The sequence below is a fragment of the Numida meleagris genome, chromosome 12, assembly GCF_002078875.1.
Source record: "Numida meleagris isolate 19003 breed g44 Domestic line chromosome 12, NumMel1.0, whole genome shotgun sequence".
In the NCBI taxonomy this organism is placed as follows: domain Eukaryota; kingdom Metazoa; phylum Chordata; class Aves; order Galliformes; family Numididae; genus Numida; species Numida meleagris.
This window is the reverse complement of record NC_034420.1, coordinates 9928978-9999142: the sequence shown is the minus strand read 5'-3', so window position 1 is coordinate 9999142 and position 70165 is coordinate 9928978. Positions and strand designations below refer to the sequence as shown.

The 70165-nt window shown below is 47.8% G+C and overlaps 3 protein-coding genes and 1 long non-coding RNA gene across 6 annotated transcripts in view; 1 reads left to right on the top strand and 3 right to left on the bottom strand.

Moving 5' to 3' along the window:
- The window catches only part of LOC110405396 (ovoinhibitor), a 9947-nt gene extending 2904 nt beyond the window's left edge, over positions 1-7043 (bottom strand). Inside the window, exons 1-12 of the mRNA XM_021410654.1 lie at positions 6903-7043; positions 6121-6140; positions 5181-5317; positions 4938-4998; positions 4545-4678; positions 4055-4115; positions 3039-3175; positions 2525-2585; positions 1759-1895; positions 1373-1433; positions 150-283; positions 9-69 (exon numbers count right to left, since the gene is read on the bottom strand). Of these exons, the coding sequence (XP_021266329.1) occupies positions 9-69; positions 150-283; positions 1373-1433; positions 1759-1895; positions 2525-2585; positions 3039-3175; positions 4055-4115; positions 4545-4678; positions 4938-4998; positions 5181-5317; positions 6121-6140; positions 6903-6957 (1059 nt within the window). The 5' untranslated portion in view covers positions 6958-7043. The remainder of the gene's footprint in view (positions 1-8; positions 70-149; positions 284-1372; positions 1434-1758; positions 1896-2524; positions 2586-3038; positions 3176-4054; positions 4116-4544; positions 4679-4937; positions 4999-5180; positions 5318-6120; positions 6141-6902) is intronic.
- On the bottom strand, positions 11818-24114 carry LOC110405589 (serine protease inhibitor Kazal-type 5-like). Its single transcript, XM_021410994.1, has 12 exons — positions 23787-24114; positions 23384-23447; positions 21748-21875; positions 21570-21618; positions 19826-19956; positions 19218-19299; positions 18813-18880; positions 18002-18083; positions 15614-15741; positions 15188-15251; positions 12507-12559; positions 11818-12049 (listed from the first exon to the last, which is right to left on the bottom strand). Exons 1-11 carry the CDS (start codon positions 24104-24106, stop codon positions 12554-12556), a joined length of 1122 nt encoding a protein of 373 aa, XP_021266669.1. The 5' UTR covers positions 24107-24114; the 3' UTR covers positions 11818-12049; positions 12507-12553.
- Positions 24901-52468, bottom strand: LOC110405358. Of its 3 annotated transcripts, XR_002442831.1 has the most exons (4): positions 52282-52466; positions 28285-28537; positions 26081-26932; positions 24901-24927 (listed from the first exon to the last, which is right to left on the bottom strand). It is a non-coding gene; the product is annotated as an uncharacterized LOC110405358 (long non-coding RNA). The 3 variants fall into 3 exon arrangements; XR_002442830.1 differs by lacking the exon at positions 24901-24927 and having other exon boundaries at positions 25932-26932; positions 52282-52468; XR_002442832.1 differs by lacking the exons at positions 24901-24927; positions 52282-52466 and adding an exon at positions 47459-47559 and having other exon boundaries at positions 25932-26932.
- Positions 62035-66320, top strand: LOC110405435 (pancreatic secretory trypsin inhibitor-like). Its single transcript, XM_021410725.1, has 4 exons — positions 62035-62199; positions 63651-63691; positions 64298-64410; positions 66158-66320. Exons 1-4 carry the CDS (start codon positions 62145-62147, stop codon positions 66231-66233), a joined length of 285 nt encoding a protein of 94 aa, XP_021266400.1. The 5' UTR covers positions 62035-62144; the 3' UTR covers positions 66234-66320.

Below are 70165 nucleotides of genomic sequence, written 5' to 3'. Positions count from 1 at the left end.
TCACTTACCTCAGGAACTTCCTCTCTGCACCTCCCATCATGCTTTTTGGCAACGCTGGTTCCTAATTCACTGGAAGAGAGAGAAAACAGAGTTGACAAAGCTCGACAAGCAACCCCGGTGATCCGTGATGGGTGACTTGCAGGGCTTACATGTTGTGGGCACACAGCGCGCAGTCGTTGCTGTAGGTGACACCGTCGGTGCCGCAGATCTCCTGCAGGATGAAGGGGCAGGCGGTGATGGCTTCTCCGTTTTTGGTATTGCTCAGGTATTGGGTGCAGTCAAGCTGGGGAGAAAAAGTAACGACGCTGAGTCAGCTGCTGGGAGCTGGGAGACAGAATGCCTCTGGAGCCAGAGGAAAATCGGGAGCGGTTGCAGTTTAGTCTTCTGTTATAAATGAACTAATTGTAGTTGGGTTTGGTATTGCTTGCTAACAAAGGGAACGCAAAGGAACAGCAGACCAGAAAGATAATTTTCCTTATCTAGTGTATGTGCAAGTTTCAAAACAAGCATTTAAGCAAAGGAATTTGATATAAGGAGTTCGACGTTGCGTCCGGTTTGGCATTAGGTCATGCCTGACTTAACTAAGCCTTAGATTTTGTTTCAGCATTTTCAAAACAGCGACAAGAAAATGTTCCACCAGCTTCTGTTGCAAAAATCTTCACAATATTTAAAAACATCTAATATTTGAGGGTAAATAACCAAGTATCTACTGAGGGCACTGGAAGTCAGTCTGCACTAGCTAAGCTTCTGACACTTCACAATCGTTTGGCATACCTTCCCCGGTGTAGTATCTCTTATTACCCATATTTCCCACACAGTCCAAAAGCAAATTACAGCAAAGATAGCATTATAACAGTGTGTCTTTACTATAGAAAAGATATAGCATTCCCTTGGGATGCACAAAGTTATTTTCAGTCTTTGAGAGCTGCTCTGCATAAGCAGAATAAATATGCTGAGATGTTATCAGCACATACTGTTACCGTGCATGTTTATAAAGCTATTTCTGTGTGCATACCTGCCAGCAGCCTTTTCTTGGCTGACCACAGTACAAAGATATTTTAACCTGTCTGCTGCAATGGAAATCCTAGCACTGAGAGAGCACACAGGCATCTGACACAGCTTCTTGCCTTCCTCTCCTACTGTGCTAAAATGGGCTGCATTGTTTTGGGCTGCCTCTTGACGGTTTCCCTCCAGAGATCTGCAGTGTTGGAACACTTTGTTACCCGAGTCCTGGCCCATTCATTCCCCTCCTCTGCTGCCTGAGTGCATAGCCCCTGGATAGCAGCCACTGCCCCAAAGCACGTACACCCCTCCAGCTCCTCCAGGAGCCCGGGGACAGCAGGAGATAGCGCTCATCTGACATCACACTTACTGGTGTTCTCTGCTCCTTGCACCTTCCATTATGGCTTTTCTTAACCTCAGTCCCGTGTTGCCTGAAAGGGAGAGGCTGTCATTAGGGAGCATGATCTTAAGCAGTAACAGACATCTGAGGTCTACTTGTAGCAGCCCCCATCCGCTTTTTCCTCTGCACAAATGCCACAGCCCTCATAGGATGCTCAGCCGATAGCTGGCTCTCCCACAGCTCCCCAAGGAACACATCAGGAAAGGAAACCAAGGTGACAGAGCTTCAGGAGGTTGAAAGAAGACATACAGACATGCTACTATTTAAAAAAAAAAGGGGGGGTAGGGGGGAGGAAGCCATCTGAAGTACTAACATGTCTAGTCACTCCAAAAGTAAGTCCTAAATGCAGTACTTACACGTTATGGGCACAAATGCCACACTCATTGTCGTAAGTAAATCCGTCTGTGCCACAGACTGGGTGCAGGATCCTTGGGCAGCGCACCAGGGGCTTGCCACCATTGACTCTTCTTGTTGGGTATTGATCACAGTCAATCTGCAAAAAGCAGGAGCGTCAGCCCTGGAAAAGTCCTTGTTCTCAAAGACAAACCCCAGCACTGCCTGCTGCTTCTCTCTATGTTTTTATGCTGGGATGCTGGAACAACACTGGGGCCACACTTCAGTTCTCTCAAAGCCAGCCTGAGTCAGCTCTGCAGAAACTCTCATGCCCAGGAGCAGTTACATGGCACTGAATAATCTGTGAGATGCCAAATCACCAGGGCAAGCAGCTCAGTCAATCCCAAATGCCACTTGGCTTTACTTCTGACCCAAAGGAGTCGCAACCTACTGAAACTGTTTGCAAGATATTCCAGAAAAGCAAAAAAAAAAAAAAAGATACCATCTCCTTTTCATTCTGCACTATAGAATCAAACAAAAAAAGGCAAACAGAGTAGTAAAGGACTTTGCTGGCAATGCATTTGGAAATCATCCTTAAAGGAAGGCCTAAGCCCCCCCCTCGACCAACTTCCACATTGTTTGTGTGTTGGATACACACTGGCGCATCCTAAAGGACGTGGGGAGAGAGACAGGCTCCAAGCCAGCTCACTTTCAGAGTAGATGTGGCCTCAGAAAATAGTTCAGTGGCTAGAGGCTGGGGGAGAAATACACCTTATGTTGTACACTCACGTCAGCAGTCTCCTGTGTGCATTTTCCATTGTGCTTCTTGCTGACATGGGTCCTCTGCTCTCTGAAAGAGGGAGACAAAGTTGAGTAAGTAGAAGCTTAAACTCTTGGTTACACTTGATCCGGAATGAACCAGACATAGGCTAAAGCAGATATCTAACAAACTAGGGCTTCAGCCTCTCTGCATGATCGTATTGATACAGCTACATTACTCTGCTCGTTAACAAGCTCATCACGTCTTCTCATGTTATTTAAAGCAATATTCTGAACTATTCCTTTCTCTACTCAGTCACTGCCCAGCCCACGGACTAATCCAAAGAGCTATGCTCTGAGTCTTGCAGACTTCCCTCGTGATCACGAAGAAGGTATCAGAAGAAAACTCAGTATAAACCAAGAAAACATTCAGTTTTTAAGAGACTTGAAGAAATAGGCATTAGCAGCAATGCAGAAGGAAGGTTCCCAGCATGGCAAAGTGTTGCTGGCTACTTTGGAGGAGTGGGATATGCGTGGCACTTACGCATTATGGGCGCAGATCCCACATTCGTTGTCATAGGTGAAACCATCTGTGCCGCAAACCGGGCTCAGGATCCTCGGACAGGCCACCAATGTTCTGCCATCCTTAGAGACTGTGGATGGGTACTTACTGCAGTCAACCTGATAAAAGAAGGAGAATAAGCCCTCCTGGAGCCCTTGCTATGCGGGGAAAAAAACACAACATCTTTTTGTTCTATATTCCAGGCTTCATAGTTTTTGTGACAGGACAGAGCCCTGCTACACTTAAACTGTCTATCAGAAATAGGCTCTCAGAATACTGTGCTAATTCTCTAGGAGTCAAGAAAAAGGAGCTCTCTCAGAGAATGAAACCTTCAGACAGAGGAATACGTACAAAATTTTCAGTCCCTTTCTCATCAATAAAACAGTCTTGAATTAGGTGGGAGATATTTTTCAACAGCTGGAAATCTGATTAATATAATTTTGGTTTGTGTTGGTTTTCTCCTTACTTCTCCAGCGCTGTGATTATTTAATAATTCAGATTCCCTGCAGTTAAGCACGGGAGTTGAAGTGATAAAGGAGGAATAGTTATCTGTCTGCTGGAGAATGGACTTCCTACATCCCAGAATTTTTGTGCTGAAATATATGAATTCTTCTTCCGGAGGCACTGGACTCTTACCCCAGTATAAATATACAATAAGCTATATCCTATAAATATGTATGCTTGGTGCTCTTATGAATCTCACTATATCTAACAAAGCTACCAGCAGTGGAATCTTGAATGCTTGTTACAAAGGGTGGAAATGCTTGTCATCCCCAGAGAGAAACCTGCCAATCTGCACAGCACAATGCAAGGAAAATCTTGGGCCTCTTCCTTTGTCACTTTGTTTCTAAAACCACCCTCACCAGGCAGGAAGCAAGAGCGTGGACCAGGGCCCCTTGCCAGCCCTGCCACACTGTCATACATTTTCTTAGGGAAATCAGTGGGATTCTCTCTGTTAACAGCCCTAGGAGGTGGATTTTTATTTCTATTACACTTACTGAGCCAATCTCTATCTTGCACTCTCCATCATGCAGTTTGGAAATGTTGGTATGATGTTCTCTGAAAGAAAGAGGTGTTTTGGTTAGGAAGCCTTGAGAATAGCTCTAGGTACTGGAGAAATAAAGGAAGGTCCCACCCCATGAGTAAGGAACTGCTGAGGGGTCTGGATGCAGCACACAGATGGTAGCAACCACTTGTGAGCAGAAAATGCATGGTATTTCCATATCGCACAGCAGTGAGCAACATTTGGATCTATTCATGCCTCTGCTGTGGGTTGTCCTGTCTCTTTTTTGTGATTCCCTTCATGAGCACAGACTGAGAATGGGGGAGAAATCTGCAGCTGGCTGGAGAATGACAGGTAGCCAGCTTCAAAGAGTCCCACAGAAACATCTACCCTAAGAAAGACTTAGGAAGCGTTTTACAGAAGTGTTTCCAAGAGACTTAGCTATCTCTAATTACCCAGAAGGATGTCCTACAGAAAACACTTACGCATTATAGGCACAAATCCCACATTCGTTATCGTAAGTGAAGCTATCTGAGCCACAGACTGGTTTCAGAATCCTTGGGCAGGCTACCATGACATTACCATCTCTTTCAATTCGTCGGTACCGAGTGCAATCAATCTGTAAAAATAGCAGGAATGGGAAATAAGTAAGTAAATAAGTAACAGGCTGCCCAGAGAGCTGTGGGTTCCCAGGGCCGGTTTGACTGGGGCCCTGGGCAGCCTGATCTGGTGGGGGGCAGCCAGCCCACGGCAGGCGGGTTAGAGCCCAATGGTCTCTAAGGTCCCTTCCAACCTATGTTGGTCTTCGATTCTATGAACTAAAATTAAGTCTTTATGGACACCAATGGAGCAAGACTCTGTCTTACTGTTAGACTTACCGTAATGTGCTTTGGCCTGCACTCTCCATCATATTCCTTCTCCACATTTGCCGTGTGCTCCCTGGAGGAAAGCAGACCCGCATCAGAGATTGTGGAGAGCAGCCACCGCCCCCAGGCTGGAGATCAGCACCCTGGTGCTAACTCACGTGCTCCTCCACACAGCCCACATTTTGGGGACAGAACTGCCGCCCTCACCTCAAGTCTCCTGCCCTGCATCTCCCGCTGGGTTTCCACAAAGCTCACCTGTTGTAGAGGCAGATCCCGCACTCGTTGCTGTACGTGGAGCCATCTGTTCCACAGACGGGTTTCAAGTTCCTCGGGCAGGCTACCCAGACTGTTCCATCCTTGCCGATGCCGCTGGCATACTGGCTGCAATCAACCTGTGAAAGCAGCACGATGTCAGGGTCAGCTCCCACAATGGAGGACAGCCTGGAAACCTCCCGCCACCCACAGCTCCAGCCGGGACAAACATCTGAGGAACCATTTGGGATCTGCTCAGGCAGTCAGGAGGTGGGAATCTTCTGATCACGCTTTCCTGCGGGGGACTGGGGGAGGCATGACATGGAGGAAGGAGAGCTGTGGGTGAGACAGTGCCTAACGAAGGCAGCTGATAATTGGGAGCCTGGCCATACTCCACAGCCGCTCAGCTCAAAATCTGATAGTTTCCAATCACGCTGCAGTCTCTGGTGATTTGCAGGAATCTCATAACTGCGTGGGAAGAACCTGCAGACAAATGCACCGCACAGACCCTGCTGCTTTCCTCGCTTTGATATGGGTACAGGCAGGAACACGGCACTGTGGGTCTTACTGTATAGAAAAAAATACCAGAATCACTGTCTTTGATGCTTTCAAGCTTATCATCTTAAGACAGCTTTCCTCTCAAGGAGGTAACTACTGCCCTTTGACTTGGACTAACTCAATTATATCCAAAAGTTAATATAATTGGATTGTATAATTCTTTCTTTCTTCATTTTATTTCATGAACAGAAAACAGCATAAATGGGGTGTGTTTTACTGTTTCGTGACTTAGCTATATCATTCAATCATACACTGGCAAGTATTATTTGAACAGCCAAGCTTTCATTAGATTAATCCACTTGCTCATCAAGTAATTATATACTGTTTCTATTTTACTAGAAGCTTGGAATAGAAAAGAATAAATAGACAAAAATCTGTAACTCACCTCAATTCCGAAGGTAATATCTAAAAGAAAAGTAGAGACAAAAAAAAAAAAAAACATATTATTAATACGTAGAGATGACATATGCAAATCTTTTCATGACATAATTACATTTAGCAACTGTTGTTGATGGGCTTATTGAGTTTAGGAAAATACAGTTTTACATTATGCCAGTGATGTATGTTCACAAAATGAATTAGAAGTTATTAAATGAAGTTTCGTTGCACTTTTGATAGGAGGCCACGTGTGTTAGCCAGTTCCTAAGATGCTACAGGGAAGAAATGTTGGTATTTTCAAGCCTGCACCAAGTTTAAACTTTTCTACAAGACTTTACATTTGACCTGCAAGAGCTCAGACATGCATGTCTCAGGTGGTTGTGGACCACTAGCACTGTCCTTCCCAATACAAACTTCTCAGTTACAGGGAACAGCACAGAACATTTACAGAGCAACTCTAGTGTTTGTATTGCTTACATGGACACAGGTGCCATTGCACATAGTTTAGCTTTGTCCTTATACTTAGTGTTTCCATGTGCAAGTTCCTGCCCTGAACTAGCACTGCTCCCTCAGCAATTTGTTCCTGTAAACCACAATGGAAACAGTCGTCTGTATGAGATTTGCTGAAACCTGGATCTTGCAGTCTAATTTTTTGCTATGCTCTCAGAAAAAAACATTCCTTCATGGAACGGGGCTCTGTAACACATCGCAATACCCAAACACTCTTGCTGATATCCCAGTCTCTGGCCTAGCTAGAATCACCTCTGCAGTCTAGCAGGAAACACTCACCTGCGAAGCAGCAGAGGGCCAGAGCCACCTTCACAAACTGCCCGGCGGTCCTCATGGCAGAGCGCCTTGGTGCACACACAACCCGCTTGCTCTCAGAGTGGGAGAGGAAGGACGCAGGTAGGAGCAGGAATATATAGCGTGTTGTCATATCAAATGGTCCCACCTTGTGATGTAACACCCAATCTGTCATCAAGACGGGAAGCCAAAACGTATTTACCTAGCTCTGGGTTTCTAGCTAATGATTGACATGGGCACAATTGCCAGGAAGGGGCCTTTTGTGTGGCTCGAGGGGAGCCAGGGAGCAGGGAGAGTGCCACAGCCCCTGTGCTCCCGGATCTGCCCCAGCACGTCGTAGCTGTCATTTGTCCTGTGGCTGGCTCTATGCAATTTGGTCTTCCTCCTCCTCTGCAGTTTTAGCTGAGCTCCTAGCTGATAGCCAAACCCTCATCATTTAACCTCAGAGCGTGGTTTTGTGCTCCTCATCACTGCATCTCATCTCAGTTGGAACCCAGGCAATCACAGCCTAGAAGGTCACCCCATTCTCTGCGGGAGAAATCCTGCTCTTCTGCTGTTTAAAAAAAAAACACAGTCAGCTTTTCCTGTATTAATGCAAGGAACAAAAATATGAAGCTTGGTCCTCAAATCCACCTTTTTGTCGGCTCACTGATAACTCCTGTGGGTACCCCCCCTCCCCGTTCCTCTGTGGAACACTTCCACATCCCCTGTAACCTCATCCTGACCCACCTCACCAAGCCTAAGTGACACCACCCCCACAGGGCAGCAGGTCAAATGGTTTTGCTGCCTGGGTAGACTAGATCTACTGTACTTCCTTTATCTAGGAAGGGAGCCAACTTTGCAAAGATTGATATTAGCCCATGCGTGATTACCTTCCAGCAAGTTTACTGTGCACATTAATCATTCCTTTATACTTCATGACTTTAGTTTTCTTCAAACATCTCCTGAAGGTTTGCCCAGTACTGAAGACTTGATAGCTTGGATGGGTTCTGAATGTGTTTTTCTCCTTTATTTAAGAAGATTTTTGTAAGCTGTAAGGTTTGGCCACAAAAAAAGTCTTTTCAATCAGAAACCTAAATTTTCCAAGTTTTAATCTTTCATATTCTGTACTCAGTAATCAAAATCCCTATTTGCAGATCTATTTTTGATGTGATTTAAATAGAATGAGCTCAGGTTGAATCGTATCAGTTTTATTTTCTAAGGGAAGTACATATCCAACACCCTTCGCACTTGAAAAGCAAACTCACAATAACATGATTTTGGGGATTACTTAATGGAAAACTGTTTGCTCTCACATCTAGTAGCTCTGCTAATATTAGTACTTTGCAGTATGCATCCACAAAATTAAAATCTCCCCAGATACAAACATTTCCAGCTATGTTGGGAGGTCTCTATTCATATATCGTGTCTGATATTCAGCCCTGATATCTCCTGCCTTGTTCCTTATTTCAATATCACCAAGTGTCAAGGACTCCAAACCTTTAGACCAACGTAGCTCTCAACTACAAGGACCTCTATTCACCCTGATTACAATATCCATCTCTCTGTGCTTATTGCAGCCAAGACTATCATCAATTAATGCTTCCTGGCAGAGGAAAATGTGTCTTGACAGCTTAATTGCCAGACTCTGTAAAACCTGTCACGGTCAAGCAAATTCCTGCCAATGTCCACAAAGATGACACCTGAATCTTATCAGCAAGGAGACATTATTTGCAAACCAAATCTGCAGTTGAAATAGATTGACTCACCATGTTCCATCAAGATCACAGCAATTGTCTTCCAGCTAAGTTATTAAATTCAAGGAATGTTTGCTATAGGATACAGATTAAAGGGACAGAACAGCAAACACCTGTCAGTAATCTAGGGAAGGAACTGACATCTAGAAAATAGCACTGCAGCTGTAGCTATGTCTTTGCTAAGACAAACAGCACAGGTCTTTGGGTCTCTGCATTATGCACAAGAAGCCCCATGCTGCAGCCCTGCAGGCGAGCTGGCTGCTCTGTGGGGCAATTAGGAAGAGCTTTTTCCATCAGCTGTCCGTACATCTCATCCTTTTTGCTCATTTTCACTTTGTCAGCAGCACGTCTGTGCTAACACCACAGTGTTTCTTTTGGGCCCTTCTGCATCAAGGTGAACTGTGAATTTTCACCTGGCTTTGCATCTTGCAGTTGGCTGTATTGATATCTTACTACTTTCAGTGACCTACTCAAAAGGAGTGCTCATACTTTCATGTTGGGGAAGTTTCGTAGACCTCTTCCAGCTCTTTGTCGTATACTGCAGTCCTGGTTGGAGGGCTGGAGTAGGGCAGGTCCCAGGTCTTGGACAAGAGCTCTGCTTATCAGGGAGACTCTTATAGAGCAGGAGAAATGTACCAAAATGTGCTAAGTAGAAGCCCTAAGGGCCTGAGAGAGAAGCCTGTTCATCAGTCCCCAGTATAAATCAGATGGGCCATAGAGCTGAACCTGTGATAATCCAGGGAGATGAGGCTGAAACCCTCAGGGATCCATGTGCAGTGGTTGCTTGGAGGGGTTCAGCATCACAGAAATGTATGGACAGCCACGAGACAGCTCTGCAGCAGACACGTAGGGTCCTCCTACACAAGTAGTACGAGGCTCCTGTAGAGCAGTACCACAGCATCACACTTTCATACAATCATCCCTTTCCACATTGCCCTGCCACCACACACAGACTGCTGCTGTGCTGGCCATGGGAGTTGGTGGGCAGAGCTGCTGGGCTGCAGGGAATTGGGAAACAACAAGGGAGTACAAGGTCTGCAAAGGGTTCTGCCAGAATCAACAGTCCTCAGTATACAACCAGAGCAGCATTTGCATGCCCCTAAGGATTGCATAACTACCTGACACCTTTTATGCAAAAAAGCAGGAGACTCAAGGCCCATGCAGGGAGCAGCTGAGCTCAAAACCCAGCTGTGCTTGGGAGAACTTGAGGAAAAGCTGTGAGAAGCAAGAGATTCATGAGAGGCCTGGAGGCTGCCAATTCTTAACACCAGGCAGGCAAATCCTTAGAAAACACTGTGAGCCACATGGGGTCGGTGGGTCTTGGCAGAAGGAACACCTCTAATAAAGCACAATTTACAGCAAACTGAAGACTTCCCAGAGTGCTGGTACCTTTCCAGGTTCATAGAGGACTGCTGTGGTCTCTTTGCAGTGTTGAAGGGCACCACAAAGAGTAACCAAGAGCAAAACAGAGGACAGGATAATATATCTGCAACACCTCCTGAGTTTCCTGCCTCCTCCTTCTTAGGAACTCCATGGAAATAACACATTGCATCGCTCACACAGAGCCCTACCTGGAGGTCAGCTGCATAGAACACTGCTGGGGACAGACATCACCTGCAAGCCAATGGATCAAACTGCGAAAGAAGGCTGTAGAAAAGGAAGGAATGATAGAAGGAAGCAGCGAGTAAACTGCTAAAAGGAGGGAGTTAGCACTGCTACCTATGGCAGGCTCACTAACAGCAGCACAGGCAGCTTTAGCAAGTCACTGTCGTGCGCCTTCTTAGCAGTCCTGTAATCTGATTAATAAACCCTTAGCACCAGCTATGATTTCTGTGGATGATAATTTCTGCTGGTAGCGGGAGAAATTCAGAAGGTGCTCAAATCCAACAGAAGAGGCTATGAGGGCACCCTCCTCATCAGCTCATTGGCTTTGGAGCACAATTAATGCAGGTTTTATGGGCGATTATTTCAAAATCTAAATGCTTGCAATCACTACAGGTTATAATAGTGCTCTCAAGTGCGCTGATTTTCATTTGCAAGAACTTATTTTAAGCCTCAAACTGTGTACTGCTTTTATAAAATCATGTAGAGGTCCCTGCACACGATCTTAGCTGGAATCAGTGAGCAGACATCATTAGTGAACATTTTTACTGTCTGCTATTCATCCTTCTCAGAATGTATAAATAACATTCAAGGATTCACCCGCTCAAAGGCAGAGGAATCTTGCATCCCTAGAAACAGCTAAATTGGATCAAACTGGTGACTCCTGCCATGCATAACTGTGCGGTGGGATTTTCCATGTAGAAATAAGCAGCGATAGCATATTTCTAAAGCACAGTGTTTGCACACGTTAAAAAAAAATCAACACAAAATATTAACCTCGTGTCAAAGCCTGACGATAATCAAGTCATAGACAGATAAATGTGATACATGCAGAAGTACTTTATGAGAGTACAAATCGATTTTCATTAGCTGCATTAAGGAAAAAAAAGATCTCGATAACTTAATTGAAAAAAAAAATCAATATCTGTGAAGGGAGCCAAATTAATTGGGATTGAGTGAAATCCTGCCAAAATCCGAAAGTCACTCCAGCCTTATCTACAACAGAATGTATTTACAGATCAGGTCACAGCTAAAGTGGACTCAAACACTGTACGTTCACTCAAGGTCTTCTGGAAACGTCCTGCAATAAAGTTTATACAAATAAGAATGTATTTGCTTTAAGTAACAGCCATAAACGAAAGAACGGGAAATACCATCATACCATCAGGTGTTGGCTGGAAGAGGCCACGACTGCAGCAGTTAAACCACCTGCACACCAGGTTTGGTGCATAGGAACAGAGCTCTACCTGTGGGCTCTCTAATGCAAACGAATTAAAATCTCCAAACAACCCTCTGAGGTAGGTAAGCATCTTTTAATGTCCTTTTTTACAGGCAAGAGAAAAGGGCTGAAGGGAGACAAAGAGATATACCCAAGGCCCTACAGCGAGTCAGAGAACCCAACTGCTGGTCCCTGCTAACAGAACCCAGACCCCATTCTTCTTCTTTGTGTCTGACATCGTCGCTTGGGATTGCTGCTTAGTGCTCACGGGATGCGTGGTGAGCAGCCGGACCGGGGACTCGCACGTCCCTCCCGCGAGGCTCAGTGAAGAAAAGCGACAGGACGCCGTGGAGTTATCTTTATTGTAGAAACATGCTAAGACACAGCGAGGCAGCGACTACAACAACAAGTGTGGGGCCTACGTGGGAAGCCACCACTGGGTCCCCGCAGCCCTTCACCCTCCACCTGAGCGAGGACAGGCCCATGGGCTGCAGAAGGAGATGAAGGTGGATCCAACAGCACTGGGAACTCAGCAGCCCCCCTGATGCTTGACATCAGATCTTCCTTTAGTTGTCCTAGAGAAACAGGGGGCAGAAAGATTATTACTATAGTTCCAAAAGACAAGGGACATAGAACTACAAGGAAAGCTCAAAGCTAGGATGCTTCGGGCCACCTCCACCTCCTTGTGATAGGGCACTGCAGTACTCTGCTCTGCCAGCATCCTCTCCCCTCTGCAGGGATATCTGAGGGAAAAGGAATGAGCAGGGCCCCTCCCTGTAGAGATGAGGAAGTCCTCATGAAGTTGGCATTTCCCAATGGGCTCAGACCCCTTGGCGGGGGCTTCCCTCCACCCTGCTGCTTCTGCAAAAGACACACACCTCGTTCTTGTGCTGTGGCGATAGGGAAGGGTGTGTTGCAGAGCCCTTTGCCCCAGACATACCCTGCTGCCTGCCCAGGCAAGGTCTGACACCCAAACCCTTGTGAAATGCAGTCAAGTTGTCCAAGAGGGAGTAAATCACCGCACCACTATACCTTTGGTCACAGCTAATCCCTGGTATTTGCTGACAATCTGAACTCCATTATTTCTGGAAAGAAAGAGCAAAATATAAGTCCATCCACAAGCACAACCACTGCTGTTACGCTGGCAGAGCATTAGGACCTACATGACAGACCCTTTGGACAGCTCAGTGGCCACAGAAACCAGCTGGGACAGATTGTGGCACTGGAGCAGTGGATGGGTCACTGCCAGCCTCAGAAAATAGACAAATTTCAGCCTGGAGCTATGTGCTTTCCAAAACCAGTATCTAGCTGGGAAAGGTCCTGGTTTTTTTTCCCCCCTTCTTCTGCACTCTTAAAAAAGATATGACAAAAAGAGCACTGTAGATGTAATGGCCTTGCCCATTAGAAATTTGTGAATACTCTGTCCTTTAGAAAACAGATTAAAAAGGAAAAACTGGATATACCTTTTTTTTTGCCTGACCTGTTAACTAACACGGACAGACTGGTATCTATCACATGAGAGATCTGTGAAAAAGTATCTGAACAAAAAGAGAAACTGCAGAAAAAAATACAGCATTAAAAATGAAGCATTCTGGAAAGACCCGTCATTAATACAGCTGTATGTCACAGCATGAAGGACACAGTGGCCAGCTGCCTTGTTAAAAATAAAAATAAAAATCTAAACGCCGGACTCAACTACATTCATCCGCAGTAAAGCAGAACAGGATCAGAGGAGGCTGCTTATGGCACAGACCTCACAAGGGCGGCAGAGGCCCAGCTGCCAACCAGCCCCAGGGCTCTCTCTGCAGGAAGGTTCTCCACCCCATCAGTGCACGCTGTCCAGACGCGTTCTTTAATGTCAGATCTCTCTCCAACCACACTTCTCCTGTGCCTTCCTACAGCCATCCCTCCCTGATGGCAATCCAGCCACCGTCAGGGAGAGCTGCCGCAAACTCCTGGAGATCCGGGAGGAGCTTTGCTAGCAGGAACAGCTGCAGGCTCTGAGCTTGGACACGTTTTGTCAGGCAACACAGCGCTACCGTGGCTCATTTCAAAACATGACTCAAGAACAAACTACATTTTTGGGCAGCAATATCTCATCTTTTTCCAAGACTCCAGTCTTTGGACATTTTCATTCTGCATATTGCAACAGTCTAAGACCATTTCTGACACCAAAGACACGGTGATCTCCTCCAAATAGAGAGTGCCTGGGCCTTCAGAAGGATGCATTAAGCTGAACGTTAGCATGAATTTCAGTGGTGGAAAATAACACTGATCAGTACATTGTTCATAAGCTTCCAGCTGAGGAAAAAAGGGAAGTCTTTGATGGACACAAGAGGTTTGCTAAGGAAATGGGCTTCCATAAATTTCCAATCTGATTCTTCAGGTGACACAATATACATAAAGAAAGAAATAATAAGTCTTTGTTTGGAGGGGTGTTTTTGTGAGGGATTTCCCCCAGTGGAAAAAGCTTATCACTTTCCCCTTAATTGCTTCAAGCTCTCCTTGGAATAGCTACAAACCGTCTGACTTTTAGTGTATGGCATATTCCTCTAATTGCAAAGACTCAAGAGCTGTAATGTCTTGGTAAAACACAAAATGGTGAGGAATCCCAGCACAGGCACAGTTCTGAGGGAATCCTCTCTGCTTTTCAGTTGCCATGGTACACCCAATCTTGGCTGTCTCCAGCAGAGTGAGCACAGCCACCGACAAGTTTGCATAGTGCCTCCATTCCCAGCATACATGAGCCAGCAATGGCTTCATCACACCAAAGGGCAAAACACAAAGACCTCCAGTACGATCACAAGCAGAACTATTTTTCTCTGCACTATTTCTTCTGCTTTAAACAGCATTGAGAGCACTCTTGTACCTCACAGAAAAGAGGAAGAGGAGTGGGGATGGCTCCTTTCTAATGTTTTGGGGATCTGTGGGCATCCTAGTACTGAGCAGAGGAGAGTAAAAGCCCTATCATGGCTATTTTGCTCTAAAGCTTTTTAAGGGGCAGTACTGTTTTACCTGCAAACACTGCCAGCAAATTCATACTGAGAAGCCAAATCTCTCACTGAAAAATTGCACAACTTCTTAATTTGGCTGATTTGATATTTTGATTGATTCCAGGTTTGGAATGGGAGTAAACGTCAGTGTTTCCCTAGGGATGAATATTCAGTTTCCCAGCAGTCCATGCCAGCACTGAGGTCAGTCCCATACACCCAAGACACACAAACTGGGAGACCCTGGCTGCAAACCAAAGCTCTGAAGGCTGGTGAGCTGCCATGAGTGTGAAGACAAAGCATCACTGAGAAATCTTTGACTCATCTACTATAGGAGAATCACATGAGATTCAGGACCTTTCCCAAAAGAATGCCATTTAGTGAATATTTTTTCCCTCCCATTCAACTCCCTAGATATCATTTGGGAAACTAGGCCCTTATGATTTATGCAATTCCAGTCTTTTTTTTGACCTCCTCAAAATCCCAGGAGAAAAGCCACATGTTTTCCCAAAATGCCACTCTCCTAGCAAACAGCCTAGATAAAACATGGCAATTATGGCTCAATATGCCTTAAATCCAAGTCTGAAGTGTATTTACACATGTGGACCACGAGCACCCTGCTAACAGGGCTCTGATGATCCCACCACAGAGATGGGATCCAGGCTGGGTCTCCAGCACACACCCAGAACAAGAAATGGGATGCCACAGCAGGGAGGCACTTACCATTTCAGGGATGGTCTTTCGGCATTCACCTCGATAGTTTACTGTGATGTAGACAGATGCTCTCCTGCAAAGGGAGGACAAGACATTGCTTATTAACTTCCAGTGCCACAGCTCTCTGACACCGTCACGATTGTCCTCTGTGGGATCCTTAAAGCTTTGATGCTACTTCCAATTTGATGGCATTTATTACTCCCTGAACAATCTTATGATTGGGCAGAAAGGGAATAAGGGACTCTGGAAAGTTGTGTATCTTAATTAGCTGTCATCAGATTAATCTCAGACATTTGATCTATGTTTGCTTAACAGCGAGGCACCAAGGACACACTTGATAGTGAGTCATGATATATCAAAACAAACACTGTGCTGCAAAAGACACTCGGGAACAGTGGATGGCCCCGTATTACTGAAATCTTTCCGCCTACTCACATGGCAGCTGAACACAAGTCACATTCATTTTTGTATGTTTTCCCATCAGTGCCACAGACAGGTTGTGAGGATTCACTGCAGAAAATCCTTCCACCCTTTACCCCATGCAGAATTCGATCACAGTCCAGCTGAAGAGAGAAAGAAATTGCATTTGGTGCTGGTTCTCTTGCAAGACCCTCCTATGCACAACTTAGAGCGCCCACAAACCAGGTGTTGCCCTGAACCCCTCTGCCCTGCAGCACGTCCATCACACCTTCAGCAAAGAGGTAACACCTTCTGTTGGGCCAACCAGGCACTACTGGGGGACAAAGCCCCCCTGACCCCACTGCCAAGCACAGACCCACTCATCTGATCCACCTTGACATCTCGGTCCAGGGCACAGTTACTTCACCTTGCAAATCTGTGAGAATACAAGAATCTTCTGCTACCTGTCCCTATACTTCTCTATCAAGGCTTTCATGCCTGTTGCTTCCGCAAGACACTTGACAGAAATGAAGGGAAAACCTCGACAATCGAGTGCAGCTGCCCAAGGGCAGCACGACACGCAGCACAACTTGACACCCACGGAATGAAGAGATGTAAACACATACGAATAGCTCTGACTAATTAAGCGTGCCCTCTTGTTGCTTCTCAAGCATGACAGCAGGAGCATCTAGGTATAGATTTTCCTACAAAGTAGACGTGGCACATCTAGAAGGAGCTCAGAGCAGGAAGAACAAGACTCCTTGTGATTAGATGGTCACCCTGCAAGCACACTGGCACAGGTGGCTGCAGAGTCATGGCAAGTTTCAGACAGCAGAGGTCGGAGATCCTACAGCCTGCTCCCCCTCTTCCTCAGCCTCACTGCCCACCTCTGCACCAGAGGTGGAAGAAAAAGATGCAGAGACAAAGGAGCGACTTCTGTGTTCCCATCCCCTTCTCCAGGTCCTATAAAAGGTGTTGCAATGACTGCAAATGGCGCAATCGGAGAAGAGCTGCAGGCAGGATGCCTCACCTCCTGTCCCACCTGGAGAAATGCCATTCAACACAAAGCAATAGCTCAATAGCTCGTCGCTTTGCTGGGGTCAGCAGCACTATGGGGCGGAAAACACCATGAAGAAGAAAGGTTTCCAGCTGGGCAGCACAGGGGGTTCAGCGGCACAGGGTGCTGCAGTAACACCCTCTGTTTAAACATCACTTGCTAATTTCATTAATGTGCTGCTTCCTCCCTCCTCTGGGTAATTAACGATGACATGAAGACAGACAGCGCTGACCCTTGCAGTTCCCTGCCAGATGCCTTCCCACGCACCAGACACTGCTGCCCACGGCATGACCCGTGTGCAGGCAACCACTGCCACGCCGGCAGTCCCCCAGTCCTTGCAGTGACTGCCGCCTCTCCTTCAGCTCTGGGAACTGCATCTCTCTGGGACAAAACCCACAGATGGCCCTGGAGCGAGGAGAGGGGCAGGTTTGCTCTCTGAATCACCCCTTGTCAGTCAGGCTGATCAGCATCCACTCCTTCTCCGGAGCTACCAGGAAATACCACTAAGCCCTGAAGCAGACTGGCATTATTATGCCTAATGCTGCCTCTGGAATGCATTAAAACTGCCATACCTGAACCGCCTCCCAGGTTTTCCTATTCTAATATCATTTTTCTAAGAGCAGCCAGTGACAGAGACTTGAGAGGGAGTTAAGGCAGTCTGCAGTCAGGTTCCTCCAGCCCCACAGAAAGGCATTTCCTATCGCTTCCAAAATGTTACCTAAATGGCTGTATGGACTATAAGTGGCAAGTCATTTTTTTTAATCATCGTAGCTCTTGGCAACACCCTGTGACAGCAAGATCCACAGGTTAGTCATCCTTTTTATAGTAACTTATTTTCTCTTATTAGTTTCATGATTTCTACTTTAGCTTCGTTGAAAATAATGAATTTTCTTTTTGTGGAGATGGAGAGAGCATATACCCCCTTCTCCCTCCCACATGATTCCACACGCAGTCATTACCTATTGCTCAGTGTGTCCTCCTGAAGTACTCTCCCCCCCCCCCCCCTTGTCAGCCTTGTCCTCGTCCCCTGGTCAGCCCCAGCACCCTGCTCTGGCCACGGCCTTTGACCCAACATCTCAGCATTCAGGAAGGGACACCACCATCACCTCCTGGAGGATGCTCCCCCATACCTGACATACACCTACAATGAGCCACCTCTAGCAGCAACACTGGCTTCAGAGGTTCCCATTTGGACACATCCAGCCTCACTCCTCTTTGATGCCAGGGGACAGCATCAGGGTATGGTCTCTACCACCCATTCAAACCCTTCCAAGGATACAGGTCCAAGTGTAAGGCTTTATGCTAACAGCAGAAACTGGGGCAGCTGCTGGGAAAGGCTGTGCCTGACCCACAGGGGCTGGGCGTACCGGCTGGTAGGTGTTGGTGCCTCCGCTCTGTCCCTGGCGGCCAGATGCTGGGCTGCAGTCCTGAGCCAAGTTTCCTTGTGGGCTGGCAGGGAGAGAAAGCACAGAGTTCATGGCACAGCCCTTGCTGCGTGCAGACCCACTCAGCCACATCATCACCCCGGGTGGAATTAAACTGCACTAAGGTGCATTGCCGTTATTCCGCACCTTGTTTTTCAACAGGGCACTTAGCTTGCCGTGGGATGGAGGCACTCCCTCCAGCAGGACCTTTGAGTCCTTAGGGGTGGTCAGCAACAGATCCCCATCACAGAGATGATCCCAGCATATTCAGGGACCAGGTTTCTACAGGCATTGCTGCTACAGAGAGCTTATTAGCACTCTTTGCCTGCTGGCAGTGCTGGCTGGGGGCAGATGAATGGGCTGCACCAGCCAAAAGCTGGAAGACTAATTGCTCCTCAAAGGCTTTGATAACACAGCAACTGAGCCCTGCTGGGGTCTGGCAGCCCTAAAAACCAAGGGGGTCGCTCGGTGCCCAGAAAGCACACAATGCACCAGGCACTGCCTCAAGTCAGCAGATGAGAATGCACTGGGCCAGGCAACAGCACAGGTGTGTGCCTGCCAGGAGGCAGGATTGAGGGGGCAAGGCTAGGGAGGGATTCTGAGCACAGCAGTCACCAGTGCTTTGTGCGCAGGACAAATAAGAATGTCTTTGAAAAAGAGGGAGGGTTGTATATGCCCTATTCTATGTGTTTCTTAGTGTCAAGACCTCAGGACATGTGGGGCCAGGCTGGGACCCCGGTGCTGCTGAACTCACCCTCCGTTTGTGGAGAATGGCCGTCTCTCGTTCACACCCTGCTGTAACCCTGAGCCACTGCAGCTCTTCTGCAAAAGGGGGAGGATCATGTTTGAGAATGAAGTGAAGCAGCAAAGTTAAAGCAGCTCCTATCCTTCCCTCTCCTCCCCCTGGACCCTATGAACTGCGGGGCTCTTCCTGGAGAAGCAGCTCTGATGCTTGCCCCATACAGGACTCCAAAACTCCCCACTTTGCATGCTCACACACAAATCCTTCCCATGAACTAGCAGGGCTTCCAATGCAACCCGCTTCCCTGCCATCACCAGCAGGCTCCAGCACCCCAAGCACCAGGACCCACAGGCAGCCCTTGGCCACCGGGGTCCCCAAACCCACCCAAGTTTGGTGAGGCTCCGAGCTCAGTCTCACCTGGTTTGCACACTCTGCAGTGGACAGTTTGTTGCGCTGGGCAGTCCCACCAGACTGACCTCCTCTTTGAGCTTCTTTTTTGCTGGAAAAAGGGGGAGAGGAGAAAGAAGGGAGCACTATGGCAGTGTGAATGCTGCCAGGAGCTGGGGCTGCCCTGCAAGCCAGCATCATGCCGTTAGGCACCAGCCTCCTCATCCCTGGTGGCCCTGCGCTTAACTCCCACCCCTAAGCCTTCTCCCTTCTCCTCACCATTCCCACTGTATGCTACATCCCGGCTCCAGGTGGCTGCTTTCATATCAGGGCTGCTTCTGCATATGCTCTATGGGAGTAGAGAGAGAGCATCTGGAAGGCAAAGTACACGCGTGGGAATCTCCTTGGGAGCTGCCCCAAAGAAAGGGCTGCCCTCTATCAACCCTGCTTCTCCTCTGCTTCCTGAGGGGTTATAGGGGGATGTGGGAAGAGGGACAATATCCATGGCCCTACTGCAGGAGCGGCTCCTGGGGGGCCGCTGGGATTCGGGACTCCCCCAGGTAGCAGCCACAGAGGCAGAAGCCGCAGTTTGGCAGTGTGAGGTTTCCCTCTTTGCTGTTGCCTGGTACTGTACTCACAACTTCTCGGCACACATGAGGCACTTGTTGGTGTGCTGCTTGCCCGAGGAATCCCGGACGGGGTCGTTCTCCCGCGTGCAGGACAGCCGCCCGCCAGCCTCAAACTGGGAGCGGTACTCGCTGCAGTCATCCTGCAGAAGGAGCAGCGGTTGAGGCACCCTGCCTTGTTTCTCTGAGCTTTAGAAACATCACAAATGCACCACAAGAGAGCCCGGGTGTGAGAGAGAGAAGAGGGCGTGCAGCACAGCCACTTGGCTGCAAACAGAGTGAGTCAGAAGAGTGACGGGTGCCTCTGCCTGCATGGCACGTGCCGGGAGTTCTCCGGCGTGGTCTAATTGTCACGCTCCACGTGGGGCTCTCCAAAGCATGCCAGCAATGCGGCCAGTAAGGAAATTAGGTCCCTCCCACTTATCCCACCACCCTTAATATGCTGTTACAGGTGTTTCCCAGGTTGCAGCTCAGAAAACTTCACGTACAAAGCAAGTCATACCCCCCACAACCAGCAGCACATTGAGGACCAAGCAGCAACATCTCAAGCATGACAGCACAATGCAACATGCTTCCAAGTCCCTACTTTTAAGTCAGATACTCGAGGCCCTGCAACAGCCAGTTCCAAATAGCAGATACAGGAGACGCATAACCAGATCCCACTTCACCATTACTTATTACCCACATCTTCCTAGTGCCACACTGGCCACGGGGAGCAGGGACACAGTCCAGCAGTGAGCCAAGCCCCAGGTGAACCCCAGACCTGCTGTGGCAGAGCTGCTTCTCCCAAGCACCATCTCTCAAACCCTCTCCCTTCAAAGCAGGATTTTCTGGGGATTTGTTCCCAGCCCGACCTCTGCTGCATAAACCTTGCTGAGATGCACGTTTGCCTTCTTCACGGCCCTGCTGCATCCGTGACCCACTAATAAATGCAGAGCTTTCTTATCCTTTGTCATTTCTAATTGATGAGCAGGAATTCTCGTTAATCACTGCTTGTGTGATCTTGCACTCTCTGTTATTACATTTTATCTTGTTTCTATTACTCCAGGCCTCAGTGCTATCCAATTAGTCCTGAGTGATCTGCGGATCCTCCCCTCCCAGCTTTGCCATCAGCAAGTTTCATTAACGCTTCCATTTTTTTTGTGCCACTGTCATTAGGAAAAGCACTGAAACAGGATTATCCCCAAGAATGAGGCTTAAGGGGACCGTACCAGCTCCTAGAATGACAGAAATGGCAAGCATTACTTAGTGCTTTTTTTTCCCCCCTTACTGAATTGCTCTCACCAGAAAAGTATCAGTGCACAAGGGCACAGTGGCTGCATCATGAGAGTGAGGTTTCCAATCAGGGAAAGCTAAAACTGAGCCACCCTAGGGACAGCACAGGGCTGAACTCTCCTCCCACAACATAATGAACTTCTGAGCATCTCAGAGCTCACATTTAAAGCTTTTCACCCAGATTTTCTTTTCAACCTCATTAGCACTCTCAGCAGCAGTGCCTTTTCCACCCTCGTGCCAGATGTCAGGGCAGTGCAGCTCAGCTTCTTACTGTGATGGGGTTTGTCCCTGTGTCACTGCAGTCAGTGGGATAGACCACAACATTCAGACAAACCATTCACTCAGGGCATGAAAGAGAATCAAAAAGAAACAGGCAGGGAAAGCCAAGTGGATCTCCAAAGTATGGACAAAGCAACTGAGTATGGTAATATTGGGTAAAAGTCATATAGACTTGTATATTGACCCAATACTTTAATCTCACCTTTTGTTTTCCTCTGGTTGAAGTTGCCTTCTGCTCATTCTCCCTTTTGCTGAAAGAGAAGAAGGATGAGAAGGTAAAGAGTGTTGCTCCAGGAACCAAGGTCTTCCCTGCAGGAGGGGTGAGCCCACCCCGGCCCCGTGGCCGCTCTCAGTAACAAACAGCGGTTTTCTCTACTCACAACTTCTCCGCACACATGATGCACTTATTGCTGTGCTGCTTCCCTGAGGAATCCCGGACAGGATCATTCTCTCTAGTGCAGGAAAGCTTCCCATTCTTGAACAGATCCCGGAACTCCCGGCACTCGTCCTGCAACAGCATCAGAAATGTGGTTTCACACAGACACGCCGACCGAGATGCATCTCCCATGAATCCACAGAGCGTCACCGCCCAATCAATTACATCTCTAGCAGTTGTGTTTCCTTGAGGCATAACTCAGTGGCAAACCATAAATTGTTTGCCTGATGTGTTTTTCTTAAACCATAGCACGCAATGTAAAGCAAATAAATCTGTGTTCTTAGCCGAGCACATTTATCTTCTGATCCAGGGGAGTTTTATTTCTAATGGAGGAGACACACAAGAGCCTGTCTAAAGAACTTAGATTCTACTGTAAGTATAAAATCAACACTTTCTTGCTTAATTTTGAATGAAGAAGTCAGTTTCTCAAACTGCTGAGTGAGGACACTACCCAGAATCTTTAAAAGCAGTGGGCGGTGAAGAGGCTGCATACAAAAAACCCTCCATACCTCAAGCTTCCAGGTATGCAGAGATAAGATGGGGGCATTTTTACCTTCTGCACAGCATGACATTATGTGTTAACACCACAAGACTTTTGTGGTAAAGCCTTCTTAAGCATTTCTGTCTCTTCTGAGCAGACTTCTTATGTCCTTCAGGACCCACAAACAGGTATGGGGCATCAGCAGCACATGTGCTATACTGAGCCTTTAGGCTCCTTTATACAGCACTGTTAAGGTTTTTTCCCCAATCTCTTACAGTGTGTGGAAGAGATGGTTTGAGCTTATCCCAGCTTTACAGGTAGGGAAGCCAAGTCCAGAGAATTCCTTGCCAAAAGCCACACCGAACTGGGTGTGAAATCCAGGGCAGCTGTCTGCCTGACACCCTGGAACAGTCCTTCTGCCTTTAGGACCACATGTAGGCAAGTCAGGTGTTTAAAAAAGATTTCCCTTAGATCAGATATGCTTTATAAATCATTTAAATTGCCTGGACACAGCAGAGCCAGAAAGTTATCCTGCTTAACCAGAAGGTGTAAAAGAATAAATCACTGCAGCCAATGTTATCTGATGGAAACCAGCTCACTCCAATACAGAATGAAAACCCAAGACTGGGAAACACAAGTCCCACTCCATAAAGGTATGTTGTCTAGAGAAACAGCTGTGGGTGAAAGAAACCAGCCATGTGTATCAACAAGATAAACAGGGCACAATTAGAGCCAGCCTGTCCCACACCCCGCCCTAGTCAGAGCTCTCATGCGCCATCGCTAATTACTCGCCAGATGCCAACAGTGTGCTTTATAAACAGGAGGCATCTTCCTTAGCCTATGCTCTGGCCAAACACAGACCATAGGTGCTGTATCAGTAATTGCCTGGGTGGACAGTGTTCAGGTTTCTTTTACGCTGGCAGATAGCACAAAGCTTGCTGCTGCTCTAACTGCTCTGCCCCGAGCATCACCAGACCCATGTACATTGGCCAAGCTGCTGTTCCCCACACTGCAGGCAGGGAACAGGCCAGAAAGCAGAGGGGCCACCGCAGAGCATCACCCTGCTGCTGGCCTGCCGAGTGGCGATGCTTCAGCTCACCTCTCCAGAGTTCACGTTCCTGTTTGCTTCTTCACCACTCCCTTTGTTTCTTGAGTATCTTTCCCTGCAAGAAAGGGAGGCGTGAGCAGCAGAGTGGCATGCAGTGCTCAGACGTAAAGCCAAAATAACCGGTGATTAAAAGCAGCCCTGCCAACCCCACCTCCTGTTGTGCAATGCAGTGGGACAGTCTGGGTCTCCAGCCCCATGAGACATGCTCAGGGCATTCAGCATCTCCTCACTGGTGGCGTTTTGCCATCATTTCTCACTGCCTAGCATCCAGTTGTTCCCATCCTATTAACATCCTCTACAGAATCAAAAAAAACCAAACTGTTGGGTCCAGTGCTTTCCTGGACAACTGCAAACTGCTCTGGCTGGCCCGGGGCTCCGAGGGGCTGATACTCACAGCAGCCGCTGGCACATCAGGCACTTGTTGAGATCCCTCCTGCCATCGGGTCCTCTGATGGGCTGCCTGTTGGTGTGACAGGAGAACTTCCCGCTGCGAAGCAGGGACCAGATTTTCATGCACTCGTTCTGAAATGCACGGAGGAGGACAGTCAACGGAGGGCTCTCTCGGAGGCCATCAAGGTCCTGCAAACAGTTCGTCCACATTTGATTATCTGGGGGGCGGGGGCCCTGGGGCTGCCACACTACCCTCCCCCACCCCTTGCTGGGCTCAGAGCTCTGCTCATGGCTCCCAAGGCAAGAAGAAAGTTCAAAACGCATTGCAAGGGCCATTATTCATGAGAAAAGGAATACGCACTTAATTTGCATACAGCTGCAAATTGCTACCCGCTGCAGGGGAGGACTCTATGTTATATTCAAGAGCATAAAATACAGCCCTAGAAGTGCCAGCAGGATGTGAAAGCAATTGGACAGAGTGGAGTAACTGAGGAGCGATTGAGGTGCAAGGGATGAACCACAAAAGCACACTCCTCAGGGATGGGAGCAATAATGTTGTCTAACGCTGCATCAGCCAATTGCCTCTTCTGCAGGGGAACTGGAAATGTGGGCTGGAGAGAATTAATGAAGCATTTAGTTATTTTTGGCTACTATGTTTTCCAAAAGGGTCTTTACTAAGCAGAGAGAAGCTTATTTGATTAAAACGTGAGCGAAGCTGACTTCTCAGCCATTGAATCAAATCATTTTTCTGAGTCTCAAAGGACTTGGCTTAATTATTATAATTATCAAACTCAGAAGTTATCAAAAATGGGAGTTTCTGCTGGATCAGAAGCACATTTTTGAAATATCATTAGAAGTATAGCTCACGCCATTTCTAACCTCATTCCATCTCAGAGCAGTTTGGATGTTTGTTCAGCATCACACACCAAGCACAGCTAGAGCCATTGCTGGCTATAAATGCATTGTCTCTAAACACAGAAAGTCACTCCCTTTTTTCAGCCACAGGAAAAGCATTATGATCTCAGTACAGTTTGTCTGTATGACTTTGCTCAGAGCATGAATTAAGCAGCACAGTTGGTAAAACAAAAGGAAAGACAGAATAGAAAAGGTTGCACTCGCCTTAATTGAAGCTTGGCTGGCAACATCTGTGGTAGAAAATAAACAACAATGAAACCATACAAGGTCTTTGAAAGGAAGTTTTAAATCAAAAGCATTTAATTAAAAATATTTGATGCAGTTTCCTAATCCACCCAAATACCTCTAGATAAAAGCTAATCCAATACATTATAGTACATTGACAGAAAGGACTAGGCATTAGAGACTTTTTAGAACATTGCTATTCTTTGTCATTCAAATGCAAAATCACATTTTTTCATGTTTGCATCTTTGTGCCCTCCTTTAATATGTCACTTTTCTCAGTCTTAAAAACCAAATTTCAGGGTTGGTTCAATAACTGTTTATTATTCTACTCTACTGCAATAGTAGTGGTATCAAACTCATCCAATATTGGCTTTCATCTTCACCTTAAATTGGGATACCAAAGCCAGCCCATAATATCGTTGTTTGTCCAAAGCTTCAAATTCCTTTTCAAGGCCCATTCCATTTGCAGTACTTCATATAAATTACAGAATTAATGACTCAGTAGATGAGTGGCTGATATCTGTTCCTTTCTACTAAGCCACTTAGAGAATGTATAGTACATGTTTCATTCTTCTCTCTTGCATCATCTGTGGCATCACGGGGAACCATCAAGAAATCATCCATTAGATCTTTTCCAGTATAAATAGTAAACTGAAAGACCATTGCATCAAGTCTGAGCTCCTGCTCAAGTTTCCCTATTGCAGCCATATGGAAATGCATTCACTAACAAGGAAATTGACAAGAAATTCCTATTTTTCTGAACTCACCAGAAGGTGTAGTATATTTTCGTTCAAAATTAGACTTTTATGCAAAAATTCAGTCTGGCTGGAAGTTTTTATTCTTCCACATAAGCAGTTGGGAGGTTTAGTTTCAGGTTTGTTTTTTTTTTTTTTTTTTTTAACTGTTAACTCCACTAAATATAGATACTTGCACTCGAAAATGGAGGAAATTCACCATTGTCACATGCAAAAGAAAAAAACATTCTCCAAAAAATGTGTTAAATAAAAATCAATCCCACGAGTAGTACAGTAAAAATGGTCTTCAGGTTACATCACTGCTCGTTTTAAATAGTAGGGACTCTCTAATCCTCTATCTCACCGCCTTTAAGTGCTGTACCAGTCCCAGATTTCAGCACAGAGAACATCAGAGGTTACTAACCTGAGAAGAAGCAGAAAAAAGCCAGAGCAAGGACCACCGAAGCACCTTCTATTTTCATGGTGAGGGTGGCAGCTGTTTGCCTACGTTGACTCTATTAGCGCATTGCTCAATGAGACCCAAAGAAAAGGCTCAGGTCAGATCATGTATATATAGATGACCAGGTTCTCCGCCTTCATTATGACATAATCATCCCAAGGACCATCATTAGCCACAAAAACCAGTTTGATGACAGTAGCTTTAAATTCTAATCATCCCATTAACACAATTAATTTCCATAAGGATGGGACATATTTGAGTCACTCCCTACATTTTGTCAAGGTAAGAAAATTACAAACGGATCGTTTCATTTTCCCTTACACATAGACAGGGGAATTCTTCCCATATTTAGAATGGTTTATAAGGCAGAGATATCACTCTGGCATACCACTAATACCATTTCATATCTCAAAAAGAGCTGAAAGGATTTTGTTTTAATTATTTTGTCCCAGTAGACAATGAGAAGCCTGGATCAGTCAAGACCTCTGGAAGCTGGACTGTTTGTATTAAAGCAATCCTATTTGAATCTAAACAGTAAGCATTCAGACAAGCTTGAAAAACATCAGGCTTGACGTCCTGTTGAAAGATTTCAAGCTTGCTCTTACAGTTCGTGTAGAAAAACCTTATTGCAGAATCCTCATCCTTTCCCTGTCACTCCCCATTGTCTTCAGAATAAAGAGCAATGTTATTGATGAAAAACCATTTTCTCAGCCCACCTGGCACTTGGAAGATCAAGCAGCCCTCCTCGGGCCTCTCCCAAAGAAATGATGAAATATGAAGGTTGTTGTTCCATAGGACAGGGTTTCTCAGTAGATGCTAGAGAAGAAAATAAAGATGACATCAAAGTTTCGGAATGTGACTTACATGGAAAGAAGCCAGGTGCATTGTTATGTAGGAAAAATAGGAGAAACATGAGAATAAAGTCATTTACAAGGCTTGAAGGATGTGGATAAATGGCAACCCAGAAAACCAGAGCCACAATAGACTTGAGCGTGGGCAAGTAGGCAGAGGCTGCACAGGAGAGGCAGGTCAGCGCCATCTGAAGAAGGAAGAAAACATATTTTTGCACTATATATGCATTTGGCCAGAGGCACCAATACAGCTCAGCTCAAGTATAAATCCTCATAATAAATAGCTGCCACATTACCCAAATCAGAATATTTGCTAGTATTTAAAACTGAAGCCAATGTCAAGTGAGTAGAAAGTCCTAATTTGGTGCGTGGTCATCCCTAACATTTCTTTTCAACTCAAAAAATTAGATCACATGCAGATTCACAGTGGTGAATTTGGAAAAGAAAACTGCCTGAGGTCATACAGATGGTTAACGGAAAGTCTAAAGAACTGTGTGTTGACTTGAATCACGACATAGTTTCTGTAAACGTATTCAGGCATGGAATTAGAGGGGAGGACAAAAGGAAGAAAAGACAACTAACCTGATACGGTATGTCTCAGTAAATCCTTGGGAGGAATTGAAAAAGAACTACAATGGAAAAAGCCAATAATAATACGGTAGTTTAAAAGTGCATAGAATCCTATTTGGAGAACAAAAAGAAAAGGCATTCTTGCTTACTGAGGTGTCTTCCCATGAATCAGCCACTGAGTGGTAGGGGAGGTGCATCTTTAGACAGGATTTGTTTTTAAGATCATATTTTCCACTAAAAGCTCTATTCTTCTAAAGAAGTAAAACAGTGCATTGATTTAAGACAACTGACTGACCACCCTGTTCCTGATGGAAGTACTGTGGGTACTGGACCCACTCAGACTTACCAAGCAAGAGCAAATCCTGGCCCTGGCAGCACGAGAATGGAAGTAGTCAAGGAAGGTAGAAGAGATCCAGGTCCTGACCCTGGGCCAACTCCATGATTGCTGCCTCTCATTCCCATCCTCCCCCTCCCTGCACCCTGTCCACCATTCAAACCCACACCAACATGAGAAGTTCTGAAATCAGAATAAGATCTCCAAAAAAGAGGTGGATTTTCTTCCCAGTTACAACAAAACAAATCAGTAGTACAAAACGTGATGTAAGAGGACAGGGAGAATCCTACAAAGCCATAGAGTTTGAAGGATTTGCTTTGGAGTACTTGAATTGCAAGAAGAAGCCCAAGCAGAATAAAGAGGGATGACAGCAAGAGTGTGTTAAACAAACCTTCCATTATGCACTTGATTACCTTTACTGATGGATTTACACAATATAGTCTCAATCCTGGACTGGAATCCAGTCAGCCCATTCATTTCCTTGGGATTTTGCATTGCGGGATCAGATCTGCTGTATGAGAGATGATCCTGGTGCTTTAGCAATGGATTTGCTACAGCATCTTGGTAATCTTGATTTAAAGCTGAAGGAGTGCTGTGCCACTGAGGAAAGCAGCTGGGAGCAAGAGATGCTGCAAAGATACTTTTGTACCTTTCTCAGCTTCAATTCTGGAAGAAAAGTAAAGAGCTTATAAATTATGCTATACCAGGTAGATCGGCTCTCACTAGGCCCATTGTCTTACATCTCCAGTTAGAAAAAAAAAAGGGGGGCAAAATGGTATAAAAATAGTCATGGAGGAGCAACTGGGAAAATGCAAGGGGGGGAAAAAAGGCTGAGTAAGATGAAATTTAGGCAAACTCTTGTGAGATAGAAACCCAGTAGGGTTCTGTATCAGCTGGGGATGTTCTAGATGAGGGAAAGCTTCCTGGCAGCATAACTGTTGAAATTCTCTGCCTTGGTAGTTCCTTGACAGCAGGGTGCTGGTCTCCACCCCAGGGAGCTCTGGGAGTGTGTTCCATGCCCAAGAGTGGCAGCTACGCAGCCCCATTCTCACCCCAGAATAATGCTGTCTTTTAGCTCAAATCTCCAAAGCCACAACTGAGGAGCAAAATAAGCCCTAAAAAGAACAAAGTCATGTTTCATCCCCTAGTCTGGAATTTCTCCCAGCAACTGTCCTTCTTGCAGTGCTAAAGCTTACCTCATTTTTTGCCCTGGAAACCCCACATCCCTGCAATCAGTGCTGTGGCTTCAGCATCACTATCACAGCTCTCAGGGAGTGAAGGAAACTTTACCAAATGCCACTACTGAGTCCTTAGACCAGACTGGAAAAGCAACCCATGCCTGCAAGCTGCCAGCCCTGCTCACCTGCAGGGCCCAGGGCTCCTCACCCCTCCTGCTGAGCCCCAGCCAAGCTCACCCCACCACAGCCTGCACAGCCTCGATGCTCCCAGGGCACTCTGTCAAGCAGCTCCTGCTCCATGACTGCTCCTCCATCACCACTCTCCACCTGTTCAGACTCCCTGTGAGACCAGCTCCCACCGCTCTGCTTCTGTTCCAGGGAAATGAACTTCTTCATGCCCAACGAGAAATAGTGCGAGTAGGGAAACTAACATTTTTAATAAAACTACACATCATTCCCATCAGAGCTGTCCTTTTCTGTCCTAATTTGCATGCTTTTTACCTCCCTACCATCTCTTTTCCCCTCTCAGAGGGGCTGTATCCACACCGGCACTTGACACTTATTTCTCTGAAATATTGAAACTTCTCTTTTCCAGCCCACCGCTACATCTCTCTCTCTCAAGCCAGAAACCCTCAGGGCTAAAAGAGAAGAGACATAGCTGTTCGGCATATTTAACAAACCAAATGTAGAGCAGATTATATTTTGCTTTCCTGCCAAAGCAGAGTCCAGAGCCCTCAGCTCCAGCAGTGTTGTATGAACTGCACCTCCAGAGTAAGATATTTCAAAGCCCAAGGACTCCAAAGACACTTTCCCATTTATAAGAAACCTCTCAGCATTGTTAACACTTTAGATTCAGAACAAGAGGTTCATTGCAGCTTCTTCAGGTTCATCTGCAGCTCTCAATTAGAGAATGTCAAGGGTAGAGCATTGTGCTGCCACATGTGATGTTGCAAGCTAATGCAGCATTTTGGGCTGCATCTCTGCATGTTGCCTATCCCCATTCTGCGCACTGAGATGCCTTGCGAGACATGTTTCAGCTGCCAGACACCACATTAGGAAGGCTTCCTCCCCTCCAGAGATACTCAGTTATGCACCCATCCCATGCTACAAGAGACATGAGTCTCACCCATCTCTTCAGCAGTTTTGGAGGCACCAGATCTGCACACACATCCCACGCAAGAACAACTTAAAAGAACAAAATAACACTAGACAACATTCTTTGGCTTGCACCCACTTCACTTCCTGGGTTTTGGCCATGGGTCAGCCAACGAGCCAGTCAACCCCAAGCCAATGGAAATATGTTTGAGTTTCCAGGCTGCAACAGCCACGTGCCTCAGAGCTTCCCTGTTCATACCTACTGCTACAACAGGTCTCACACAAGCTTTGCCCAGATCTCCACAAAAGCAAGTCCTGGTCATCCTGAAATCCCACCAACACTGCAGTTACCCAAGGTCTACACCACAATCCTCTCCCTTCAGCCAGGCTGAACTTCCTGAACCCAAAATGAAGCTCCACTGCTCTGATCCAATGAAGCATCCTTCCCAAGAGGCTGCTCATTTCCAACCCTTGTGCTGGGTATGCAGCTCAACTCAGCATCCCAGCAGCTGACTGTGCACGCCACCTGGCTGCATTGCTGCAAATTCAGCAGCTGTTGTGTTAACTCTCCGCATCCTGGGGCACTATTCGCTCTCTGCCAGTCCACAAAGGAGAGCAAATTGCTGGAAGTGAGAAGAATGACGAGAGTTTCCTGACTTCATCAGCCTCTGAGAATTTCAGTTGCACAGTAAGTCCTGTGCATTCTAGAGCACATAGAGTGGCAGAAAGAAGTTTCAGAAACATGCCCAGAGCATGGCAGCAAGCTTCACCAAAAAGAACTCGCTGCTTCAGAAGGAGAGGATGTGGAAAAGTTTAATCTGAATATGTCTTATAGATACTTTCCATGCACAGAAATGTAACTACTTCACCTCAACCCAGCATGGACTGCATCCTCCTCTGGATCCAGTGTCCCATGGGTCACACCCTTCCCTGTCACCACACGTTCTTTTATGCCAAAATCTACCTTTTCACTCTGATTAACTCCAAAACCACAAAAAACATTACAGATTATGGACAGCATTACACGTCAGTTGCACAAACTCCAGCATGAAATGTTGGTGACACACAGCAGGTCTCCTTGTCACATCTGCAGTACAATCACAGTAAATACCAGCACCCCGTGCTTGAACAAGAGCATGGCCTTGCCTCTGCAGCCCTCCCAGGCTGTGAGCCACCACGGCATGGTGCTGACTATTCTGGACAGGCCTTTGCCGCTGCTGACTTAGCGTGAAGATGCTGGGGAGGAGGGGGAAGTGAATCAGGAAGTGAGCAACCAAGAGTGGTGCACGTCTGAAAGGCAGGGACGAGGCTAACTTTGGAAGATCACAGGAATAGCATGTAACACATGCCATCTTCAAAGCACTAATGAATCCCTACAAGGTTCCCCTGTTATTATTTGCATTTCACAGGTGGGTATATTAAGATGCAGAAGGCCACATTATCCTCTGGGTCACACCTATTTTGGTCTCCTCATCCTTGGTCTTATACTGGCATTCATCCCAGTGGTGCGAGAGATCCTCCCGCAAGTCACAACAACAATGCTATCTCTCAGGCAGGGTTGGTACAGGAATCACTAGTATGATCTGTGGTCTGATCTGCACAGCACACTGGACTGACTGGTCTTATTGATCTCTGCTAGCCTTGAAAACCTACCAGCTACTCAATCCCTCCCTCCTGCCAGGATGAAGGGCGCAAGGAATTCTGGCTCGGGTTGGATTTTTTTCCTTATACTCTTTTTCTGAATGTCAAATGTAGGACAGAAAACCAAAGGAAAGATGCATCTGTGAGCATCCAGCACGCCACCCAGTCTTGTTTCACACAGCAGCCCCAGTCTGGCCCAGGGAAAGGTCCCACCTTCCCGCCAGGAGTCTCCCTGCAGCTCGTCAGCTTTTGTTCGCAGAAGAATGGAGCTGCCCTGGGAAGCGTGCTCAGTGGGAGAGCAAAGCTGCTCCCCAAGCTATAACCAGTACCATGTGGGGCTGGGGCAACAGGATGCTGGAACCGGTCTCTGCATCGAAGCAGCAAACTCTTCCCACCAACTCAGAGGAAGCAGCCTGTCGATCCCAATGTCAACGCTTTCCAGGGCGGTATTTGCTCATTAAAAACTGCTGTGCTGGAGGTGGTTGGGTTTTGATCTATAGAGCCTCAGCTCTAACATCTGCACAGTGATGGGATTTCCCATGGCAAAGCACCATGACATCCCACGGAGCTGCAAAGGACTTGCAGGCTCAGAAGGCCACCAAGATCCGTGCTTTGATGGGCTCTACCAGAGCTAGCTGATTTCATGGCCGTTAACAGTATTTGTAGCTTAGATAAGGGTAATCAAAATCTCATCATTCAGGGCGTAAACTGATTGCCTGCAGGGGTTAGAAAGGAATTCTACTTCATGTGCAGAGTTGCATAACTGCCTAGATTCATTGTGGGTATTTTCTAGCTTCTGCTGAGCACCAGTCATGGGCCACGATTAGAAGTAGAGCATGGCACAGCGGCTGCAAGCTGGAATCATCATGCGAAAATCACAGCCCCATTGTTCAGAGACAAAGTAGAATGTTTCTGAGTCTGGCTTCAACTCACACATGGAAACAGAAGACAATGACTGTCACCGGGCTGCTGAAACAGCAGAATTTCAACAGAGGATGAAAAATCTGTCCTAAGATTAGTTTCCCGTGGACAGTGAGAAGAGCAGCAGCAAGCCCACAGGCACAGCACACAAAGGATTACACAATGCAAAATGACCCATTTGAATAAGGCTGCCCCATCTCATGCCACCAGCTGGACCATATAAGTGCTGCTACAGTGAGGGGTATCAACAACCTGCATTCCAGCAAGGCCCTTCCATGCCATCCAATAACCCTCATCATCAGCCATCCCTACCACCTGAACAAGGAGAGACAAGAACATAATGTTTTCCTTTCTGCAAAGTTATTATTTATGTCTTATTAGTGGCAAAGGCTCAATAATGTCAGAATAGGCCGCAAGGCGTGGTAGCCCAAGCGCCAGTACCCATCGGTGCAGTAAGAGCAGGAGGCCAAAACATGCCCTGCATGGGTGTTGGTTGCTCTTATATTATAGTATCACCACACCCCACTCAGCTAATTGCACCATGAAACTCAGATCTCCACCATATCCCACTGCCAGCCTGATGGCAAGTACCTTCAGCCACGTACATGATCCATCACAGTGTTAGCTGTTCCTGTGGGGAAAGCGGTGGGAAAAACCCCAGTTTCAGTGCCACATAGAGAGTAGTTGAGAATAAAGCATTTCTGTGTATGTATGTCACTAATGACTTTCTACCCGAGCTTTCCACGTGACTCATTATCTGATTCTGTTTTTGTGACTGGAACTGCAGGAAAGTTCTCCATAGAAAACTAACAATTTTTCGCTGGAAATGTAGCCGCAACTGAAAATGAAATATGTTTGCAAGAGAATTTCCATAATCTTATTTTATTCTACGTTCCCCAGGTTTAGGGGAGAGCACACAACTTGCAAGTTTTCTTTTTTGGTTGTTTTTTTTTTTTATGATTTACATTAGGTGGAAAACCCTATCTTGAAATGAGAAGCCATGGAATATCTTCAAGGCACCCATAACTTAAATTTCACACACAACAACATTCCCCCAACCTGCTGTGGCAATACCTGGGCAAGAGATTTGTTCCTTTGCATGATGGTTTAGACACATCTGGAAAGAGAGGCACGTTGTTAAATAGCATCATTAGCTTCAACCATATCTGGTTGCTAAGGAGTTCAGTCTTCTCAAAGCTAATGGAACAGTCCATATTGCTTCAGAGGGAAGAGGAATCACCAAAACGAACCAGGATTTTCAAGAATCACATTAGATATAACACATAAAGAATCCTTCTATATTCAGTCCTCACTGCTCAGCTATCTACTCATACGCCAATACGCAAGTTTCACATGTGCACCCAAAGTGTAGCCCCAGAGTCTGCTCCTCTACTCTAGACCGGAGTGAGTTTGCAGTCCATTTCCTTGCACATGCATACCTGGTTCCTAGCTAATTTGCTTGCTATTAAACTAATCTCTATTTTCTGGTAGGAGTGTTAAACAGGTCCTTTCTGGCAACAATACTAGGGCACTATGACCAATTCCAGCTACCCATACATGAAAAACACAATACTTCTGACATCAGAATCCCACGGCAAAGCCCTCTTTCAAGTCTGCGAACCAGGACTTGTCTATACAATACCTTCTGGCTGGACACCAGCAGTTCCATTTGTGCTGAGTAAAGTATTTGCTCTAGTCCTGCTCTGAGCTGCACAAAGGCTGTCAAGACATCCCATCACATCCCACCAAGCCCCTGTCCAAGAGCCGGCAAGCAAGGGCACATCATGCCCAGGACACACTCCAGGTCCTGCCCACGCCATGGCTCTGGTGCAGATTGTCTCCGGGCTTCCCCATGCACAGATCACACCTCCCAGCAGGGATGCTCATCTCACGAATTGGTGATCTGCTGCGCTAAAGGGAACTTCTCAGCATCTCCAGGACACCTCCAGCAGATATGGACAATTGCCATGGCAGCCTTGTTCTTTTTTTCAGCTTTTCTTCTAGAGGACATAGAAGAGGGAGATGAGCCATCTTTCTTCTCTCCACCACAACCTATGCTGTTGGCTTTCTTTTTTGTGCCATGCTTCTCTGGCTTCCCATTTACTCCATCAAAGAGAGGGAGGGAAAAAAAAAAAAAAGCTTCGCTGAAGAGTTTGTGGGCCATTCACTTCTGCTGGTGGTTTTTTTTTTTCCTTTCACCAATAAGATGAAAGGAATTGTGGTCACCTGAAGCACTCTCCCAAATGCTGGAAAATATGCTCAGTGTCCGTTTGTCAACTTGTACCTTCACGGCAGCTCAGCACACATTTAACCCTACCACTTTCCCTGAGTACTGTTACAAACCATTCTTTCCTGTAGGCACTCATCCACATGCAGTTCTGTTATACCTGCAGCAGGAATGCAGTCACCACGGGAACCCTGAGGTTTACCTGATTACCTTTAACTACCTGTGGCTTTTTGCTTGTGTTTAGTAACACATCAGAGTGTTCCACACAACACTCTAGCCTCTGTACCCATATTCAGCTTAATAAGCATCCCGGCGCAACCAGGTCACCACTCTGGTGGTGGACCAGATAAGTTAACGAACACCTAATGACAGCATTGGAAAGTAGTATGTTCACCAGCAGTGATTAACAAATTAGCTACTGGGAGCAGCAAGTGGCAAACACTGACAGCATCCCAGAGCTGAAACAATGCCATGGAAAGACCCGAATCAGTATTATTTCACAGTTTTCTAGGAACATCTGGAATATGACCTAGCCCTTTTCTCCTCCTCTGCCAGTCAGTGCCTGGTACTTCACATGGGCAGTATCTGACAAGGGAGCCAAGCTTCCATTGGCGCTCATTTTTGCTCTAAAACATACAATGTCTCAGCTGAACATACTCCAAGTATTTGATCATAATAATGCAAGACCAAAAATAACATTGTCTTTCATGGTGGACCGCAGAAATATTCTGAGCCTACGGTCCCTTCCAGGGCTGGGCTTGCATTTGCCCTTCGTTCCCCATTTGAGAGTCATAGACTTATAGAATAGCTTAGATTGGAAAGGACTTTAAAGATCATCCACCTCCAACCCCTGCCATGGTCACAGTTGCCCCCCATTGGATCTGGCTGCCCAGGGCCCCATCTCTGGCCTTGAGCACCTCCAGGGATGGAGCACCCAGAGCTTCTCTGGGCAGCAGTGCCAGGACCTCACTACTCTCTGAGTAAAGAATTTCCAACTAAAATCTGATGAAAATTTCCCCTCTTTTAGTTTAAAACCATTCCCCTTTGTCCTAACACTATCAGACCGTGTAAAAAGTCATTCTCCCTCCTGCTTATAAACTTCCATCAAATACTGGAATGACACAATGAGGACTCTAATGACTCTGCATCCTTCTTGTGGTGGGAGCCCCAGGCCTGGATGCAGTAATCCAGATGGGGCCTCACGAGGGCTGAGCAGAGGGTGACAATCCCCTCCCTCCCCACTGCTTCCTCTCTATTGATGCAGCCTAGGATACTGTTGGACTTCTGGGCTGCAAGCACACACTGCTGGCTCATGTCCAGCTTTTTGGACATCAAAACCCCCCAAATCCTTCTTGGTGGGGCTACTCTCAATGAGTTCTCTCCCAGCCTCTACATATATCTTGGATTACTCCAACCCAGCTGCAACGTCTTGCACTTGCCCTTGTTGGACCTCGTTAGTTTCATGTGGTTCCACTTTTTGAGCCTACCCAGGTCCCTTAGGATGGTGTTCATTTCCTCTGTTTTGTCAGCTGAACCACTCAGCTTGGTGTCATCAGCAAACTGCAGAGGGTGCACTCAATCCCACTCTCTCTGTCACTGAAAAATGTTGAAGAACACCGATCCCAAGACAGACCTCTGTGGGACACCACTCATGATCAGCCTCCACTTGGAGTCAGAGTCACTGCCCACAGTCCCCTGACTGTGACCATCCAACCAATTCTTTATCCACCAAATAGTCCAGCCTTCAAATCCTTCTCTCTCCAATTTAGAGGTAAAGATGTGGCGCAGGACCATGTCAAAGGCCTTGCACAAGTTTACTTAAATCTTGCATTTGCACCTTCCATGGTAACAGGGCATGGAGCAGAGTATGTGACAGCTGGTGTGTGACATACGAGTACATCCATAGATACTTGGATGCACTCCACACACAGTGTAAGCCAAAAGGGAGACATCCCCACTGCAGAACTGAAGCAGGAATCAGAGACTGAGTTGCTTCCTCAGGAATTCCTCCTTCATTTTGATAAATCTCTACTTGCAGCAAGGTTAGTCTACTGTATTTGTAGAACCCTTTTCCTTTCCTTTCCTCTGAATCTGTTTAGTTTGCCTAGTTTCTGCTTCAACATATCCTACAGCCCTGAACACCATCCAGCTGCTGTAGAGGTCCATCCTTGTGCAAATTACTGCCTCTTCAGAAAGTCTGTCCACCCGTCACTGATACAGATTGACTCAGTACCAGGTGTAGCATACAACTATCAGTGTCCAAAGCTTATATTCTTGCACTCATTACCTTCCACGTTTGGCCCCACAGGCTGTTTTGCCTGATGCACTGACTTCAGGGAACACACTGTGCCTCATTAATCGCCTTATTGGAGAAGCCACAGAGCCCGCTTCCAAAGATGTAGGACAGATACACCTGTGATTCACTCTCACATTAACACTGCACAACCTGCATGGTGCACAGAAGTGTACAGAGCCTCCTGGGTCATCAAGTTCATCTGCCTGTCGTCACTAGTAACCACATCACTAGATCAATTAGGGAGAGTCTGATTGGCCTGTCACAGCTAATGGGCTGCTCAGTCTGACAGAGGGATAAAGGATTCAAAGACTAGAAGCTGCAAGTAGGCAAAGTCAGGCTGCAAACTAGGGGTTTCCATTCAACAGTGCTGGGTTTGCGCAAAGAGCAGCAGTCCAGGGCGTTCCGCATCACCAGCAAATTCTCCGTCCAGTCTAAACCTTTTGCCAATACAATGTTATCCAGTGGATTTCTGCCTAAAATCCATTTGTCAATAGACTACTGGTACAGAGTTTGTGAAAGCACAAGAAGAGCAGTTCCCATCAGCTGTACTACAGTAAAACTCAGTGGGAACTTTATGAAGGAATTTCACCTTCCCCCGAGAGGTCCATAGGAATCCACCAAGCTGAAAGAAATGGTTGAAAAAACACTGCCCCTGATGAAACAAGAATTAACTCACAGCAAATCTCTGGCTGGTTAACTGGTTGAAGTTCCACTCTAACCTAAGAGCTATATCCCATCACCAGGCTCACAAAAGCAAGCAGTTAAATAGAATTTATTATTTGTTTTCAAGGTAAAGCATAAAATGAAATAGAGTGGTACCATATCCACATGCCTCAGGCTTTTTTTCCACATGCTTTTGAAGATGCTCTCCTAGAGATTAGACTGACATCTAAGATAATTAGCATATATTCAGGGTGAAGATTTCATTAATAAACAAATAAGTCTCATTTAGTTAGAGACCTGGGGAATTTTTGTTGTGATATTCTCTCCTAATTAAACAGGTGTGCATTGCATCATGGCTATAATGGTGTTAGCACCCACTATTATTTTTCCCCCCCTCACTGTCAGTTCTGGAGGAGGAGAAAAACTTGAGAGGCGTAAAACAATTTCAGAGCAAATGAAATGTTTTTCTTCATTCTCATTCCATACTCCACAATTCACACAAAACCATAATATCCCAGTTTGAAACATAGCTTAGACAGCAAATCATTAGCATCCGAAGAGCATTCAGAACTAATGCGTTGTACTGGGGTACTTTTCAACCTTATCAGGGATGATGAGACTACAATACAGTGGAACTGCCCAGAATTCATAGCATGAATTCACCTTGCCTCTGAGCAACAGGACAAAGGGTGGTTGTTTTTTCATCCAGGGATGAAAAATATCCCTATAGCTTCATGCTGGGTGTTTACTGAACCCTTCAAAGTACAACAACATTGAGTTGCCAAAACCTTACCAAAAGAAGAAAAAAGGTCTAAGAATTCACATCTGATGATGATACTAGTCATGTAAGTAATTTATTCCATCCAGCCACGTATAGAGGATTTCTGAAGACCCTTTTCAGACAACCATTCCCTGCAGCCCCTCTTAAGGGTATCACAAGAGTAGATCAGAGGATCCAGGCTGGGGAGCAGAGCTGCTTGACTTGGTGCAGGTGTGCTAAGGCTGGCCGTGGGCAGGACACGCAGGTCATTCTTGCTACATTGTGAGAACCTCAAAGACAAAATGCCATGCCCTGTTGCAAGAATGACCCAGCTGGAGGCTTGCTGGGACCAGAGATGCAGCAGTGACACTTCCAAGGACACTATGGAGAACTCAGTGTCCTTCCAAAACTGCTGGAGGAGGAAGATGCATTCTGTCATGCTAAGTAGATCCCTCTGAAGATGGGGAATTCAGTGAATAGGAGGGGAAAGGCTATTGCAATAGAAATAGCTGAGCAACAGAACATCGCTTCCCTGCTAAACACTAAGAGGGTGGTGTCACATCTGGACTGCCCCCTACCCAGTGAGCTGGGGATGAACTCATGGTGTGGTCCACATGGTCACCACCAATGCAGGGTGGAGGAGAAGAACAAACTGAAGGCAAAATTTGCTGGTGGCTGGCAGGCTAAAGGCCAGGAGCAATGCTCAGAAGTATTCCCTTCAGTATGCTGCAGAAAAATCCAGAGTCATCGCAGGGGTCAGACAATTGTACCTCGAGAACAGGCTTGAATAGGTAGAGATCATAAAGTAAAGATCTAAATACTAAATCCAAGTGAAAATGGATCAAAGCTTCTGGCACATAAAGAAGGTCTTTTAAACTAAATATTGCAGGAAAGCCAAGAGTTTGACAAGACATGTGGTCTGGGGAAATGCAGTCTCCAGTGGAGGAGTCATAAAAATTTTGTATCCTTGAATAAAGGGATAGGAGAGTTGCCAAAAACAGTCGGGAGGAAACAGCAGACTGCAGCCCCAGCAGACAACATCTCTCTCAGGCATGCAGAGAGAGAACAGAATGAGACAACACCATGTACACACTCCTATCCCAGTGCCAAGGGTCTGAAAGAAAGATGAGTGAACAGCAGTGCCCTGGTTTCAGATGGGGCTATTAACATAACCAACACCTTGGAAATCTGGTGGAAGGCAGATAAGCAGTGGGATGTGGTAATGAGCGGCAACAAATTATTCAGGAATGGGAATAGGCTGGGCAGGTGGAGGAGCAGAGCTACACATTAAGGAGAGTTGATCAAAGAGCACAACCAAGCTAACTGTATCAAGTGTCACAGAATCCCTAGGATTAAAGCCCCATGCCCAGGCGCTGTAATATTAGCGTTACTTCATCCAGAACAGGGCAATGACCACAAATCTAAGGAAGGTAAATGAGGCTGTGATGGAAATATCAGGATAGAAGCACAAACAACAGAAGATGTTCATCTCCCCATACACATGTGATAAATGAAAGGATGGAAAGATGTCTAAATGTAAGATAAGAAGCTACTGCTTCTCCAGCAGCAATTAGCGACCTCTGAAGCAGAAGGCCATTCCCTCAGTATGCTCTGAGCAACACCCAGGAACATCGGTGGGTGGAATCCTAAGATGCAAAGAGCCACTGGTGGTAAACTTAAAACCAACAGTGTTGAAGAAGAAATTTTGCAAACCTGCTACTTTAAGTTTAACTTGAAAAGAAGGAGCTGCTAAAAACACAGACACTTGATCAAAGACAGCTACAGGAAAAGCCAATAGGGAAGAAAAAAACCACACCTAAGAGGCAGAAAGACCATTTGAAGAAACCACTGAGCATGTATCTCCTAAGAGTAAAAACCTGTAGAAAAGCTGGTGTGCATCACAGAAAACCAGACAACCAGCAGTAAGACAGGGCTAAGTCAAGGTACTGGCCAATTTGCAAAAATATAAAAACAATCTAACATGCAAAATCTTCCACTCACACCAGAAAATACATCAAAAATATTCTGAGCAAATATTTTCAAGTCATGGATACTAATAAAACAAGTTTGGATGTTCATCACAGGGCTAAGGGAGCCTCCAAGGATGATAACATTATAGCAGAAAAGCTAAAATAACTCTTTTATTCACAATAAGTGGACAAATCCCAGTAACACAGGGTCACAAGCAGACTAAAACAGCCAGCAGAGCTGAAAGAGCTCTAACGCTATCATCCAGCCCAAACTCTGCACTGCATTTTTGAGGCAAGAAGAGCAAAGTTCATCCAGAGTAACGCAGTGAGGACAGAGAGAAGGGGCAGACCAGAGAGGACTCATGCCGGGTTTCGGGGATGGAAGTCCTGTCTTGCCACCCAATAGAGTTCCACCAGCAGTGGCCAAGCAGTGGAACTGCTTGACACAATGAACTTTTACTTTAACAGGACAATACTGAGATCCATCCTCTATAGGCTCCTAAGGAAATTAAGGTAAGAAGTAAAGGAAAGTCTTGAGCTTAAAAAAAAAAAGATTAAAAAAACAGCAGTAAGAGGGCAGCTGTCACAGCGAAGGCGAGACCCAACAGGAATCTCTGCAGCTCAAGTTATTATAAATTACTCGTAAAAGGAGATTAGCAAAGGAACAAATTGAATGATTCAGAGGAGTTCAAAGCTTCAAATCATCTGAGAGAAAAACATAAGTCACTCGTGACACAGCTGCTGGACAAGAAAATGGCAGATTAATTTCAGTGTTAAAAACATAGATGGGGAAAAATAGCTATTTATTGTCTACCTGCACATTACAGCTCTATCGTGTTCAGTCCATTAGTGTTGAGGGCTGCATCACGGAGACATCGTAAGGTCACAAATAAATGTCAGGCTGCAAAGAGGGTATGGGTATGACTGTCTAAAGTCAGGAGTGCCCAGAGAAAACAGATTTTTAAGATTACTCACAGCACTCAAATCAAAGGTTGCTGGAGGAAATTATCATACAGTAGGTTTGAACAAGAGGAAGTTGTTTTTTTGGTTGTTTTTTTTTCCCTCCCTTTCCATACAATTTAATTGCCACGTGGAACTCATTGCCCCAGGATGTTGTGGATACCAAACACATCTAGGGAGCCTAAAGCCAATTAAACTCATGGACTGGTCCATCAGTGCCTATTAAACGTGATGATGGAGATGCAGCCTCTGGCTGGTGAATCCCCAAAGCCACAGGAAGCTTTATCACAGGAGGAACTGCTCTGTGATTGCTTGCCCAGTTTATTCCCCTCAGCAGCCACAGCTGACCACAGTCAGAGCCAGCACCCAATGTGGGTGATGATGTCCCAGGGAGTTGACATTCTCTGGGCCGAAGCTGTTGAGTACCAAGACCTGGGATCAGGATTGCTCCTTGGTTCCTGTCCCGAAGTGACACTAAACCTTCTGAAAACAGAAAAGATAGCCAGCATCTCAGGCTAAAATTTTGGACTTAAACCTCAGGAGATTCCCTGCACATGAAATCCAGAATCACACTCAAATGTCAGCCCTTTGTTTGGATGTCATGATTTACATTCTGAGTGACACTTCCTCTTCTGTCTCCCTAACAATTACTAAACAAAGAGGTATAAACAAAACTTGGCTCCAGATGTTCTGCCCTCATTAGCGACCAGCTTGGCTAATGCTATTTCATCAGTCCTTTGTTTCAGGGTGGTAAGCCAACATCAGCAAGTCAAGGACACTTTGATGGGCTCTCTCCCCCCCCCCTCCTTGGGATGTGACAAATTCCCAGGACACTCCTGCCCAACACTCACTGCAATAACAAGCATGAGGCTGAATGACTGCCCTATACAATGTTTGGTACGTGGAAAAACTTGTGCTCGCTAATTACCATAATTGCCCCATTAAATGCCCCTCAGGCAGCCACGTGAGCACAGCACAGGTGCCCTGCCCCTCGGCAGCCCACAGCAGCAGCCCAGGTGTGGACAGGTGCCCCAACTCCCTGGGAGCCTCCCCTGGCCGGTGCTGGAGGTGTCCCACCCACCTGCTAGCTCTATTCCTAGACATATCAGTTGCTATTTATTTTCCCCACTCTTCCACCAGTGCAAAAAGACAAGGTTGAGAATCAGCGAGACCAAGCATAGCCTACAAAACAAAGATTCTCCTCCTCCTTTGAAGCCCACTCGCTATTATTCTTGACGAGAGATGCAGCAGATTAATTTCCCTGGTTTGAGCATTCCTAAGCCTCTTTACTAAACCTGGCAGCAAGAGCCTCAAAGCAGATGCCAAACCCTGCAATCCTTTTATGCGCTGCAGAAATAATCCCTTTGCCTGGTGCCTGGGAGAGCTGAGCCACGTGGGATGCTGCTGGACCAGTGCTGAGCGCCAGGGCAGAGCCCCACAGCTGGGGCCCAGCGCCTTCCCTCTGCCACCAGCCAGCGCCACTTGCTCTGCTTCCACCAGCGCTTCAGCCACTGTCTTGTGCCAAGGTTGGAAAGAAATACACCAGTCCAACCCCAGAGCCTGTCTGATCTGCTCTGGGAAATGCAGCATCCTCCTCTCAAGGACTCTCTGCTCTCCTTTGTACCTGCTTTACAGGTGGAAAGGAGAGCCCAAGAACACCCTTCTCAGAGGGCAGCACAGCTCCATAAACAGCCTCTTCCTCCCGACTCTGAGATAACGAGGTCCCTTTTGCTGGCCAGCTGCCTTGAGCTGAAGGCTCAAGGTCAAACCTTTGAGTCACAGCTCCATTGCCAAATCCCCAGCACTATGGTAACCACAGACATTTTGAACCAGAACAAGCCGCAAGGGCAGAGGGAAGCTGATTTGAAAAGGAATAAATCAAAAGGAAACATTTGGCTCTTCTCTTCTGGCAGGGAGGGGCTCATCAACTTTTACTGCAGAGGAGCAAGGAGTGAAAGTGGCTTCTTCCTCTCTTTGCTCCCAGGATGCCCAAGGACTTTCACATCCCTGCACAGAGAACAGCTGCTCCAAGTCCTTGCATCTCAATGATAGATTCCTCGTTTAAAAATAAGTCAGTGCAGCCTGGGATGCATGCCAACACTTTTCCCCCGGTTTTCCCACGTCCTACATTTTAGAAGCAGCTGATAAGCTCCATCCTTGCTTATCCCTCATCCTTCCTTTAATAACTCCCTGTGTTCCCTTTAAAACCAACACGTTGCTCTCCTCACCTTTGCATTTTCCCAGAGCTACAGCCTCTTGCCTTGGCTACTCTCATTTAATTTTGCATTGTACTGCTCTACTTCAGCAACACCAGCAGCCTTGGCAGCTTCTCCTACAGATATCACCCTTGAACTCTTTGTGCCCCAGTTCTAAAAGCCACCCTCTGCTGAACTTCATCTCCAAAAATAAGGGCAAATTAATAGATCGGGGCCAGCTGGAACCAAAACACTGTTCCTCCTTATGTATTACTCTTGACCTTCAGGTTGATGTCATTCACTAAAACTTACAAAGAAGCACCCAAGGTTTGCAAACAAAAAACTCAAACATACCACGTTGTGCAACACACAGGCTATCAGACCTGGGATCTCATTACACCCTCCACCTCCCACTCCAGAGTGTGCTCCCTTGTTACATCTTGTTTCAAATTAGACAGAAATCTCTTCATGCCAGGGGCAGAGGCTCCCCGTGGCACCACTGCAGCAAACAGAATTAATAAGCAAGACTAAAGACAGCTCTCAAAAGCATAAAAATACAAAGAGGAAACCAAAGAGATGTGGGAAAGTCAGTGTCCACGCTCTGAATAAAGCACAGCTCTCCAGACGGTAGCATAAGTTCAGGACATCCAGTGAACTTGACTTCTCCATCCTGAGTTTTGTTACTCACTTCTAGCCTTGGCATTTCCCAAATAAAGTGAACCTAAGTGAAAAGATCCTCTGCATAGTCCAAGATTCTCGTGCTGTCTTTCATCAACACAGCTGAAAGATTTAGCTAGTCCATTCAAATTGGGTTATTTGTGTTGTAAATGACAGGGCACGCTCAACAAGCAGACAGTACAAGAAAATTAGTGACAAGAAAATAAGCAACCTGCTCCTTGTCAGCAGACCACGTCCTAGCCCATGTTCTTCCCCCACAAGCATGGTTTTGCAGTGCCTTATTACACAGATGTCTGTTTTAGGACCTAGCTTTGATATTAAGCTGTTCCTCCCACAGTAACAGCTGGTTGGCGAGGCGCTATCTCATCAGCTTCCCACTTCTGACTTAAATCACACCCAGAGCCCCAGGTGCTGTGCTTCCATTAGGGAATACCTGCCATTTATGGAACAGTTTGGCCAACACCTAGGGTCTTTACACTGAGTAATTTTTCCAATAGCCTGGAGATGCCAATGTGAGAGTAGCATCCTTTCTTTATCAGCTGAACCATGAAGAAAGCCAAGATTTGTCATTGGCCATGAGGGCTTTGTTCACCTTCCCAGAAAGTTTAATGCTAATATTTCAGGGACACAATAGCTGATTAGCTGCCACAGCTTCCCAGGAGCCACTAACTTCTTCCTTTGCCTGCCTACCCTACCTAAGCATCATCCCCGCAGGTATGCTTCTCCCAGGGCTATCTCACTTGGCCTTCATCTTGCTTCTGCAGGACCTGCTGGCAACAAAAGTCAAGGCCAAGAAGCAATTCTGGTGATCTTCTCTAAGAAGGCACAGTGGGACTGCCCTAATGGTAGTGCTGGTTTCATTGCAGCATAACCTGGTGGCATTGCTGTCATCGGCGCCACCGACCTCCAGCAAAGATGTGTCTCTGGGGGATGGGAGGAGCACACTCGTATTCACAGAAGACAACAGCACTGCAAAACACAGCTGTCTTTCCTCAGTCGAGCCCCAATTTCAAACAAGGTGAGCTTTACTCTTTCAATCATCCCCCATCCAACTAGCACTCAGGACAAGACTTGCAGGCAAAACTTTAAACTCTCCTGCTGTTATCCTCTGCTCACAGCAGTAGCTACAAAGTCTCGCAACATGAGATCACCACATCTGCGTGCCATTTCACTTGACACTACAGTTTTCCTGCTGGAAGGATTCTTCCTGCCTCCTCCCAGAGCTCTGGAGTGGAGGCACTAATGGCAACAGCAAACAAGCACTCAGCAGCACTGCAGTGATGTGGTTTAAGGAAAAATCTTGGAGCTAAGCAGGCCCCAGGCAGTAATAGGTACATGATGAATAACAAACCCATCTGAAGAACTAAGCATGAGTCAACCCAGACGAAGAGCTCCTCAATCCCCCTTCTTCCCCCCACACCCCCACGAACACTTTGGTTGTTCCTTGGGAAACCCATCTGCGTTATGAGGGTGTCCATAAAACAAACAACATTTGGCTGATTCTTTGAAGAAACCTCAGAGAGCCCAAAACTGGCTGTGTGGGCTGAGTCCTCAGCAGGGTACAGTAACCAATGCAAAAAGAAGCCTCCTCCGGGGCTGCTACAGCCTTCGGGACAAGGGAAGTAGAGCAGAAAGCTTCATAGAAAAGCTATTTACATCTGTTTGACCCTTGTAAAACAGGTCCCTAGGCTCTCTCCCATTTAAAGGCATTCAGATTACAGTTTCTAAGAGCAGCTGGATCCTTCCCAAGGGGAAGGAGCGGTGCAGAGCAGGCACAGTACCCGCCAAGCAGCACACGCATCCCATACAAGTGGGATGGGTTCAGACGGAGTGGTCCCACCTGCTCTGGCAGCACGTGCCCTGCAAGAACCTAGTGCCAACTGCCATGCCATCTCTTGGTTTGGGTTTGCAGGAGAAGCCAATGAAAGTGAAAGATGCCTGCAGTCTCCTCCCAGCTCCACCTGGCTACCCAGCCTCCCTGCACAGACTGGCTGCTCCTCCCCTGGAGGCTGATGAGCTTCTCCCACGCAAACCCCTTTGATCTGCTTGCCAGAACCCAGCCCACTCCAGGAAGGCCTCACTGCCCAGATATTGACGATTGATGCAGGGCCGCAGCTCAGCTCCGGGCTGCCTCAGGCCAGGTGGCTCTAGGTCTGGTTCTCCCTTGATTTGTCCCCCGTACCCACGGGAGGTCCAAAATTTCACTCATCCCAGCACCAGTCCATCCCCATGTGCTGCCCCCAGAACCAGGAAAGCCACCCTGTGAAGCAGAGAAGGGGCATCTCATGCACTAAGCCCAAGAGAGTCTAAGACAAATCCTCCTGCCGAAACCAGTACTTACACACACGGTGAACAACCCACCCAGCAGCCTGCAGCTCACTGCCCCAGCCTGGCTCCATGTTTGCGACCCAAACCCTCCTCAGAGGCCTGAACCATCTCCAGTTTTCCCTTTTTCATGAAGGGACAAATCCATGAGGACTGAGCACCATGAGCCACAATAGAGTTCACAAGCAGTAGCAGATGAATGCTGCCCCATGCCCACGTGCTCCATTCTTCCAGAAGGAAGATCTTGAGTCTTTGACTTCACTCGGGACAGCACAGCTGCCAACAGTTAGCTCTGATGCTGGCTTCTGTCTCTGCTCCCACCTTGTGGGACAAAGTCTTGCCCTGTCTTCTCCAGGCACCTACAGAGGAGAATGCATTCTTTGATCCCACTTCTCGCAGCGTGGATGCTCTGTGTACATGATGCCACACCACACATGGCATGCAGACAGCTCTCCCCCAAGAGCAGGGACACAGAGTCCAGGAGGGCTCTGCCTCCAAACCAGAGCCCCAGCCACGCCACCTGGGAACAGGGCATCTCACCATGCCTGGAGCTCCTGGCCAGGCTCAGCCCAAGCAAACATCCCGCTTCCTCCTGCAGCCAGTTGAGCAAGCACCAGTGGGTGGCACACACCCAGGCTAAGCACTCCAGTACCTCCACCCGCACCCGCCAGGGCTTACTCAGGCCTCCAAACACATTCTTGCTTCAGGTGCACAGGTTCTCACGCTCCTCTCCCGGGAGGGAGCCCACATTGCTCAACTCCCGCCCCACTCCGTCTTCAGTTTCCCCTGCACTGAACCCGGAACTCCATTTCACTCATCACAAAACGTGCCGCCCTTTCATGCCCACACAGCCCTGGTCCAAGCACAGGGAGGACTGAGTGCTGTCACCACTGCAGCCAGAGCCAGGCTGTCCCTTGAAATGGGGCTGTGACACCACAGCCTGTCCCTGCAAGCCAGGTCAGCCAGGTACTTAATGGGAAGGGAAAGGTCTCTGTTGCAATTGCCACTCTCAAATCCCTCTAATCTCCGTGTTTGACTGCTTTTAAACATGAGAAGCACCTGACATCTGAACAACAGAAGGTTTAAGGCTCACAATGCCTTCTCAGCACAGCCTTTACCTCCACATGACACATCCAGCTTTTGCAATCTTAGTTAGCACTCATCTGTCCTATTTCAACTTCAAAGGACTTCACAAACATTAACCAATTAATCCTCTCACCACCCTCAGAGGGAGGTGAGCATCTTTATTTTTATCCATTTCCCCATCTGGGAGGAGAGTTCGGTGCTTGTCACAAGGCCGCTCCAGCTGGCTCCCAGTGCTGCTGCTCAGCTCCCAGCCCCTGGCCATGGCATGAACACATGCACCTGGGCTGGCAGAAATGCTGCAGTACAGTCACAGCTGGCTAAGCAGGGCTGTCACCAAGCACCTTTGTTTTTCTCCATGCCACACATGAGCTGGCTTCTTGAGCACCTTCTGTTCATCATCAGTCAATGACCTGAAAGGAAAGTGATCTGGGATATGCAGCACAGAGCTGGCCTCTGCTCCAGAGAGCCCAGAATGAGCCGGCAAGCCAAGGGCGTGCACAAATTAAGCATGTTCAGCAGGCTGATGATAAATGTTGCATTTTGTAATAGAAAGCATAGGCCAAAGGAGCTGGATCCAGCATGAGGACAAACTTTGACTTTACTGAAGCTACATACACTGACAAAGCATGACATGAGCTACTGGCAGTGCTTAGAATTTGCTACGAATTGGGGCAGAATATCCCAGCTCATTCTGCACTCATTTCCTCCCAGATGATTTTCTCCAGCTCAGGCAGAATTTGGCTTAGGGGACCTCACAACCCATGGAATTACTGGTAGGGGTGCTGGAGGGGCAGCCGTCTTCCACCCGGGAAGCTGCAGGAAAGCAGCACACATCACAGTGGCAGCTCTGCCAGAGTGGGATGTGTGCCACCAGGAGCAGCACTCCCCCTCAGAGCCATCATCTACATCAGCCAGGATGCAACTAGCAAGCAGCACCCACATCCACCAGGTCCATCGCATACCTCCGAGGTGTTAACAGGCAAAAAAAACACCATCACTGAAATGAGTATTTCTGTGTTGAAGCCTATAGGAAATCCTTAGCATGGTCAGCACTCCATCACCAAGCAGGTGGGGGGCAGAACTTCCATGCAAGGATGCCCAGCACTCCTATACTTCCTTGCAAGGGCACCCAGGTGTGCTTTCACACTCCAGATCTACCTGATCCCCAGTAGTGCTCTTGATGCAGGCAGGGCTGGGAGCTGCTCCCAGCTCCCTTTCCCTCCAGCAGGGATCTTCATCTCCATCCTTTTCACACCAGTGAAAGTCACTCTGTTTTGCAACACCGCTGACCCAGAGCAGGACTCCGGCTCCTCCGCTGCTCTGCCAGCGGTGAGAGCCCACAATTGCAGGGCTTACGAGGAAGCATCGGTTCATTTTTCTCATTGTTTCCAATAGCCCAATGCTGACTGCAGACAATTATCCATTACCACTCATCCTAAGGTCTCAAATTACTCATGAAATCCTCAGAAAATATAGAGATTCCAAAGCCTTTTGGTTGGAAAGGAGCAGCCTTTAAGCAATGATTAGGAACACCAGATCAATACCCTAAATTATTCCAGTACCTCACTGAAGCAGCAGGAGAATTTAAGGCTGATGAAACAATTTTCTAACAGCAGTTCTTAGAGGAAACGGGGGTAGAAACCTTTCTTCTATCACAGATACAATACCATCCCAAGGGAACGCTTAGTGTCAAGAACCACTCTGAAAAACTTGTTAGAACACCACTACACATAATGTGCTTCGAATTTATCACTAAGCACAGACCTGAAGTCACAGTAACATCGAACAGCCCCATTTGCCCACCTCCGCAGGGCTGACACATCTGCACCAGCACTCCCCAGGTCCTGCAGGAGCGCCCCGAGGTGCAGTACACAGTGCCACCTGCTGACACCCTGTCCCCAGCCCTCCCAGCAGGACAGCCGCAGTGTTTGCTGCCCAGGATTTGGAGTCCCTGCCATGCGCCTGCACTGCGTGCTCCATCCAAGCTACTGCTGTCGCTTGCGCCTTGCAAGGCAATAAGCTGGCTCTAGGCAGCATCACCATGTGATCACCAACCCACAGCATCCCTTATTTCCTAGAAGCCTATTTCAGCTCACATTGGTGACAGAGGCACAGCCCAAGCTCAGCTGTTCCATTACTTCCTTGCGTGGAAGTGTGCAGGACAGACACAGATGCTGGACCATGTGCCACCTGGCCAAGGCCATCAACATAACATGGGATTTGATGCTGAATCATAGAATCAGTTGAGTCGGAACAGATGACCTTTAAAGGTTCCTTCCAACTCCCCTGCAATGAACAGGGACACCCACAGCTCCATCAGGTGCTCAGAGCCCCTCCAGCCTGACCTTGGGTGTCTCCATGGATGGGGCACCACCACCTCTGGGCAACCTGTGCCAGTGCCTCGCCACCCTTACCATAAAGAGTTCCTTCTTTATATCCACTCCAAATCTCCCCCATTTAATTTGAAACTATTTCCCCTTGTCCTATCACAACAGACCCTCCTAAGAAATCTGCCCCATTTCTTTCTTACAGCCTCCCTAGACATACCAAGACTGTTCTTCAGGAAGGGGAGGGAAGAAAAAGCAAGGAACTATTTCATTCATCTTCTTCCTCTGGATGTTGCCCCAGCTGCAAACCCCTTTGTTAGATATCTTTCTTGAGCATTGCCATCACCTATTTCCTTTTTGAAACTCTCCCCACGTTTCGGGCATGGAGAGGAGCCCAAGCTGCTCAAGAACAGCCTAGGAAAAAGCAAAAAGAACCCCACTCAAATTATGCATCCTTGATTAGATTGCATATTTGGATATTGCAAATGCTCAGCATGCCCAAACACCCAAGATGTCTTCAATAACGGTTACTGGGTTTGACTGAACCCTACAGCAATGCAACATCCTCACAAACTCCCTGTGATCCCTGTAAGCAGCATTTGCAGCACGGCCCAAACCAGAATCAAATCCCCAGGCAAAGCCAAGAGAAGGACTCCAGGGCCCTCAGGGACTGGGATGGCTCTTGGCATTCTCTACCAGGAGTTTCTTAGTGTCAGTGGATCCTTAATCATATTCCCAAACTTCTTAACCTTCAACCTGCTCTTCTCGGTTAGATATAGTCCGTCCAAAAGATGCATTTTCTAAGCCATTCTCAAGCTCAAACTTGGTTTTTTATTCCGGAGGGGCCAATAAGATCCCTGGGTCACATCTTACCTCATTCCTTGTCCAAAATACATCAGTGTTTGTTTTAAGAAGTGAAGGAGGCCAGAATATTCACTAGGATACTTAAGCTGATTTGCAAAAAGAGAAAATCTCCAGAAATAAGTGTTGTCACATTCTTTGTGTATGAACTACCATTACTGCTGATTATTTACACTGCAGCAGTCACTACAAGCCCTTCTGCCATTGTGTCAGGTACTAGATAATACGCACATGCTGAAAGGCAATATTCTTTTCTTCAGAAACTATAAAGAGAGGAAAGACAAAAGGCAAGAAAGCATCGTTCACAAGGGAAGCAAAACCAGAAATTAATTGACTAGTTTAAGTTATACAGCAAATGGCAATACAGAGCTGTGCATACTAATTTGTGCTCAAAACATGCTTATTAAATATATTAAGGCCCATAGAACACTGCTATCAGTCTACATAAACAGCTCCAGCCTATAGTCCTCAACTCTCACCAACAAGCACACCCCTAAATCTTCCTCCTCTTGCCCTACCTTCCCCTTACAGAGTCTCTGTTCTAATTTTAGAACTAATTAAATTAAACCTCTGACTCAGCTCAGATCTCCAATTTAAGCTTACATGATCTTTGCTACAAGATCTTTCCTTGCTGTTATTTGGCAGCACTCCCCCAAACACACCCCACTGCCTGTTTCGCAGTGATACTGCAATACTCAGCAGTTCTGGGAACGTGCAGAAGGCATGAGCTAGGAACCAGGGGCCTCCGAATCCTATGCTCATAGGATACGCTACAAGAACAAAAAAGGCATAGAGCAACCTGTTTGTGAAGAGGTCACGCTGCCCCTGGCGCTGTGGGAGCCGTGGACAGGCACAGATGCCAGCGCAGCGGGGCTCCCTCAAGACCTGGCATGCACCAAGAACCTGCCTGGCCATGAGCACAGACAGCTGTAGGCACAGCTCCGGCAGGACAGCCACCTGCAAGAGGCCCACCTGGAGAGAACCACCTCTTCAAAAAGCACCTTTTCTGCTCCCCAGAATGTTCCATTTTGAAACTGAAAGTACTACTAGAGATCTCACAGAAGCTTTCAAACCAAGCTCTATACAACCCAGGCACAGGCAGTCCCCCCATGACCTCAAATCTCATCAGTATCTGGAATTTATCTTAATTTCAGACCTAGCATGTAGCCTATAGAATCCTCCAAGACCAGGAGCTGCTTCTTCCCAGTGAGCCCAAGCCCCCATTACCTGCCCAGCTCAGGGGCCACGTGCTTCTGCGTCTCTCAACAGCCACATCCCTTGGGTCAGCTGGGCTTGTTTCCCAGATTTCTCCTTTTTTTCCTTTCCTGTTTCCCTCCTTCATTCAGTGCCAAGTGTCACAGGAGAGCCCAATTCAATTAACAGGATTGATAGCAATTAAGCTGCAATTGGAGTCAGGGTTGTGCTCTTTAGGCCTGGAACGAAACGACGTGTCACTGCAGCGAGATAAGCAGCAGGTGATGTCAGAGGCTTTTTATTTCCAAGGCGAAAAATTGGTTGTCTCTGTGTATTTAAAAAAAAGAAAAGTTTCATAGCATCTATGGGAAAACAGAGCAGAGCATTTGAATGTGATGCTAAATTCCCTTTATTTTACTAGGTCCACAGGACTCTCTCCTGACAGCCCAATCGGGGGCCCATCTCTGGGCAGGAAGGGGTGCCACCCGTTGTCACAGAACCTCGCAGTAGTTCTTTTAGCTATTTCTGGCTTCCTGTGCCATCCCTCAGCATTCGTGCTAATTGAAGGCTTTTAACACTAACAGTGTTGAGCAGCTGTTCTCCTTCCGGCATGGGAGAAGGCACCACATCTTTTATTTCAGCTTCCTCCATATTGAGTGCAAACGTGACCTGCACCCTGAGCAGTGCCCCTCCAGTGGGAAGCCTTCCTGCCAGTGCTCCTTTTGGCCATCCCATCCCATCTTGTCTTATCCCATCCTGCCCAGGCAGGAGCCAGGGATCCTGGTTGGATTTGTCCTCCCAAGGCCGAGCTCCATACACGTGGGAGGGGTTGGAGGCTCCCAGGTCCATGGCAGGGAGAGGACACTGATGCCCCAGTGGTGATGTGATACAGCATCCAGAGGGACACTCTCAACAGTGCAAGGAGAATCATAGAATCATTAAGGTTGGAAAAGACCTCTCAGATCATCTAGTCCAGTCATCAACCGATCACCTCCATGCCTGCTAACTATGTTCCTCAGTGCTACATCTCCACATTTCTTGAACACCTCCAGGGATGGTGACTCCACCACCTCTCCGGGCAGCCTGTTCTAATGCATTACCACTCTTTCTGAGAATAAATATTTTCTAATACCCAACCGGAACTTCCCTTGGCCCACATGTGGCACAGAAGGGACAACATGTTCCATCTGGAGCTGCTGGAAGCAGAGACTGCTGCTCCTCACACCACTTGCAGACAATACACCTTCTATGTCTTGTCTCAGTCCCTCCTGTGATGTTGCACTGACACTGGGCAGCTCTTGCCTGATGCACGTGTTCCCTTGTTGATTGCTGTGCCCAAGCATCCCATTGTGCAAAGGAAAGGACACGGCTGTGATGTGAGGTGGTGCTGTCCTGTGGCAGTGGCTCACCACATCTGAGCTTGAGGGACATACTGCATTGCAAGCACTGAGGCTGCTGGGCAGCAGGGCAGGACACGCTATGTGTTACAGCCCATCTGATGCCTGCTCACCAGCAGCAGGAAGAAGGAGCTGGGCTGGGAGCAGTCCCACATGCAGAATTGGAAAGGCTGAGGCATTGGGTGCAACAGACATACAGTACATCCACTGATCAAAACAGAAAATGGGGTGGGAGGGTGGCCAGTGGGTAATGGTAAGCTTGGTGATCCCACCAGCCAAGATGGATCGGTGTCCTTGCAAGAGAGGTGGGGTTTACTTTTGTCAATGTTCTGAAGTCCAGAGAGAAGCAAGCAGCAGCATGCTCCAGCAGCACCCTGGGCAAACTGTGGCAGCCACCAGTTCAAAGCATTCAAAGATCACAAACCAGACCCAGATGATCATGAATCACAGCTTAGAAACCACAAACAGTTCTTAAGCCTCTTCAAAATAATGGCATTTACCAACAGACTCATTTGGGGTGGTTCACATTTTCCAGCCTTCTTCTGAAGCTGAGAGAGGGAAAGGGCTGAAGCAAAAGCAGAGCTGCTCTTGCAGTGCTGGTGCCTGGTAACAGGGGGGTAAAAGAGTGATATGTTGCATGCCTGGCAGTGCTGGGGGTGAGCCCCTGGCACAGTGAGCCCATGGGGCTTGTGGCACAGCTGTGGGATCAGGGGGCAGCAGGGCAGCTCCAACTTGTCCCCAGCTCCATGGTTTATATGCTAAAAGAATGGAAGAGCGTGAAAGCAATGAGTGCATGGGGTTACCTAGGACTAGGAGGACCCAGAGATCTCCTCCAGGACTTTACCCCTCCAGCCCACTGCTGGCTTTCTATGTCTTGTAGTGTTGGTTCTAGTTCATGACAATATAGCATGGCAAAGCTGGGCATCATGGTAATTACTGATGACTTACATTTCTGGCCGTGTTTCTGTAGAGGCTTCAAATTATCATTTGAGCACCTTTGTTCTGTGTCCATAAAAATCCCAGTGCTCTGGAAGGCTGGAAGCTGAAGTTAGGGGATCAAGGAAACTGCAGAGCCCGGATCTGATGGGAAAGGGTTCTCCAGACCGAGCAGCAGCAGAGCCAGTCAGGCTGAGGGACACGGACAGCTATGCACGCTCCCTCCTGTTCCACAGCCCCTTGTCTGTCGTGTCTGACCCCCTCCAGGTGACACTCTGGGTGCTCAGGGACAGCCCTGTTCAGCTGCATCAGAAGAGTGGAGCACAGCGCTCAGGGTTATCCCAGATAAACACGTGTAGGACAGTGTGCCCCAGCATCACTGAAGGAGAGCTGCCCCAAACACCAGTGGGGCTGCCTTCAGCTTGGAAAAGGGACGAGTTTCTTCTCCAGCATCTCCAAGTATTTCCTCCGGAAGCATAGCACAGGAACCTCAGCTGGCTTTGCACAGGAAAACCATGTTTCTTGCTAAGGGAGGTGTGAAGCTATGAGCCGAGGGCCTCCAGAAGCTCAAAAAAATAGGAAGAAATGAAGAAAAGAGGATCCTGGCAGGGATAAATAAGGATAAGAAGGGAAAGCATCCTGCAGGCAGCAGCCACAGGCTTTGGCAGCCTCTTCGTCGTGTAGAGGAAAAAAACCCAAGTTGAAAGCTGCTTGGGAAAGAAGGTTCAGCAGTGGGTTATTTCATCTCTTCTGCCAGAGCAAAAGGAGTGCATTGCATATCCCTGATGGGCTGGTGACGGTGCTCCCACAGCCGGGCTGAAAACTTACCGGGCATCAAAAATAATGTCACATTTATTAGGGAAGTGATTCAAGTGGAAAGCTCACCGAGGGACACAGGGAGCTGACTACATGCAGAAATCAAAGGGAAACTCTTGATTGAAAGGAAATGTTTAGGCACTATGTTCAAAGGCTGCCTAAATCAAAGACAAAATCCTTCTTTAATCAAGGCCGTTGACCAAAACTGAAAGCACACCGAGCAGCAGCATTGCTTTCATGGCCGGGCTGCTCTCAAACCCCATAGCCCTGTCCTCCCACTGCCAGCTGGACCCCAAACTGGGCCTTGTGGCGCTCCAAACAAAGCACACTTTTGGACGGACAACAAGCAAAAGCCATCAGCAAAGGCCCAGAGCACCACAATGTCCTCATTTCAACTGCCTTCAGCTTTCAGCTTCCGTCTTCGAGCTTGAGCAGTCATTAAGAAGTGGAGCAAGCGTTAATTGGGCCTTATCTAACCTCAGCCCAGCCCAAGGGTCAACAGCAGGTTGCTGAGGTTTATCGGTGTTTAACCAACGTTTATCGGCTTTGGGGAGGTTTCACTCCTGCGTGTGGCACTGGAGGGATCCGGAGCATTGCTTACCCTCACCAGATAGCAGATAGGAACAATCAATACGATGATAAATGCAGATTTATTGCCGCTACAGCAACCTGAGATAGCACTAGATGCTGGCAGGGTAAGAGCTTGTCATGATTTCGATCCAAATTTATAAATGAACTCCTGAAATAACACGCCATGTGTCTCCTGGTGCTTCATAGCAGTGAGGTTTCGAGGAAAAGCCGACTCTGGAAACAGGAGCAGCATTTCCAAGCTCCGCCAAGGTCTTCTCTTCCTTTTTTTGACATGTTCAAGATCAGAGTCCAGCAACAGAAACAGCATCACTATCTCGAACCCACATCCGCTACGTTTTCCTTTTCCTCCAAGAATTTCATTTCTATTGGACTGCAGAAAAAGTGTTCTTCTCATTTTAAAATCTCTCTGTGGCTAACGAAAAGGAGAAATGCTGCCAGAAATGAAAGCCTCGTTTCATACTCTGAATTACTTTTCCCTTCCTTTCTGCATCTCTCTATTTTTTAGTAGCTAGTGTTTTTCCCATATTTCTAAGAGGCTGAGAGCTCTCTGCTGGAAAACCTTGGCCTCTCTAATTGTCCAAAACAGTGCAGTGAGATAGACTTAAGAGCTTCAGCCTCTTCAAGCCCCATATTTCATGGAGATCAGAAGTACAATCGTATTTTTCTGAGTCCTGGGCTGCAGAGCAATAGCTGTGAGCTCTGCCAATGGAATCCACAGGAGTATCTAGAAATGCCAAATATTACTGGGGTGGTGATGAAAGTCATTTGCAATTTGTTGTTCATTTGTTTATCAGTTGGATTCCAAAGAGATGGAAGGGGGTCTAAAAACTCGACAAAAACTTGGACATAATGTTTTCAAGATATTAAGAAAAAATGTAAGAAAGGTGAATATGTTCTGCATTTCAGACCTCCACTGAGAGCAGCCTAAAAAAAATTACCAGACTTGGGAACATCGGGTTAGTTGAGGACCACAGAGGGGACAGCCCTGCTTGTCTGCTGTCTTTTGAAACATACTGTGGAAAGCACTGTCTCTTTAGTTGGGTCATGAACCTCTCCAAGGATGGGGAGTTGGGTTGGGATTACCTTTCTTGTGACTTGTCTCCATCACCGTGTCTCCTTTTGCTGTACAGCTCCTAGAGGGCTCTGCTTCCATCTTCTCCCCATGACCTGAGCAGTTCTTCACCCACTGCTGAGCAAGATCCAGCCCTGGACAAGGTACACACGGTCCTGGGTCAGTCAGTCCCAGAGTCAGACCAGACCAGATCATCATCCAGGAGTCCGTGACCCTTAGAGGAAGGTGTCAAACCCTCCTATCTTCTTCAGGTGTGAGAAGGAAGGAGCGTGCAGGGGGGCTGCTCTAAGTTCATAGAAAAGTGGAGTCCTTTGCTGGAGGAGATTGAAAACCGCATTCATCCAGTTACTGACCACAGAGTTTAATTGCTCCACCCTGGATTGCCCCAGCAGCCACAGGGGCAGTTGAATGTGGAGGCAGGAGGCAGAAAGGGTTTAATATAAAAAGCAATTTTATAAAGGAATTATTTGCTTTTGCCATTTTCTGTAAGTGGGAAAATGGTATCATTTCTTCAAAATTGCCAAGGAATGCAAGAAGAGCAGAACTCTGTGCTGCAGCTGCTGGGGGTCTGACCCCACAGGTTCCCACTGCCCGTGAGGCAGGAGCCATGCAGAGGGGCACAAGCAATGAGTGTTGCCCTTTGCCCAGGACCACTGCGGGGATGAGCAGGGACCATCTCTGCAAGGGACGGTGCCCTGAGGCCACTGCTGTGACTAAGAGTGACCGCAGCTCAGAGGTACTCCTCCAGTCGCATGCCCTCACCCAGTAAAGCCACAGCAGCTGAGCGGAAAGGGGACTGAGCATGGTTTGATGTCACTGCAGCAGTGGGAGAGCATGGGCAAATGGGCCAGGAGCTGGGCTGGGGGCTCACCACCACACCAGGCAGTTGTGCAACTGCAGCCCAGGCAATTTCAGCCCAGTAATCCTCACAAACACATCGCCTGTCCCCAGCACGTTCAGCCTCCTGAGGAAGCATTTGATTGGCATTCAGGCATGGCCTCTTCTGAACAACCCAGGCTATGATTTATGAGATGCCTTTGTTTGCAGACAGTGTTGTCAGCAATACCCATCCTCAGGCAAAAGCGCCGATGCCTGCAGATTTCCAAAGGTCGTTATCATGGCTGCGCTGCCCTTGCTGAAGGGTAACAAACAGAAGCTTTGGTAAAAGTAGAAATGATCATTTGCTAATTCTCGCTTGTGGCTATGTTCAGCCTCCTCCCCTGAAACTAGAGGCCCCAGGGACAACATTTCAATTCAGGAAAGAGGAGAAAACAAATTGATGTACTCTTCTGGGTTCCAAAGAGTCTCCTACGGCTGGAGAAAATAAGCGATATTTTCACACCAGCCAGTCACAGGATCCTGCCTCCCAAACTGTCAGAGCGCTCAATATCAGAGCAACAAAATAGTTTTGAGCTTTAATGGCAAAGAATCCAAGACAAAATCACTATGGATTAAAAAATGTAACCAGGTGATGTTGTTGGTTATTATGTTTGGTTTTGGTTTTTTTTCCAGGAAAAGTCATGTTTGAGCAGCATCCTCAGGATACAAGAGCAGCTGATCACTGCACAGCAGCTAGCCTTCACCTTGCTGATGCAAAGAGATTTACTTTTTCCCCAGTGCCCAATGGTAACCAGCTGCACTCTCACTTTTCCTCTAAGTGTCTTCCAGACTTCTCCATGGGCACCACGTCATCCTCCCTTCCATAGGCAAGCCATGAGGGTTGCTCACCTGCCCTGTCTGCACCAGCTGCTTCTAAACTCACCTTGGATACCATAGGCAAGGTCTTGGGTACACTGACAAGCTCCAGGTCTGGCAAACCGGTCAGACAACAGAGCTTTAGGGAACTGGACCCATGAGAGCTTTGGCCATCTTGGGGAGTGTCTGTTGTAACACCTCTTGGGTTCCCATCTGCACCAGCCTTTCTCCAGTCTCCAGTCTCCACTCATCCCACACCAAGCTTTGCCATTGTCACCTTTCACCGGGTGTTACCAGGCACCAGCACTGCAAGAGCAGCTTCAGAGGAAGGCTGGAAAATGTGAACCACCCCAAACAAGTCTATTGGTAAATGCCTTTGTTTTCAAGGGGCTTAAAAACCATTTGCAGTTTCTAAGCTGTGATTCATGATCATCTGGACCTGGTTTGTGATCTTTGAACGCTTTTGGCTGATGACTCTGTTGCAGTTCCCCCAGGGCACTGGTGGTTTTTCTCAGTAGCTCAAACCTTCACAAACAGGCAAATTCCAGCCCTGGTGCAACAAGTGCTCTTCCAGCTTGTCATGGATGAGCCATCTCAGGGAGGTAGGTTGGTTCCCAAATTTTTTGTTCCCCTTCAAACTAATATTTCACTCATTTGCAAAATTTTACTGCTCAAAAAAAAAAAAAAAAAAAAAAAAGCAACTTGGAAGTGCTCTGATTTGGCCAAAAGGTGGTGCAGATATCCCACCTGCAGAAGGAGGATGCCATCTTCCTGTTGATCCACCCAGAGGTAAACCAGACAGCCCAGCGTGTCCATCCCTCGTCCCCCAGCTGTCCCTACAAGAGCCTTCTGGAAGCCTGGACAAGACAGCAGCAGGGACTGCAGAGATCCTCTGTCCCACGCTGCATATGGTGGCCAGCACCCAACACGGTGACTGCCCCGCTCCAGCCCCTGCTTGGAGCTCTCCTGTCCTCCCCATTTCCCCACGCTGGGGGCTGGGCTCAGCAAGTCACACTGCGTGCCTGACTCATTTTTCTCTACTCCTCCAGCTGATGTGTTTGGAGGAACACGCTGCTCTGACAAGGTGACACATCCCAAGAAAGCCCACACTGCTGAAGACATCTCCCTGCTCCCTCTGCGAGGAGCACCCAGCACCATAGCAGTTAACAGCTCTTTTTCATCCCTCCCTGCTCAAATCAGCCCCAAGCATTTCTGTTTGGTTTTCCTGAGAGATGTAGAATATATGTCAATCAGATGAGCCCTGAAATCCCACATTCTGAAGGCATCTCATAAACATACAGGTGTCAGTAGAGGCGTTTGGGAAAGAAGGGCAATTGCTAACAGAGAAATTGCATTAAAAACCTCATGCTTCAGTGCAGCAGTGTCAGCAGTCTACGTTGTTCTCCTTTTGGCAGAGGCAGCTGCCCTTAAAACGGTTGGTTTGGCTCCATTTGTTGTGGAATAACCAGGTTCAGCTCATTGTCTTGCATGATGTGGAGTTTCTCCTACACATTTCAGTAGTAAAATCCTTAATTTCAAACAGCTCTGGGAAGGGTCATTAACATGAAGTTAAGTCACTGCAAATCCAACGTGAGCCTATGCAATCAGAAGATGAGAAGTGTCCAGGAGACAGCTGGTCCCTGCCTCAATGCCTCTGGCTTGCTGAGGAAGGAAAGATGAAAACCACGGCATCATACACACCTGCAGTGTTTCAGGAACCAACAGTTCCCATCTGCAGATCAGCTTTTGTAAACACCAAGGATTTACCCACCAGGCTCAAGTTTGGAGATGTGCCTGGATGTTTCCAAGGAATCCGAGGAAAGACGTTTCTGTTTCTGGACAATCAAAACTATCACATTTCCTGGCTAGAGTGAGATTCTCTAAGCTGGAAAATGTGCAAACATGTTTTACCGCGAGTGGGCACATCCCAAACAAGGATAATCAGAGAAACTCTTTTCAGCACTGCTCTATTTACATATGTTAAATATTGAAGAGGAAAATTTTATCCCCAGTTGGCCTGCCATAACCATAAACACCCTTGCTAAGTCCTTTTCCAGCTTTGGGAAGTGACACCAAAGCACCTATTGGCACTGTCTGCTTTTCTGGAGGAGCAATAGGGTCAGTGCTGGACTGAAATGAATGTCTTCAGCTCTAACAAATGGCCATACCTCACTCCTCAGAGTGTAATACTTTGTCCCAGGCACCCAGAGGCCTACTGCCTGCTCGCAGAGATCCACCAAGCACCCAGCCTGGCTGCTCACAGCAGCTGGGGGGGGGTCAAACCCAGTGCCAGCTTTAAGCAACCCATTAATGAAATGCAAGATGCCACCAAGGACAGTTCTTTCAGCAGGTTGTCCTAGGGAGAGCAGAGGGAAACCTATATGAGCCGGAAAAGTCTCCATCCTTGTGTAAGCAATCTCACAGGGGACATTTTTGTCAAGTGAAGCATCCTCCAGGGCTGCGTTTGGACTGGGGTCTCCCTTGGACACCAGGGCAGCTGCCTGAGCTGAGATTTCTGTCTCACAAACAGCTCCTTGAATTGCTCTTGGCATTGACTTTTTCTGTTCAGCTAATTAAAAATCTGTCTTTGAGTCATAAGCCCCCATTAGTAATAATTTGCTTTGCACTTCTCCAGTGATTTATGGCTGAGATATCAAAGTGCTTTAGAAACATTAATTAATCCTTCTAATACCCAAGGGACTGATCCACTCTCTGCAGCGCACCACTGCAGGAGTAAATGCAGGAGATCCCCAGGGCTCACTAGAGCCTGCAGGCAGGGAGAGGGGCAGGGAGCAGCACCTGACCCGGCCAGCTCAGTTCAGCCTGCAACCAGCAAGAGGGGCAGGCAGAATAACAGCTCTACACGTGCAGCCACAGGAAGCCTGAGGCACATACGGGCTCTCTGCCCTCCAGCAGTGGTTCCTGCTGCTGCCTCCATCTGTCCAGGCAGGACGCGGCACTGTGACGGCCCGGAGCCCTGCGAGTGGCAGTGGCAGGGCTGTTCATCAAAGCTGCACACTCATGGTAAGGGGAGTCCGGTTCTTGCAGGCGTTCCATTGCTCTCCTGTCCATTGCTTCTCTTGTACAATGTCATTTCTTCCCTGCAGACCCATGCATGATATGTGGCTCCAGCTCTTGTTATTGATAAGGATCATGAATGCCATTGGCAGTGGGAGGCTCTGATCCTTGTGCCATTTGCCACCTGGCGTTGTCCCTGTATTTTCAATGTTGTCATCACGACACTGCGGGGTGGAGCTGGCCATGGAGGGTGGTGCCAGCGATGAGAAAGAATAAAGGTCCTGGTATGGGCAGCTGGAGATGGCATCTCAGTGATCCAGAGCAGCGTCCTGCTTCCTCTTTGCTGTCTCCAGTCGAGCATCACCTTGACCATGAAAGCAAGTGCTGTTTTCCTACTCCTCTTCCTAGCAATCTGCTTCACCCAAGGTGAGTGCAACATTTTGCTTAGGAGCCGTTTCCTCTCCCCGCTCCAGCTCCGAGTCTGCTGCGTGGGAAGGTGAGCCTGGGAACAGGCCAGCCGTGCTGGGGCCTTGCTGCTGGGCAGGGAGCGGCAGTGCTCCCCGGAGAGTGCTGCAGTGGCCAAAGGGCTCTAAAGCAGTGGTCTGTGAGCAAGCTTAAAGGAGAAGCTTCAAAGGATGCCCAGCTCCCACAGTGAGCAAACCTGCTGGGCTGACACTCTTCCTGCGGGGCTGGAATTTTGTGGGAGCTGGTGATTTCTAGGATGGTGCAATTCTTTTAGAATAAATAGGTGCTATTCTGGTTTTAAAGAAGCAAAGCCAAGAAGACAGGAAACAAATCTATAGAAGGGAAAATGCAGCTCTCGTTTCCAAAGTCACTGTTTAAGCCAACTGTGTTTTCAAAATCCCATATGGTGCAGAGGGATGAGAACATGAGTTGTTGCTGCTCTCCAGGTCCCGCTCACTGGGGATTTCTGCATTAGCGAGTTCATTCCCAATACTTCTGAAGCAAGTCCCTCATCCTATTTTCTGTGCTGCAGTTGCCATTGCAGAGCAGTTTGAGCACAAAGCACGGCTTCCTTTTAGATGAACTAAGCACATACAGAGCCACAGCTCCAGAGACTGGACTGGTGCTCACTCAGAGTAAAACCCTTGAAGCACAGAGCAGTGTCACTACCAGGTCCTCAGCAACAAACCACTTCACTCTACAGACCCACTGCTATTGGGCCACACTGACTGGTGATGTAGACGTAGCCTAAATGCTCTGCGTAGGTGACATCTGAATCTACAGGCAACCCAAACCGATCTTCCCAGTACTGATATCTGCCAGATAGATTCAGGCTGTTTTTCCAAACAAACCCACCACATGTTCCACCTGCAGCATCCCAGCCATCAGCTCAGGGTCAGCTTCTCCATGGAAAAGCCCAACATAGTCACAGCTTTCTCCCACCAGCCTTGGCGTGAAACCTCAAGGTCTATCATTTCTTCTTCTGGTAGAGACCAATTTGCCTTTTGCTCTGTTTCCTTGTGGTTCAAAACCACTGACACCAGAAAATTTATCTGGATTTACTCCAGGAGCAGTCCAGTACCGGCAGGAGTTTCTCATTTACCCATGAACATGTTATAAGAGATAACAAAAGCCACCTTTGCACCCTGGCAGCTGGAACAAGCAGCACAGAAAGTCACAGGGCACACATCTGGCCTTGGAAGGCATTGCACCATAGTGCTCTTTCTGCTGAGGGAAAGAAGCAAAATGGGAGGGACCCAAGGGAGGGAATTACTTGCTGGGCCTTTGAAAGGGCAAAGCTGTCAGTGAAGAAACACAGTCCTCAGGCTGAAGCATTTTTGTTGGGACCCCTTGAAGCCAACCGGAGTGAAGCAAGGTGCTAAGCGTCTTTTCTCTCTCCATGCTTTCTCTAGGAAACGCTGATCCTGACGGTGCTGCTGGCCAAGGAACAGAGGTGAAGGCTCCTGTTTCTGTGTAGCACGAGGGTATGCCCAACTTTGGGCAGAGAGCACTAATCCATGCACTGGGGTTCCACTCGTGCCACATACAGTGAAGTAACACAAGCTGCTGGGCTGGGAGTGCACTCAGGTGCCTGCAAACCTCCTTCCACCTGCTGCACCACAGCAAAATCCCAGGGATAGTACTGGTTTTCCATTGCATTTTCCCACACTCAGTGGAAGAAAACTGTTAACAAAGAGCTGAACGTTGCTGTTACCTGACAAGAGAAGATCAAAGCTCCCATTACTCTTCAGCTTGTAAGCGTGAGGGCAGGTATTCTTGTGGCCATAGAAAATAAAAACTGGGGATAACATGATCAGGCACTGCCCATGGACCATTACTTGCTCAGTGCTGGCACTGCCGTGGGTGTGCAGGAGCACCAGGTGGAGTTCAGCTGCCAAGGGATGATGACACAGGTTCTGTCAGCTCAGAGCAGAGTGCTAAGCAAGCTGGGATGGGTTACCGAGACATACAAAGCATGCACATTGCTGGGAACGCAGAGCATCTTTGGTTAACTGAAAGCATGTTTGATATTCTCAGCATTTCTCTTTTCTGTCTCCAGGCAGCATGTGGCAATTACGACACGAGGAAAGGTTGTACAAAGAACTTTGACCCCATCTGTGGCACAGACAATGTCCTGTATAGCAATGAGTGCTTGCTGTGCGTTCAGAACATGTGAGTATCTGGGCCTCCTCCAAGCCTAAATACCACACAGATGATGACACCGGGATTTCCTAGACAGCAAGCTGCCTGCACGCAGCTGGGTGGAGCATGGGCAGCGAGCCCAGCGCATCTGGCACACATCTGGCCTCCCGCCGAGGCTGCTCGGAGCATGTGGGCTCCGGCTGCGGAATAGGTCTGCGGGCTGCGCCTCGCAGCGCCCATCTGCCCACACACCGCGACCAAATGGCCAGCATCTCCCCACACCTGCAGCTGCGCCGTGGCTCAGGCTGTGTTGGCGGCTGTCCAGAAGCTCAGACAAATGGCAAAACCTGCAAAGCCTGCCCGGATTTCACATGCAGGCAGAGAACGGTTTGTTCGGGTGGAGGAAATACTCCGCTTCTCGCACCAGCTGTTTACAGCTGAGCTCTGCTTTCTGTCTTCTCTGCATCTGAAAGGTTACAATTTGCTGTGGATATTTTTAAGAATAAGCCTTTATTTAATCTGCACTGGTGCCAGATTGCAGGAGGCCGGGACCAAAAGCCAGTGAAGTGTCTGGCAAGACTTGATTCATTTCATCTAGCTTGGGCCCTAGGTAATTCTGAGTATATTTATATATTGCAAGTGCTCCATGGCAGACAAGCGAAGGAATTACTTCCAACTCAATGCTATTAAGTACTTGAAAATCTCTGTTGGGAAGAGTGAGTCTGTTCCATAAGCAGGCGTTGCAGTCTGCGGTGCTAAGGGAGCTTCACATCGACTTTCCCTGGTGGATGCTGGGTTTGGGGTGACCACACTCATCTGCCATCAGCAGAGACATCTCCAACAGGAGCTCAGATTCCAGTCCTTGGGTGAACAGAGCTGTGGAGCCAAACTTTGTTTTTAGGAGCACTGTCAGCTGCAGTAATAAGGGACAGAGTCCAGATCACCAAAGAGCCTGGATGAGAACCGTTGGTCTGGCTGGCCCCTGTCCTTCATTAACCCAGGCTCCAGCCCCATATTCTGCTCTTTTACACTTAAAGAAAATGCAATAGGGCAGAGAGGTGCCGAGTGGGATCTCCAAACGAAGGCACCACAGTTAATGACACGGCGCAGCCGTAATGACCGTGCTGGAAGCCAGCAGCCCAGCACCAGCTGCCGGCTGCATTGTGCAGCAGATGGGGGTGGGAGGTTCGTCAGACACAACATCGTTAGGGCCTTGGCCAGGAACCAGGAGAGCGAGTAAGGCTTCAAAGCCATGTGAGCAGGGAGCAATGCAACACCAAGGGCTCTGCGTCCCCTCGGTGCAGAGCTGAGGACCTCCATGGTCATGGGGGAGGGAAAGCAAGGGGTGCCAAAAATATTTTCCTTATTTTTGAGACAGAAGCAGTCAGGTGGGAAGCTGGGAGCAGGCCCAACCCAAGCAAGACACAGCGGCAGGCACCTGTCTGCAAAAACTCACACACACAAGCAAAGTCGTAACCTTCATCATCTCCAGCCAGACAGGCTTTGGAGGTGACTAACATTGGTCCTGCAGCAAAGAGGTGGGCTGTTCTGCCAGGAGGCACTGCAGAGTGCCAGCTCTTCTGCTAATTCATTAATTAATATTAACCTATGCCCATGGTAACCCCGATCTCCTTGTCAAGAGTATGTGGGCTTACTTAAATGTAATGCTTAAAGGAAGAATGAAGCAGTATTTTCACTTCTTTCCTTGTCCCCTGAGCCAGGCTCCTTGTGTCAGGGACTTGAAGGCATTCTCCGGCATTTTTAACCTCTCTTCCAGGCAAAGACACACCAACGTGCGCATAAAGAACAGGGGGAAGTGCCAAGAGCCCTCTCCACGCTCCAGCTCTGCTTGAAATTAGAGGCACAGCTGCAATAGAGAAGATGGCATGAAGGTGTTTCTCACCTCTACAAACTCCTAATAAACTGGAAGCATGACAACGGCTCACGCTGGGATTTCTTATACATTTAAAATATCTTCCTGAAAAATATGGGGGGGGGAGGTTGGTAACATCCACAGAGAGGACTGATGAAGCCCCAGGGGAAAGTCCAGGACATTCCCAAGGAGAGCATCAGACTTTTGGTTCACCAAGGAGTCTCCTTATTGCATCAAGAATCCTGTTTTCCTAAACTTCCCGTAGAGGAGATTTTAAGCATCCTCATCACTTTCACTGCCGTTTGCTAAAAGCAAGGCATCGAAGCCCTCACGCCAGGGCTCTGCCGGCATGAGAGGTCCAGCGGGTCCCCTCCGTGGTGGCAGATTTGCCTTCTCCATACAGCACTGTGGAGCACTGGCCCTGAGGGACACAGCCGCAGAGTGCCCGAGAAAAACAATCAGTCCCAATTTTTCCAGGGGATTAAAAAGGAGAAAAAGAAAAAAAAAAGGGGGGGGGGGGGGAGGAGGAGTGGGCGGGGTGGGAAAAAAGGCTTTTCCTACGGTGCCCTCACTGAGCCTCGTTGCTCCCCCCGGGGCTGGCACCCCGTGTGCAGGGGCTGCTGCGAGGACGGGGCCGGGATGCGGAGGGAGGAGGTTCGGGCACTGGAGGCCGCTGTTGCTCCGCGGAGCCGGGCCGGGGCCGCAGCTGGAGGCCGGGGCAGCCCCGGGAGAGGGCACAGGCACAGCCCGGCGGGTCCCGCAGCCCGGCGAGGGTCCGGCCCTGTGCGCATCCTCCGGCCCGGCGGGTACAGAGTACGGCACATCTGAGCAGGGCTTGTAATGGGCTGGAGCATCTTGGTGCTCCCTGCGAATCATAGCCCTTGAACAGATGTCTAGTTGTCTTTTGAGCAAATCAAACGCTTTGTTCTTCGCAAATCTTGAAATTCAGTTTGCTTAGAAACATCTGCTTAAGTTCTCTTGATGTTCTTATGAGTCCTCTTCCTTGAAGAGGTGGTTGATGCATTAAAAAAAAAAAAAAATGCATGATCAGAATGAGAGAAAGCTCCGGCACTCACTTGAAATGGCAGATGCAGCTGGGGGTGGGGGACAGCACAGCGCCTCTTCCCAGGTCTGCCAGCAAGTCTGCGGTCAAGGGAGAGATGAAAAATGGCTCACTTTGCACCTATGTAAAATTAATGCACTGAAGGAGGAAGCCCCAAATGCGCTCGGGAGCACAAATTGCATCGATGCCTTTGCTCAGAGGGGATCCTGGAAGTGCACCTCCCGCAGCTGGGATGTTTCTAATTCTGCTGCATCATGAGGAACGGAGCACAGCATTCACCTGAGAGCTCTCTGCAGCTGGGGGGGCAGGAGGGCAGCCTGGGCCCCATGTTGCGCACTCACTGCTCCTGGACTTTGTGGCATTGCCAAATCGAGTTGAGTGGTTCAGATTAGTTCCTTCCACCCAGAAAACACTAGTGAGGTTGCACTGAGGCCAACCAATGCCTAGCAAAACATCTTTCCTGCTCATGCCTCTTCTGGGAAGCATCACCCAGTATTAGCCAAGAGCATTTACTGATGAAGTGAGGTGCTGTCCGAGCTTGCAAAATAGAGGTGATGCTGGCCGGATGGCTGAGCAGCATTGCATCTCCCCAGGCACTGTTCTGACAAGGACTAGGATTTCTGCTAAATGTCAGTCACATCCATTTCACAGCAAGATCCATATCTGGCTTGAGATTAACGGGATGTAACAGCGAGCCGAGGGCCATCCTGCACAACAAGTAGACCTGGTGGCAAGCTCCCAGAAGTGACCACCTCCAGCCCACGTTCCAACTCTGGTTTAAACAAACCTCCATCAGGGCTCGATTTTGGGGTGAGAGTTCTTCAAAACAGGGTCATTTTCTGGTCCGTGCCTTCAAAGCAGCCCTGGGAGCAGCCTTAGGGAAGTGACAGTGACAATGGCCAGGCAGCCAGGGACAGATGGCCCTGGTCAGCATTTGCTGATTGGTTTCTTACAACTGAGACTTTTCTGCCAGCAAAAATTCTGGTGAGATGCAGCTAAGGAAGCCCTCCCCACATTGACTCTGTTAATGCTCTCCTCCACGGGGAAATATTTATTCCTATCATTGATGGCATTTGACTTTATAATGTCAAGATAACAAACAGCGAAGTCAAGATTAGAACAGCAGTGAGAAATGTTAACCACACACAAGGCTTCCGCTGAGCAGAAACTGGGAAATTTTGGTACTTTCCGAATATTTCTGTTGGAAAGAGGCTGCATTGGCACAGCCTTTGCCTGCTGCAGCCTTCCCCAGTATGAAGGATTCTATTTTAACCAAGTTTCCACCATCAGGTTTGCTTTTCTATTCTGAAAATAAGCAGAGCCCTCTTTGCCCCTGCTACGGCTGCCAGGGGCACTCTCTGCAGGATGCGTTCCACTCCAGGAGACGTTTTCTTTCAGGGAGCTGCACTGAACCCAGCTTGGAGAGCCGATGAAAGGAGCCTCATCTTTGCAGAGGCTTTGCTGAAAGCAGGCTAGAGGGCAGGCCTTTTCCAAAAACTTAAGCACATGACTAGTTGTGTGAAGGAATACCACAAACAGAAAACCACAAGTCAGGTCCTTCCCAGCACACCCTGGCATGATGGTGCCCACGTCACTTGGCAGGTGCTGGAAGCTTTCCTTTCCTGGCAGATGGTGCTAACGCAGCCCAAAGCCACAAAGACATTGGGCCAGTGCAAGTGTCCAGCTTGCAGGTTGCAAATGTCACTCTCAGGGACCAAGAGGTGATGCAGTAATCAGAGATCCCTACCAGCCCTCTTTCCTGAAGTCAGCATCCATGCTGGGGAAGGAGAACAACAGCCTGCACTGGGAAAGGGGGGATGCTCCCTGTGGAGCACTGTCCCCTACCGACGTCCTCACAGGCACAGATGGTGCTGAAGCCCAGTGGTATGATGCCAAGGGCCAGGTGCTGGCTGGAAGGCAGGGGACAAGCAGCAGCAAGATGACACAACGCGCCTAATGCAAAGCGTGCTGGAACCAGCTGCTCCCGTCCCAGCCAGATGCTAAACACAGCCACAGCTTCAGTGCAGTTTCTATTGGGCTGAAAGGATTTCTGAGGGCCCCAGTGCTCGTGCACCTTGGGAAGGTTGCAGGCATGGAGCAGAACAGCTGCACCAGCAGCTCTCCTCCAGCTGCAGATCTCAACCCTACCACCCTATTCCTCAGCCATTGCTCAGCAGTTTTGGTGCTCAGCAGCAGCCACCAACGTGCCTGAGCTTTGCAGCTGCAGAGCTGCTCACACAGCCGTGGGATGCTGCCCGACAACACAAAAGAGAAATGCGCAGCAGGTAAACTATGACAGAGTTCAAGGGCAAGGTCTTTCCCAGGAAAGACTGTTCAAAAGATTAAAGATAATGTGGCTCAGTCATAGCAAGTGTCCCATTGTTTCTGCTGTTCCTTCTTACTCCAGATTGATAAAAAGCCCCCAACGCTTGCAAAGCAAAGCACGTATCCATTTACTACTTCCCCAAAAGCTATTAGGAAAAGTCATTCACATCTTTATACGCAGAAGCAAACAAGCATTTTCTGGCACAAGCTTTCCGCCCCAACTCAACTCCTTTTAAAGAGAATTCCTGCCTCAGAGGCAGCTAATTATCCACAATGGTAAGTCCATACTCTCCAGCTCTCTTGAAGGCAAAGCACAGGCTTTGACCTAAATAGGACATCAGGACCAGGGAACATATATTTAGAGCTGCATAGCCGAGCTGTCACTCTCAGAAATAAAGCTCATGAGAGCAAGGTCTCCTGCCATAACCGGTCCTGACAGCGGAAGTTTCCCATGCAAACAAATTCCCATCACTGGGGGCTTTGGGTGGGTAGTGCAGCTCCCTGGTGTGGCATAGCACACGGCT

What these genes read in the sequence shown, in the direction of transcription:
- LOC110405435 (XM_021410725.1), top strand. Translation starts at nt 62,145, where the DNA reads ATGAAAGCAAGTGCTGTTTTCCTACTCCTCTTCCTAGCAATCTGCTTC. An exon ending in CTGCTGGCCAAGGAACAGAG is followed by an intron (nt 63,692 to 64,297) that starts GTGAAGGCTCCT and finishes TTCTGTCTCCAG; the next exon opens with GCAGCATGTGGCAATTACGA. An exon ending in TTGCTGTGCGTTCAGAACAT is followed by an intron (nt 64,411 to 66,157) that starts GTGAGTATCTGG and finishes CCTCTCTTCCAG; the next exon opens with GCAAAGACACACCAACGTGC.
- LOC110405589 (XM_021410994.1), bottom strand. Translation starts at nt 24,106, where the DNA reads ATGCGTTTTGAACTTTCTTCTTGCCTTGGGAGCCATGAGCAGAGCTCT. An exon ending in CAACCAGAGGAAAACAAAAG is followed by an intron (nt 19,957 to 21,569) that starts GTGAGATTAAAG and finishes CTCCTTCTGCAG; the next exon opens with GATGACTGCAGCGAGTACCG. An exon ending in CTGCAGAGTGTGCAAACCAG is followed by an intron (nt 18,881 to 19,217) that starts GTGAGACTGAGC and finishes CCCCTTTTGCAG; the next exon opens with AAGAGCTGCAGTGGCTCAGG.